This window comes from Trachurus japonicus, chromosome 10 (genome assembly GCF_045865225.1).
Source record: "Trachurus japonicus isolate A0001 chromosome 10, Traja_1.0".
Lineage (NCBI taxonomy): Eukaryota > Metazoa > Chordata > Actinopteri > Carangiformes > Carangidae > Trachurus > Trachurus japonicus.
Genome location: NC_140916.1, coordinates 17020955 through 17093043, shown reverse-complemented (window position 1 = coordinate 17093043; position 72089 = coordinate 17020955). Strand labels below are relative to the sequence as shown.

Below are 72089 nucleotides of genomic sequence, written 5' to 3'. Positions count from 1 at the left end.
ATTAGCTCATTATCTGTATTACCTGTATTGTTACCTGTGTGTTCTTTACTAATTGAAGCCCTATCTAGTGATTAAATAAACACAGCAATCTAGGCAACAGAAGAAACCCAAAAACTCAAATTAAAGCTTAATATTTAAAGATAGGCCTCATTAAAAAGTGTAGGCCTATCTGTAAGCAAAAGATAAACTATGCTTGTAAGAAAAAACTGAAATTGCTCTTAACATGCTTGGTTTATGTTATTATTTATCTTACATCTAAATTTGTTGGAGATACTGGAATTTGATTTTTTGGTTTGTTTTTTGCCAGCACACGTGGGTTTTTGTTTAATCACAAGATGCTGCCTAAATTAGTAAAGCAAACGTAGGTAACAATACAGGTGACACAGATGGTGGCCAGATGGCTAGGGATGAGCAAGTAGCTACACCATTGTCTCTTCAACCATATAAAAATTATCTGTATGCAGCCTATGGAGTGGGTGGGACTTTAACCTGTAATTGTAAGCCTAAAACTGGAAGAAGTTGCTATTATTATTATTATTAGAAAACTATAGTATTTACAGAAAAGCATCAGCACTGAGCTTCAGATTTTTGATCACAAGTAAACAATTTACAGAACAAGTTTCTTAGAAACACAGAACATGGATATTCTTAAGTGCATCTAGGGCTGAACGATTTTGGGAAAAGATCTAATTGCAATTGTTCGGGCAGATATTACAATTCTGATTTGATTCACGATTTTCTTAAAATCAAGCTTCAGTGCAATATTCATTATGTATAGCTAGTAAATGTACAAACATGACAGAAAATTACAGCATGACATTAAAACATTAAATGCCATGCTCTAATGCAAGAATGAAAACTAAAGTTAAGTAGTGGGGGCCAGAGATGTTCACAAGTCTTTTTTTTTTATTTTTTTTTATTTACCAAATCCAAGTCAAGTCTCAATTCTCTAAAAAATAAAAATCTCCTGTCTCCTCTGGTTGTAATGACGCTTCTATCATCTGCTGCTTTCCAGTCTGCTAAGAATAGGTACTGCACAGCTATATAGTCTAGTCCTATTTCACAGCAAACATATTAACAGGAGGACTTAGCCTAGGCTACAGTAGCCTGATGTGTGTCAGTTATGCAGCAGCTCTTCCCCGACCCCGTGACGGAAGGTCTGACCACAAACGGACGTTAACTTGTGCCTCACTGGTGTCGCTGGTTCACAGTCACCTGTCTGTCACTCACCTGCAGCTGACTGCGCAGTCAGAGGATCTGCTGTTCCTCTCTCTTTAGCCTGGTGTTTGACTGCACTCTGTATAAAGTGTGTTAATTTCAACACTGTACAATTAGCGCGATATAGCGCATTTACCGTTTATTAGCGGTCAAGCGCGACCTATGCGCCCGTATGTGTGTGTGTGTGTGTGTGTGTGTGTGTGTGTGTGTGTGTGTGTGTGTGTGACACAGAGGGAGAGAGAGAGAGCGGAGCGAGGCACAGCTACAGTGACTGTGTGTAGAGGAGTGTGTGACAGCGTTCCTCTTGTTTCTTGTGTTGACGAACTTAACCAACAACTACCTATCAAATTTGGGGTGGCCACAGGGGTGGCCAATGAGTTTTCAGGGGTGGCCAGTGCCACCCCAGGCCACCCCCCAGAATCGCCATTGTTGTGCAGGTCACAACTTGTCCACGACAGCGTTTTGGAGTTGTTGGATTGTGTATTTGATGAGTTTGATGAGGAAAACCAAGAAATTCCCTTAGCCTCCATAGCATAGCCCTGAGCAGCCTGCCGCTCCGCTCCTCCGTTCTAAAAATAGCTTACACCGACAATTAAAGGTAACGAACCTACTGCTATGACTATAGGGATTATGGCAATGGGCCAATTTGCCAAAATGTTGAACTATCCCTTTAATTGAATCGCACAGTTATAGATTAGACACTTGTGATGATCTTATTGAATATGAGTCATTTCTGTTGATTAAACTTCCCCAAATTAGAGCATCTTCAGACATCTACAACAGTGAAATGCAATAAAGATATTGTATGTTTAGTAAATTGCAAATTTAATGTATTAATTACATTTCCCTCAAGTAGAGAGAGAAGCTTGTTACTTCCACGCTGCTCTCTCTCCTCTGCTTCTCTCTATAACCTCAGATCTTCTTCGATGAGCCATAGCAGCTCATTGTCTCCCTCTCTCTGGCTGGCTGTCCTCTTCCCTCTCTTGGTCATCCACGAATGCACTTGGCCCTCGTGTGTCCTCGTGGATGGAAGCAATTACGACAGCAGCAGCGGAGGGTGTCTCTGTCCCAACATTTTATCCATGAGGTTTCCCACTCAGGATCCTCCTGACCCTGGACACTTGCAATCCTAAATTCATTATGGCACTCGACAACAACAACAGCAGCAGCAGCAGCAAAAACAAACTTCAGCTGAGGTGTGTTAATTAAATGTGTGATTAAAGCAAGAACACTTTAAATTTAAAGTAACATTTACCTGGAAGTTCTAAGGCTTTTATTTTGTTTTTGGCTTTGTGGTTTTTTGTTGTTGTTGTTGTTGTTTGCCTGTAAGGGAGTTGCCTTCCCCATGAGGCCATTTTCTCCAGAATTGTCCTAATCACTGAGAAAGCAAGGGGGAGGGGAAACACATCCTTGCCAAGTCGGTTGACACAGGGATGCAAATTCAGGAAGGCTAGGAAAAGTGACAGAAAATCCCTTAAAACTCATTTACCTTGATGTCCCATTTTGAGGTGGAAACAAAACAAAAACAGTGGGACAGCACTACATAAAACACAACAAAGGATTATTGATATTGCCACATTTACAGAGCAGTAATTTAGGGAAACATTGAAGAAAATCGAAATTGTCATTTACAAATGGACAGGACTTTTTGGTCCTGGTGAAGCCGTGATTGTCCTCACCACCATTCAATAATCTGAGCAGTGTACCGTCTGGCTCGCTAAGACAAAACCAATTGTTAGAGTACATTTAGCCTACTAACAAAAAGCACCTTAAGTAGCAAATAGTTAAAGAAATAGTTTGCATGCAAAAAAAATCACAACATTTGTACTGGACTTTAAAGTTGATGCTTGACTGTCTGACCAAACAGAGCAAGGTTCACAGCTTGTCTTGTTCGACCATGTCCTTTTATGTACAATATAAAGTATAAATCATCTATAAAATACCATCACAGTTACAGAACAGCTCCAGTCTTGGCACAATACCAACCTTTCTATTGCTTCAGTTGAAAGTGAGAGATTTGTTGTAGTGGTTGTGGTGTTGTAGTGGCACATGGCTGCAGCTGTGTTTTGTGTGTGTCGAGCATGTGCATGTCCTTGAGCGCTGCAGGAGGGCAGCTGTATTTTTAAATTTGGCTTTTTTTTTTCCTTTTCATATATTTCCTTCAACCCCAGCTTTGACTTCAAGAGCTGTATCATAGGCCACACCGGGGCAGAGGGTGCTGTGGATCCAATTAGTGAGCAAGCTCATTAGCTAACGTCACAAAGGTCAAGTTACTTAAAGCATTTTAAAATAAAGATTTTAACTTTTAAAGGGATAGTTCAACATTTTGGGAAATTGGCCCATAGCCATAATCCCTGTAGTCATAGCAGTAGGTTCGTTACCTTTAATTGTCGGTGCAAGCTATTTTTAGAATGGCGTAGCAGAGCCGCGAGCTGCTCAGAGCTACGCTGTTTTCAAGGTTAGCCATTTTATTAGGTTGAAACCCTGTAGGTGTATTTGCATTCACAAGTTTAAAAGTGGTGGATCCACTGGTATTGTCCAGGAAAAAAAGAGGCATTTCTCTGGAGGAGGCCGTAGCAGCCTATTATGATGCATTTGGTGTAAAGATGCAACCTTCGAAGGATGCACCCTTGAATTGAGACACAGCTTCGGTCTGCCAGTGCTGGCAACACTGTGATGAAATGAACGGAGGAATATTGTCATGAGAACATCCTTCTTTTGCACGGTTGCCCTCAGATTTTTTTCCCCTCTCTGTCTATTCCAAGACACGGACAGCAAGATCCCAGAGAGAGAGAGGAGTCGATGATGTTATCCTCAGGCTGCAGCGCCCCACACAGTTTCACATCAATACCTTCTCTCATCTACCTTTGATGTCCCATAAATAGCAAAGCCTCTCATTCTGATCATAATGAACATGGTCTTGAGATTTCTTCCTTCCTGCTGCGTTTCTCACTCTATTGACTCTGACTGAAATAGAACTGAATATAGATTTCTCAGCGGCAGTGTACAGTAGCGTGTGGACAGCTTCTCTCACCTCACCCAACTCCACACAAAAAAAAGCACCGCAATGATGATATAATATCACAGTGTAATGTGCACTAGGCGTGGAGAAAAGGCCATCAGGTCACATATGGTTCAGTTGGCTTTGAACCAGTTCTAAATCTGCTGTCTCTTTTCTCTCCCAAACCAACCCACAGGGTGGAGAACTGGCCTCTTTCGTCAGTGAGCTGACATTTCACCTAAGCCAACATTAAATCTTTGCCATATGAGCCATACTAGTGTGTCATGTATATTATACTGCATGGTGCACGTCGTTATTGTATGCTTTCTGTGAGGGGACTGCAGAGATCAACACTAAATATTGTCTAACATTAAAAAATAACTCTTTTCATTTGTGTAATATTTTGAATATTTGATGTTTTCTTTATCTGCATTTGTCTCTGTAGTAGTCTTGCTCCAGCTGTTTTATTGAGGACGCATAGGGAACTGACTTGTGTGGACTTGTGGTAGTTGGAATTGGAAAGCTGCAGCAATTTCTTCTAATAGTTTTGATCCCTCTTCCTTTCCAAAACAATTTGGCCTGTTGGTTAAATGTGGTAAAACACAAGATGAAGTAGTTTAATCTAAAAATAACAAAAAATAAAAATCGGTGTTTTACCAACAGTTTTTTTCTACATGAAGCAAACAACTTCACTTTGAGACTAGTCCAAAACTGTGAAATAATGTTGTGGCTCTGCTCTGTTCAGGTAATGTTTTCTCTGATTCCCAGTTTTGTGCTTGTCTTGGGAGGCCCAGTGGTTTAGCAGAACATTTGGTTTTGTTCTCTCGACTTTGGACCGTTAATCCCAGCTGCCTCCCATCAGTTTGCTGCACTGTTTGCATGTGTTATCACTTGACTAGACTTTCTCTCCATCCGCTCAGCCCTCTAGAGCTCGTATAGCCTCCTTTTCTCCGACTATAATGCAGATTGTTTATCTGATCGTTCACAGCAGCTGACAGAAGAAGCACCAGACTAAGTACACTTTGAAAAACAAAACAAAACACAGCATACAGTAGTCCAACAGTTAAAGCAAAGAACATGCACATCAAGTATGCATGCTGCATATGTACTATCAAAACAAAAGAACAAATCACAGTTGATCAGATATATCCAAGTGAAAATATGATCAAACATCATGTCAACAGTGTACTGTTCTATACGTACAGTATTTAATCCCTATTTTGTTCTTCTGCTATTATTGAGGCTTTCAAAGTGATGCAGAAAACAAAGAAAGAATAAAACGAGCATTAACCAATCCATGGTCCATAAAACAATGTGGAATCCCATTGATTCCTCTCATCGTAATCATAAGATTAAAAAACACCTTGATTGATTATGTATGCTTTGTTTCAGAGCACCTGCAAGGGGTTGTTTGCCGTTGGGATATTACTTGCGTGAGAAAATGGAATCTATACGACTGCTTTTTCAGATCCTTTTACTTAAACGTGGTACAAATTGACTGTTGGTGAGTGAGTCAGTGGATGATGTGCGAGTGACTAAGCTCGCCGTTATGTCAATCGGTGCTGATGTTCGTGAGGCTCACTCATGTGCACATGAGTGGAACTTTCTGTGCCACTTTCATGTACAGTATGCATTCCTTGAGGGAAAGTGACAGTAATATAAAACAGAGGCCACTGACTTTGTGGCCTTGAAGATCCTGATACACACAATGCATAATGCAAACTGTATATTTTTCCATACAGCTTCCACACTCTTGAGGCAAACACGGCCTCCATGCAGCTTGCAGGATGGCGTGAGCATCAGTCAATTCCCACAGGATGCGAAAGCTATTTTAGGAGAGAGGTCAGGTTAAAGGAGAGTCCCCACGGATAGAAAATCACATGTAGGGATATGTGAGGATCATGCATACATGAAAGCAGCTGAAGAGACTGGAAAATATCTACTGTTGAAAAAGGAAGCTTCCAGTACTCTTGTTGAAGAAAAGGCTTTAAAGAGGAACTATGCAAGATTTTTTAACTCATTCACTGCCGGAGTTTCTTCCCTCAGTGTACAGCCGTGCCAGCACTTTTGAGGACTTAGACTACTTTTCAAACAGCCACAGAATATGTTGTGCTATGATTAAAATTACACAGATCTCAAATGAAAGGGGAGACTCTCTACTTTCACCAGGAAAGAAATTGAGGTGGTAGCATGTTCCACTTTTTAGTTATCCTCATTTGAATACAGCATGTTTTCTCCAAATTCAGCAATCTGGGAGGATAATTCTGAGACAAACAGGTTTAAAGTGAAGAAAAAATTTTAAAGCAGAACTCTCTTTTGAATCTTTAATTTTTTTTTTTCGACAGCATGACCAATGTGTACGATGATTCTCTCCGTCTCTCTCTCAAATGACCTGAATAGGCTAATCTTTTTTTTATTGGTGGGATGGCGGGTCTCTGACGGTTGCAGGGACTGTGAGACTGACCGTCGGTTAGTGCTTTGGCGTGGGGGCGGGGCTCATCGCAGCACCCGCTGCTCGTTGAAGACAGCAGTGATACGTGCTTTCACATCGGAGTCTCCAAACCAGAAACTTTTCTGACAACACCAGAAAAAAGTCACTAGATTTGTCGTTATTCGCTTTTGACAAAAAAAAAGTCGCCAAGTGGGGTTGGAAAGTCGCCAGATTTAGAGAGAAAATCTAGTTTGCAAAACTTTCTCTGGCCATCCGTTCACGGGCCAGTTTGGTCCGTTCATGGCCGGTGGCCGGAGCATAAGCCACGGTTGGGGTAGGAGTCGAGGGACTCGTCGAAACTCGTTTTTGGCACTGAATGAGTTAATAAAACAGCTTTGGAGTAAGTTTGATGGTTAAATGACTTGTCACTGGGAGAATGGAGGCTCTCTGCCTTCCACCTAGCATCTCTTGGCTGAAAACCAACCTTGCAGGAACAGCGCCTCCGACCCCGAGCTCCAGATCTCGTCTCGGCTCACGACCCAAGCACACCCCTTAATCCATAATCTCTTGTTTATGACAGATAAGACTACACAAATATACACATCATAAAATATATAGGATGTATAACGTTATCCACCGCTCCATCGATTGCCTTTTTGCCAGGCTTTGTTGAAAACAAATGCACATGGCCTGGGTGGGTGGGAGTAGGGTTAGCAAAACAGCAACCCGACTTGCATAGTTCCCCTTTAAGTTTCGAGTTTGTTATCCCTTAGAAAAGATCTATGGAAGGAGGTGTGACTTTTTAAACTAAATTTTGGCTTTTTTTGTCCTGTAACTTAATAAACATTACACTCTCATCTGGAAAACTCTTACCAATCCTAACCATTGCCATTATATTGCATTTAAATTACTGAAAAAACAGCAACTCATTACAGAGGGAAAATTAATAATTAGAGTTTTTGATGGCTTAAACAGCAAAATCACTGAAGATAAACTGTTGCAGGAAATAGCCAGAAATGTCAGTGTAAATTAATCCTCTTTGCAGACTATAATTCACATTAATGTAACATAATGTAATTCCTGACCAGTCAAGAGGCATTAGCTCTGTTATCTTATTCATGAGGGCAACATGTGCTGTTAGCACCAAAGAGGAAACTGCTGGAGAGTGAGGTAATTTTTAATGCACAGATTTCCAGTGCGAGATGAGATAGGTCAGATTTGTTTTGCAGCACTGTTGTGTGTAGTCGTACGGTACATTCATGTGTGTTCATGTTCATACCTGTTTATGTAAAAGACCAATAATCTGATAAGATGCTCAGCTCTGTAGTCGCCTGAGGGCCATGCCCTACTTTATGTTACTGTAGGTAAGTATGACACATCTGCCCCAATCCCTCTGCATCACAGTCAGTGTGGACACTTAAGTTTATCAAATGATTCACAAGGTCACAGTACAGTATAGAACTGTGTGTGTGCGTGCATGTGTGTGTGCGCGTGTGTCTCTCTCAGGCCCTGTACTCGGCTGCTTCTTTGGGTTTAGCTCCTTGTTCCCTGTGGCAATTCAATGTTAGGTGAAATTACTTCTACCTTGACAGCTTCCTGTACTGTATTCTGTCCAAATCCAAAAATTCATCTCCTCAAGAAAGGGGAAAAAAAACCTCACACCTCATCTTACTTTCCTCAGTAAACCACATGTGTTTTTCTTATTTCTTTCACAAAGGCTCTAATTTTAAGTGCATATTTCCGGGCGATAAAGGGCCCTTTAAAGATGTTTCTTCCTCTCTGGATATACAGAGTTGAGATCCGAGGTGAGACAGGCAGCACAGATTAAGATGTGATGGCAAAAGCAGGTGAACACATTAAAGTGTAAATAACTCTGCATGCATGCTAGAAGCGCAGCATCTGAACGAACAGTCACCCTGCTACACTCCCACAGTAAATATGCTTGTCTTCTTCTTGGCTATGAATCTAGATGACTACAGTAGCTAAGGGTTAGATCCACAGTATATGTGCAAAACCAAAGGATGAGTCATTACTCTTTGGATAGTGTGGACTTGTAGGTTAAGGATTTAACTAGGCTAAATTATTCAGCCTTTATCATTTGCACAGGCATATTTTCATATTTTGTTCAGCCAATACTCCCACAAAGGTCTGGTCTAATTTATTTCTATTTAATTTACTGTTGTCATGTTTTAAGTAAAAGGGTAAAGGGCAGGGAAAAGAAAGAAAGAAACAACATCTGTTTTAATTTTGGCAGAAAATGTTACAATAGGAGCTTCATGTTGAAGTTGGTAGAAGATAGAATATGAAGTGTATCCTCCCCAGGGAAGTACAGAGTTGAGGGAAGGATGTAAAGGGCAGTATGGAAAATCTATTTACTGTAGATTTACTTTGTCAATACATACGTATGTTTTGCCCACACACCACATAACATGGTCAACATGTACAGCTCCAGCACGTTTTTCTTCGGAGCAGTTTTGACTGATTGTCTTACACATCTCTACTGTACATGTACATGTACGCCACACTTGGACAGTTCACAGTAAACAAACTCTGCAGGAAAAGACTGGAAACAGAAAGAAAAGAGAAACATGAAAGGAAAATGTTTAATTTTTTTTTACCAAAAACCTGAAGTTTGCAAATGCATGTCTTTAATCACTTTAAAGTTTAATCTGTGTTGATACACTGCTTCTGGCAAGTGTGTGTCATCCTTTGCTCCTGTGTTACAGATAGGGAGTAACTTCACCGCACAAAACTTTGTCCTAAAAGTTTGGCTTTGACCCATCTCTAGACGGCGTGAAAAAATGATACGACTGATAAATGAGTCTGGCAAACACAGACTCCACGCAACATTAGCCCAGAGCATTACTGTTTACTTTGCTCCAAAAGCTTCAAATAATGATTTATTGAAATAATCTTTGGACATCTGCAAGCATGACTGAAGATCTGGGATAACATTGGTTCCCTTGTTTGATTCTGAGGAAATTATTTTCTTTCATTTTAATAGGGATTCTTTGTCATGCAGTCAAGTATTTATCATGGCTCGTAATAAGCTTCAGATACTTCACACCGATTCCGAGCATTTACCAGTGTCATTTGTGTAATTTTATGAAATCCTTTCTACAGCTTACCCTTCCACCCTCCATGCAGAACCTTGTGTGTTCATGTGCGTACACTATATGCTGTGTGTGTCCGTGCCTCAGGTCTGTCGTCAGTCCCTCTGACCAGCATGTGCCGACTGGGCAGAGCCTGTTATTAACCACCACCACTGTTGGAGCATGGAATCCGCCACAGGCCAGAGGATGCATGCAGCATCACCAATGAGCTAACACTGATGATTAATGCAGTTCAGGATATGTTATGGCATAATATGGAAAAGTGTGTCACTAAAGGGGGTTACAGTACAGAATCTGGTTAGGTTACAAATGTCGCTGGCAGTCCTGAATGTGTAGGCAGAGAGTGAAGAAATACTGAATGTGAGAGATTAATGAAAAATAATAATCTTTGCGCAAAATGTAAAAGGCAGAAAAACAAGGACCGTTCATGTTTTGAATCTGGCTCTTTCCTGTCATCCCTACCATGTCGGTATTATTATATTGTACTTGATGAAGTAAAGATTGTGAGATTAAAACGTCTGTTTAGTTTTGTTGTAGTAACAGCGGGAGTTGCACCAGTTATATTTCATCTAAGCATATTTAGCAAAATCACAGAGTTAATTATCATAATATTTCTAGTTGACAGATTTAGGGAGGTAGTAAACAAAAAGCACACACAATATTAACCAAATTGTATTCTGGTCAAAAAACAAAGTGGCAATTCGTTAAAAAAAAAAAAAGAAAGAAAGAAAGAATACAAACCTCAGAAGAGTAAACAGTGACAATAAACAGGGTGTTTTCAAAAGAAATAAAGAGTTTTTTGCAGCTCGGATTTTCTTTTCAAATTCATGTGCAATAACAGATTCTCCTCACTGAATCATCCCCCCCATGTGTCTTTCTCTGCAATTCTGTCATTCTCACACTGAAGGTCGTCTGTTGCAAAGAAGAAACTACACTCGCAGCTCAAAGTAATTTTTGAGAAGCGGCACTTACTTTCAATCAATTCATGCATTTAGTTCTCATCATCTCTCGTGTCCACCCCTGTCCATCCTCTTCCAAGCTGAGTTTTACTCTGTGGCATGGGGATGGGGGTTGGAGGGGTGGTGAGGACAAGCTTAAAAGGTCACATAATTTGCTTCACTTTTCTGTCACATAATGTAGCTCCCAGATTGCTCAAATGTCCCCAGTTTGAAGTAGCAGACCGTGTGACTTACCTGGGTCTTTAGGCACAAACCTCTTAACAGGTGCACTGTACAGTGGAGAAGATTGAGGGAGACTAAGAGTTTTGTTCACATTAACTACACTCAGCAACAGGTCTGTAGAATCGTTACTGCAGAGAAAACGGCTTCAGATGCAATTTTGTGTGATGTTTTTGAGTAGTACTTTTTATGGAGCTGGAGGTTTATCTTCAAGCAAATTGATTCGGACAGATCTTGTAGGGATGTTGCTCCAGTATTCAGAGGAACTATGCAAGATTTGCACCTTAATTAAACAGCTTTGGAGTAACTTTGATGGTTTAATGACTTGTTATAGGGAGAATGGAGGCTCTCTGCCTTCCACCTAGCGTCTCTTGGCCAAAAACCAACCTTGCAGGATCAGTGCCTCCGACCCGGTGTCCCAGAGAAACATGGACTCAATACAGCACTACAGTATAATACAAACATGGCCGGTAATCCATAATCTCTAGTTAACGTTACCTACCTCGGTAGGCTGTATAACAGCAACGTAAAATCAGTGCTGTTGTATGGTTTGGAATGTTACAACACATGATATGAAAAACATTGATGCCTTCCATAATGGATGCCTCCGCAAAATCTGCCGCATCTTCTGGCCTGAGAAGATCTCCAACAAAGAGCTGCTCAGAATGACCAAGTACTGCAGTGTTGTGACGGAAATCAAACGCCACCAGTTACGATGGTTGGGTCATGTGCTCAGAATGGACTAGGATCGTATCCCAAAGGTCGTACTCAGATGGACCCCAGCTGGGAAAAGGAGTCAAGGCCGACCCAAAACCACTTGGTGACGAACCATGACAGTCGAACTAAAGTAGATGAACCTTACATGGGGTGAGGCACGGCATGCAGCGCAAGACCGGTCACAATGGAGGCAGATCGTCACAGCCTTATGTCTCACCTGAGACGAAGAGGATTATGTAGTTAGTAAGCACTTTGGTAGACATCGCTATTCGCTCCACAGATTGCCGTCTCTCCAGCTTTGTTGAAAACAAATGCACATGGCCAGAGTGGGGGGTGGAGGGTTATCATTGAGGTTTACCACAGTAAAAATATGCACTTGAATGAAACTGTAGGGGGAGCTCTGTAAGAAAAGAGCAACCTGACTTGCATAGTTCCCTTTTAAATTGAACACACATCTTCTGAGCCAGAAGTGGGTTTATCACCTGGGCAGCAGCCATGACGGCTTGTGAAACAACCTTTATACAGAGTGCTTTGCTATCCATCTTGTTTACTGGAATGCTGTTTTCTTGGAAAGCCGCTGCTCTGACCACATGGGAATATCCCTGACAGACTAAACAGACTTTCTATTGATTTATCTCTTTATCCACATTTCTTTGGGTTTGGTCAGATCCCCCTTTGAAAGGCTTTGTAGGCCGCGCATCGTCAAAAACACAAACACTGTACGGCACATGGTTTAGGAAAGATGAACTCCTCACACGCAGGGACACAATCCCACAAAGACAAACATGGATACTCGTGAAAGCACCCACACACTGTTGGCGCACACAGACACACACAAAGCACCAGGCAGCTGTTCTGCTAAACTTTCTAAGATGCTCTGAGATCACCCAGTCCTCCAGCTCAAATCCTTCTTAAACCTACTTATTGACCGCAGAGCCGACAGGAGTTTGATCCTCATGGAGGATTTTTCCTTGATTTGTTTTGACATGATTTTGTTTTCTCTTTTCTTCATTTACCATCTTTTACTCCTGTACTGCACTCTAAGATTTATTTCCCTCCCTTTTCTCATACAACCCCTTTTTCCAATTTACAAAAAACAGTCATCGAAGGCAACCTTCAGATGCCTCAATGGGATTAGGTGCTTGAGCTGTCAGGGTTGGAGGGATGCCGAATGTTAAGGATGTTGGAGGTGGAGGGCTAGTGGGCAGGAAACCACCTCAAGGGTACTGATCCCTGAGCTGATGGAGAAATGAAAAATAATAATTACCTGGAGGTTCCTGATTTATGCTGTAATTCAGGCCCAGAGCTCTGCCTTTTCTCTGCTTCGCTGTTTGATTCACTGCGCCGTTACCCTAGCCTGAATCTGCAGGTGTCAGTTTCAGCATGAGCAAAAGCTCTGCCGCTCGCTGTTGAGAGAGGCGGAGAGGCAGGACGGGCAGCTGCCTTCCAGGCCCTGGAAATCGGCAGCAGCCTTTAAATGTCAGACCTCCGCGCCCCGGCTCTGCTTTTTAATCCAAAATGAATCATAAAAAGGTTACGTAGAAATATCACGTAGAGTTCAGAACTGCTGAACCACTGTGTTGGCCCAAACAAGATTACTTTGCTTGAGTAGTTTGCAATGGGGCACGTAGATTTTTTTTGTTGTTATGACAGCAGAACTGTAATTCCCCTTTCAGTTTTGTCACAAGATGCATGGAAATTCTGTTTAACCCAAAACTGGCTCTGTAGTCCGAGCCTAATGAGGCATAAGTGGCCATGAAAAGGTCTTTGGTTTGTGATATCTAGATGTTTGCGGTTTCTGTTTTTTTACTCACTGTGCTGAGACAAAGGAGTTCTCCCAGTCCCAAATTTAATTTTGGTCTCCTTTTGCATTTGTGTGTGTGTGTGTGTGTGTGTGTGTGTGTGTGTGTGTGTGTGTGTGTGTGTGTGTGTGTGTGTGTGTGTGTGTGTGTGTGTGTGTGTGTGTGTGTGTGTGTGTGTGCAAATAATAATTTTTCAATCCACTTTTTGCTCTTTGTAATAACCATAAAGTTTGAATGGATGGGAACACTGAGGTCAACAACACTGAGTGAGTCTGCAGCAGCAGCAGTTCACTGGGACATGAGTTCCTCAGCAGCTGTATTTTCACCATAAAACCTCACACTGCATGAGCGTGATGGGAGAAAATGTGATTGAAAAAAACTTGCGTTCTAATAAATCATGAAAGATTTCACATGCATTCACTCTAAAAATCAATTTTCACATAACAGAAGAGATTGCTTGTGGACCACTGCTGGTCCAAAGGTGGGAAATCAATCAAATCCTTCAGCGTTACATTTCTAAGAGCTCCGGCTTTTTGAGCTCTGTAAAATTTATGTCGTGAGTTTACATGAAAAATATTAATTACTTGTTCTATCTGTGGCTCCCTGGCGCACATAGTACTCATTTTTATATAAAATACTTGTGTAACATTCATTGGTCCTGACATGACTGATTCCATATACTTTATACAGCATCAGGTTTATCCCTGAAGAAGCTTAAATGACAGTAACCCTTTTGCGTTATTATAAATGGTGACATGAATGTGCATTTTTATAATTTTTTCGACAGATTCATCTTGTTCTGAGACATTTCCCTGGCAAAAACAGCTCAGATATAATTAGTCCAAAGTTGTGCCAAGGTGTTCTCTCACTCTAACTTTTCTCATATTCTTTGTTTCATAAGAAAAGCTTTAATAAACTCCTATCACTGGAGCTCTCCCCGCCATCATTCTCCGCCATAAAGATTGTTGTTGACTCTGATTGTTTGCAAGGGCATCTGAAATCGATAAGTTAGAGCAGCGTCTCTTATTACTTATTACATTTCCACACCTTGACAGCAGCTCAACCAGACCTGATGAGAAATACACACACACACACACACACAAATAAGCACGTCAAGGTCTCCTTCATGTTTGAGCGACCACAGAAATTATGTGCTGATGACACCTAAACAGATTGTGTAATTACTTTTGCCCTGGTGGCCCTGGCCTGTAACACAGATTTCCAAATCCTAAAGCTGTTTACTATCAATCCAGAATTTGAGTTTGGGGTGCGTTTTCGAGTGTTGTTGAGTTGCTTTTACGATGTGGTGCAGTTTTTAAAAAAAAGAAAAAGATCAAGCAGTACAAAAAATGTCATGGTCAGAGGAGAGAGGGTTAAAGATTGCTGGTAATATTGGATAGGAGATGATAAAAGTCATCCCCCTCTCCCCTCTGGTTTGTCAGTGTGTAGCCTGTGCACACGCTGCGACCCCTTCTGTGCTCAATCTCATATGTTTTATTGAAAGCCGGCAGGCAAAGGTCATCCTTGTTTTCTCTGGGGACTTTAGCTCCCTAAAGCTTAAGAGTTCATGCCAAGCATCCGACCCTGTTAAACAATATAAACTGCAGCGCATTGACAAAGTGGTAAATTCAGCCTATAAATGGACCATCGGTGAGGTGTGGCACACTATGGGGGCTGGTGGTCTAAATTCATCCTGACGTGCTTAAATAACACACTCGTTTCTAATTTGCTGGTTTGATTATTAAATGTCCCTCAGGGCACCTGCTGCCTTCAGGCACCTCGGGACAAAAATACCACATTTTGCTCTCATCTGCTGAAATGAGGAAAAGAGAAAGGGAAGAACTGAAAGACTGATCATGAGACAAAGAGTTTAGGAAAACTTTAAATATTTCATTGTGAAGGATAAGAGGCTTTTTACACAACAAGTCTGACTCTTTTATTGGTGTTCAGCTGTAGTTACAGAGCAGATTAATGGTCACTGACTTTTCTCCGTTACTGCAGCACTATCAGGACTTCACTGTCCTATTAATATGAGTATGCTTCATAATTCCTCTGTCTGTTTTTATTGCAATTGATCACATTTCCAATTTGCACCTGTAATGTGCATCGAGACCTCATGCCAGCCCTCATACTGATGACAATAACTTGCTTGTGCAAAATGAATTTGACTCCTAGTCCATAATCTGAGGGACGTGTTCGACAATAGGAATTTAATATCAGCGTGAAACTCCCTCGTCGAGACAAAGATTAACCTTGTTTCAGAGGAGTAAATAAAAATTAAAAAAATTGCTCCACTGCTCTCTAAAGACTAAAGCAGGTGGTATTGGCAGCAGAGATAGCGCCCGCAGAGAGGGATGAGAAACAGAGAGATCACAGCGTCACACAGGTCGCTGTCAGACAGGCAACGTGGTTGGAAATCCATTTACTGTATGAGAAGCATAACCGGTGCTCTCCAGACAGTCTGTGTTCAGTGGCAGCACCAAGGGCCACACTGCCACCTACTGCAGGGGAACGTGTATGTGCAGGTGGTGTTAAATGCTGCAGAAATATGAAACACCTTCAGTTAAACAATAAATAATATGGCTCGATGTAATATGACAACCCGGTATAAAAGTATTCTATTGATAATACAAATCCAAATTGTTCAGAAGAATATTATAAAACATGATTTAGTAATAGCCTATCAAAAGTGACTTGATAACTTCTAAGTGTCAATAATATTAACCCTCCTGTCGTCCTTCTGGGTCAAATTGGCCCAGTCTGTTCCCTTCCTCCATCCTTCCTTCCTTCTTTCCACAGTCCTTTTTTCCTTCCTTCCTTCCTTCCTTCCTTCCTTCCTTCCTTCCTTCCTTCCTTCCTTCCTTCCTTCCTTCCTTCCTTCCTTCCCTTCGTCCTTACTTCTTCTTCCTTCCTGTTTGATCCAATTGACCTGATCTGTTCTTTCTTCCCTTTTCTCTTCCTTCTTTCCTCATTTCTTTCCCTTGAACAAATCTATTCCCTCCCTCCTCTTTCCTTCCTTTTTCCCTCTCTGCTTCCCTTCATTCCTCCCTTCTTTCCATCCTTCCTTACCTTCCGTCCCTTCGTCGTTCCTTCCTTTTTGACCCGATTGACCCAATCTGTTCCCTCCCTCCTTCTATCTTTCCTTAGTTTTTTCCCTTCCTTCTTTCCTCCCATCTTTCCATTTGTCCTTCCTTCCCTCCTTGACCCAGGAGGACAACAGGAGGGTTAAGTTCAGCTCGTCCCTGAGTTGCTCAAGTCAAACTACATATTCATATGTTTTTGTGTGCCATTTTAATAATAATTAGAATAAAATAAATAAATAAATAAAAGTAACAACAGACATCATGGACAAGAAAAAATGCAAAAACAGCACAAATTATTCAACGTCAACATTGGACTTTCTGTATAATCATTTTCCAGCTGGTTACTGTAAAATAAAACAAAAAAAACTGCTTCTGAAAAGTTTGCAATTTATCTCAGTAAAGTTTTCACAAAACAATCTACACTAATGGACCATGAAATAGTGTTGATATCTGATATGTAGTTGTTCAGTCTCAGTTTCAGTAGTAAAAAGTTTATGGGCCTTTCAGAGCAATAGTGGTATAGCATATTGTCACATTTTATAGTAGATGAAAGAAGGAGGGAGGGAAGAACAAGTTATAGGTTTTTATTAATTATGAAAATCCTATTTTTCTTCTAGGAGCATTAGGAAGTGCTTCTTCGTGCTTCCTCCTTCTTCCTCAGTTACTCCCCGTTGTTTGATGTACCTTCCTTGTCTAGTTTTATTAACCTTTAATTATCATGGAAAGGGTTTTTTTGCTGAGGGGGAATGCTCAGTTGCAGCACATCAATTATTTTCCCTGCTTCACATTCTTGCAGTTTTGACATGTTTATACCTAAAGGTAGCATTTTAATATTCTAATACTCCCCGTGAAACTCAGCCAGAGTATTCTGTGGTAAACTTTGTTTCAAGGAGACTTTGAAAGTCGTTGTCGAGGGATGAATGCGCACTACCCACATTCCTGCTGTTCCCATCCGCAGTTCCTCATCCTGATGTTCCAGTCACGGCAACAGCGCGTCCTTCCCTCGGAGAAGTCAGGTGAGGATTTGCCACAACAGGTAGACTTATCCCACACACCAACTGATGCTCACAAAGCACGTTCATCTCCTGAGGGATGTTTCGACATCCTGCATGTCTGTTCAGCTGAGAAATGCACACCTCCTGTCACTGTAATTCCTTCCAGACGTCACACTCTAGACTTGACTTTTAAGGTGCTCTAACCGCTGTCATATTTCAGATGCTACCTACACACACAAATGGACAGAGGACTTTCCTCTACAGTATATCACATGAATCTAGATATGTGCAATTATGTAAAATAAGATGTCTAAAATGTTAAACTATACGTTTTTAAGTTCAATATGATTTCATCTCCCCTCTGCCTCACAGTGGTTTGGTCCACTGCCTGCTATATGTTGTTCTCACACATCTTTGCAGTCTCTGGTTGTGGCTCAAAGAAAAAAGAAAGCAGACATACAATTATTCCTGAGTGCAGGACAACAGTGATCCTCCAAGAGATATTGAAGACATCTTGTCTGTAACAACATCTATTGCACGTCTGTCCGTCCTGGGTGAGGGATCCCTCCTCTGTTGCTCACCCTGAGGTTTCTCCGATTTTTCCCTGTTAAAAGGGTTTTCCATGGAGTTTTTCCTCAGTCGATGTGAGGGTCTAAGGACAGAGGATGTTGCTACGATGCCATGTAAAACCCTTTGAGACAAACTGTTTGTAAAAACGGGCTATACAAATAAAATTGCCTTGCCTTGCCTTGCCATCTTCATAAGAGAGGAAGAAAGCGCATATACAATACGATATGATAAACTTTATTGTCCCGTTTAGGGAAATTTGTCTTGGACACTGTAGCTGCGCCATAAATGCCTTGATGGCCACAATGACAAAAAAACAATACACCTCAGCCATATCAACCCAGCAAACACAAGACATGACAGCATTGCACATATCCCATAACATAGCATATTGCACATATCCCACAACATACTGTACAGTAGCACATACATACACCTCATAAATTCACCATGGTAAGAGCACTGTAAGAATTATTGCACAAACTCGTTAAAAAATTTGATGGAAGTTGGGATAAAAGAATTCTTAAAACGGTTGAGTTTACAGCGAGGGACTCTGTATCGTCTACCTGAGGGTAGGAGGTCAAACTCCGAGTGAAGGATGTGGGAGGGGTCATTCACTATCCTCTGATATGAACACTGAAAGAGTTAATGGTGTTGGTGAAGTGATCTTTGCATGACTTCACTGCTAAGTGATGATTGGTGGACAAAGTCACACACTACAGGCATGTGTGTGAAATTTAAATGTCAGACCTGGTGTTCTTGTCTTCTCTGAAAATCTGGTTACAGGCTTAAAACACTGTGGCTGAAAAAGTCCATGACTTGATTGGCTAATATCCTGATTAAATTTAGATTTTTTTCTCTGGCACTAACTGATTGCGTAAGGAATCTATATTGAATTGTATTTTTTTATGATGAATGTAAGTAATTATAAAGCAAAAGGTCAAAGCCTCCTCCTCCAGACTGGCTGTGAACAACCGTACAGAGCATCACTCCAGCTGCAGTTCCTGTGACCAACAGCAGCCACATGTAATATAAAAAGCCCTTTATCCTAACATGAAACACATGGCTCAAAAGTCGAGTCCAAAGACACAACTGCACTTCTAATAAGCTTGCCCTGAGCCTGGAGTCTTTGCCATGTTCTGCCTGCTGTTTCCTGGTGTCCATTTCAAAAGAAATCAGCTCCCATGTGGAAGCAGAGATCGAGCCAGTGGCGCTGTCTGCTTTGTGTTGCTGCCTGTGATCTACATAGAGAAGAAAAGGGCCCAGAGTGAGTCTAAAATTAAACAAAAAAATCAGTTCATTCTTTTTCACTTTTCAGACAGGACTTTGTAATGAGCAGTGTGGACTGTCAGGATGTGTTGCTTTCTGCTGAGAGGGCATTCCCCACGAAGCAAAGAAGGTAATTGACAACTTCTACATGTATGTGTCTTTATTTGTCCTCGTCATATGATCAAACACAGGGGGTTTAAAGATGGAGGGATGGTACAGAGCAGTGAAAGTCAGTATAACAGGGTAACAAGCCAGTAGAAAGCAGAGGAGATGACAGATGGGATGATAGATGAAGACAGAGCAGGCCAGCTTGAACACACTAGTGTAAACTGTTATTTTTAAGATCAGTTGTACCCTTGTCATTACATTGACATTAAGTCATTCCGCAGCTGCTTTTATCCAAAGCGACTTACAGTACAACATTAAAGCTTCAGAAACCCAGAGCTGCAACCCCGGTACGATCAATAAATAAATACATTTTACATACAACATGATCACTCTCTCTCTCTGCTGATGTTTTTCTCCATCTTCCACCTTCTCTCAGGGGAATAAGGAAACCTGGAAGAACTAAGATGTGGTTTGAAAAATTTACAATTAATCTTTCATGTGCAGAGGTGGAGGGGGGGGGTTCGCTCCAGTGACAACTCATCTGCACTCTAGCTCAAGTGAAGTGCAATTACTTTATATTTCTCCCAGGGTCCAAACATATCTAATATGTCGTTGTTTATTTCCCATATCATATTGACACCAACACATTTTTTTATATATATCTTTCGCTATTGTATAACATTGGCAACACTTAAGCAGTTAAAGATTCTCCCTGTTTCTTTCTTCTGTTTGGGAGAACCTGTTGGTAAAACAGACAAAGATACACTTGTGTCCCAGGGGAAGTTGCTAATTTTGGAGAGCAGCACACAAAACAAAACAAACCCTCTCCACATGAAAGGCTTCATGAATATTTATAAGCAATGATCACAATGGACTATTATTATCATTACACCTCTCTTCATGCAGGAAATGTACAACCAGCACACAAATGAGGGACGACGTCTTAAATCTCATTCTTGACGTGTACGTTTTTTTGTTTTTTTTGCGTAAAAACCATGAAAATTATTCTTTTCTTACATGATATATAATAAGATTTTAATATGTTGGCTGTTTTGCAGCATATTTCATCACTGCCACGTTTGAAAGAGATTTTTGGGGAAATGCACTGAATACAGAGAGTAATGTGATGCTGGCTAGTACTGTAGCTACAGAACACTATACAGCGCCAGACAGACGCGACAGATCCCCTAGGATTTTCATGCACATCAGTCCCCAAAGCTTTTCCACCAAGGAAAACACACAAAAAAAAAACCATCCAGTTGGCAACAGCACTGCAGAAGGAAACATCTTGCTGATGTGAGAGGTCAGGGGATAATGGCCAGGTTGGTTGGAGCTGACAGAAACTGCTGCAGTAACTCAGGTAACCTCTTTTTACAACTGTGGAGGGAAAAATAACATCTCCAAATGCACAACACATCCACAACCTTTGATGCTGATGAGTTACAACAGGGAAAAAAACACATCCTTGTCAGCCAGGAACAGAAATGTGAGGCTGCAGTGGGCCCAGATTCACCAAAACTGGACATGTGAAGACTGGAAACATACTGTAGCCTGGTCTAATGAGTCTGGGTTTCTGCTGAGGCTCACAGAGTGCAAGGCCATAATAAATCCATGGACCAAAACCTGCTGCCGATGCTGGTGGTGTGTTGGTATCTCTGTACAAGTCCAAAGTGAACACCAGGCTTAGTACAGACTGCTTCTTGTGTTTTTTATCCAAGCTGGGGTGAAAAAAAATATTCTTCTAAACTGAACATTATAATTTAATGAGGCTTCACTGTTGCCAAACTTTAGATGTTCAAACCCTGTCTTGGCTGTCAGTGCTGTCCTCCTCTGTTGTGAGTGTGTGATGTTTTCTAAAAGAAAGCAGAAGTAGATCGCTGTCTGAATTCACTCTTTGTCTTAAAAGCTTTAACAGAATATCAACATCCCAAAGGCATACGTGCTCCTACAACCTCTGCCTCTGTGTTTGCTGTGCTGCTTTAATGCAGTCAGAATTGTTGTGGGTCTTTACTGACATCTAATGGACAAGAGTGAAACACTCCAAACACAATTTGTCGAAATTGAAAAAGACTGGTATAGATTACTCTTGGACATATAGTATCCCACAAAACTTAAAGCAGATATCAGTGGAATGTTTTTGTTAATATAAGTCCTAAATAGTCCTATTTTCCGTCAGCAATCACTTCCGTCACTCTGCTCTGCTGTAACCCGAGGAGAAAATTTTCCTTGTGGGATACAAGTGTTATCCAATGAGGAGAGAGAACGGCATGAAGGGCTGTGTGTGCAGCCAAGGGATGCGCGTGAATGTGGTGACGTAGCACGAGGACCAATTGATGCCTGACAAGGGCGGGGGCTGCTAACTCATGGTGCGTTCAAGGAAACTCGTACTTTGTGTTTTTCCTTCCTGTGAAGTCATACCAGTTCGATCTGGTACGAGTTCACGGGTCGGAAGTTACGAGTGGCCGTTATAGGGAACTTTCACAGACAACAGGACGGTAAAAACACGAGCTACGGGTTACCTGGAACGCTACCAAGTCGTAGTTGTGACTTGAAGCTGTAACTTACGGTTTCAAAAGCCTGCCTTGAACACAGCATTAGCCGAAACGGCCTTGCCACTGATATCTGCTTTAATGTATGTGTAAAACTAGACATAATCATACAATACAATACAGTAAGTTGCATTTTAGAGATGTACCACTGCCTCAGTAGGTTGTATCTTTACTATAACAGCTCAACAAACACAGTTAACGTGAAAGGTTAACGTGATTATTTGCAGCTCCACTTTACTTTTTGGTTAAAGTCCTAAGTCCTTGACATTCAGCAGAAAAAAAGCCAAGCATAACGTGAGTATTATCTGAAATCTCCAAAATCATTTTCTAAATCATCTGTTCATTCACTCCTCATCTGGTTATTTCCTGCATGAAAGGTCTCCAAAATAATCTGTCTACTCTGGGCTATGACTAACAAAAGCATAATTTCACCTGAAGTACCTCATAGTTCTAGATTTTATTGTATATGAAAATGTCTTTCTTTTGTTTCGCCATAATGAGATCATTTTGTCCATTTTACTGTTTGTCTGTTTTTCAGATATTGCTGTGATGGTCTGAGCAAAATTGAGAGATTTCAGAAACCCCCTGCCATCTCATGCGCTCACAGTTCAGTCTGGTTGCGGTGAACTTTGGACGTGGTTACGCTGGAACTGTGCAAAAAGTCAAACACAGGTAATGAATCACACATACGCACAAACTCTGTGTCAACAATGCACAAAATGATGCTCCCCACTCACATATTGGCACTGAAGTTCACTGGTTTAACACCAAAAGCCTTTTATTGCTCACTGTTTAATCCATTGTGAAGTCTATGGTGATGTATGTATGTATCTGCATACAAAGCAACTAGACCACACAGATCCTGTACATCAGCACTTATTCAGAATTTTGAATTACATATAATAATGTTCATATTATTTCTAAATTACGTATCTGACTCTCTAAAGTCTGAATCTGTTCCCAGGAAATTAGATTTCTTTTATTTACTCAATGGTCAGTTTGTAAGCTAATGAAATATCATTACAGTTTATTGTTTTTAATAATAGCTTGACCAAATTCTTGTTTCCTTTTTGAATTAAAGTTGTGGCAAAAATTTCATTTCAACGCTGATGTAATGAGACATCGAAAGACTTTGATGTCAAACATGGTCTTTATTAGACAAACATAACCTGGCTGACTTTATCTGCAGTTTGACTTTGGCATCAATATCAGTCCACTTTGATTTCCTAGTTTAGTACTCTTTTTTCATCACCATTTGTAGAGGAGGAGAGATTTAAAGGACATGTTTGTGATTCCAGGCAGCATTTATACAAAGGTGTGTATCTTTGAGGACTAATAAACATCATACATGATTCTAGGGGGGAAAAATTGAAACTTACACTTTTTACATCCATGTTTACTAGGACTCTACTTCCTACTTTGTTGATATATTGCTACATAAAACTCACCATCATCAAATCAACAAATCAACAGGATTTTACACATGTACTAGGACAGCATCACTGCAGTATTTTGGGTGATTTGGTCTGAAAAGAAGGAAAAAAAAAACTGATAATACGTTCTTGCATCATGTTTACAACAGCATTAAAGTGAACCAGGCCAAAGTTTATTTGGAAGCCGAACAAATCCCTCCTTTTCAGGTCATGTGTATTTTGGTCTTTTTGTGTGTGTTTTCTGAAAAAAAAAAAGTATTGGCAGAAATACCACAATGACAAATCAAAGTCCACAGCCAATGTCAGAACAACCAGAACCAAAGTTGCCGACAGAGGTGAGGATGAAATTAATATGGGTCAGAGGAAAAATACTTAGAGCAAATGACTCGGCTACCATGGAGTCACCAGCTACTGTACCACCACCGTCTAATGTTGTTGCTCACTCGGTGGGAAAAAAAGTAGCCAAGTGTCCATCAATATGTTGTAATGGGTGTGATAACACTTGTTTTTTTGTTCTGAGTGAATGATCCAGTTTAGCTTGGATGCCTTGTAATGCCTCAGACAGAAATTATGTATTGTGCCATATTACCGAAAGAAAGACTGATTTTATTTTTTGATTAGCCTAAATTGCCCTGGTTATTTGGGAATAAACTGCTTCATCCATCACATACGTCTCGGCGGGGATTACAGATTAATAACGTTCAGCTCTCCTTCCGTTCATCTGGTATCACCTTGTGTCTCCGTCTACATCAGCGTGTTCAGGCCTTTAAAATCACAGGACAACCACAGCTGTTGAGTTTCTGCACAGTCTGGTTTGGATCGACCAAAACAAGGGTCAACAAAACACCATGAGGGACAGTTAGTCTGCTGAAAAGATCATCGATGCTGCCCTGCCAACTCCTCAGGAAGTGTACAACTCCAGTCAGTAAACACTCAGTCAGGGAGAAATCGCCACAGACCTGTCTGTCAAGTCCTGAACATGAATTATTTGACGTTCACCCCTCCCTGAAGGAGCAACAAATCACTTAAAGCAGAAGTAAGCGATCCGGTCGTTTTGGCTAACTTCTTGTCAGCCGATGGAGTTAGCAGCCCCCGCCCTCGTCATGGATCTATTGGCCCTCGTCCCTACGTCACCACATTCACGCGCATCCCTTGGCTGCACACACAGCCCTTCATGCCGTTCTCTCTCCTCATTGGATAAAGGTTGTAGGATACAAGGAAGTATACAAGACGTTTTCTCCTCGGCTTACAGCAGAGCAGAGTGACTGACAGACCCGTGTTTCGGACCAAACACTCCATGTAAGTGATTGCCATCGGAAGATATATCTATTTAAGACCATAGACTGTAAAAAGAATGGACGTAGCGTCCGTGACGTCACCCATTGGTTTGGGGGAGTCTGTTTTGTGCCGCTACTACGGGGGTTTGAGCCGCGCCATGTTGGATTCTACTTGCCATATTTGGAGCGGTGCGGCCGTTGGCCGGCCGAGGGCCCGCCCACTGGCCTCGTAGCAGCGGTCTCCGGACCTGTCACTCAACGGTTCCGCGCCCTGATTGGCCAGAACTTTAAACCTAATAATAGTAAAACGGTAGAGTTTAAAAAAAATTCACCCCCCTCAGAGTGTGTGCGGGGGTAGAAACTATCGATTGAGACCAAAAAAATGAAATGTACCAGGCTGTAAATATGTTTTTTTAAGCTGTAAAATCGGCTATTTTAACATGGGGCTCAATTGGAGTTGCTCCGTTCTGGAGCCAGCCCCCAGCGACAGCCGAGGGGATTGCAGCTTTTTGAACGCGGAAGTGAGCTTCACTTCTCAGACCGACAACTGCCCCCTTGTTTAAGACTTATATTAACACAAATATTCCGCTTACTTCTGCTTTAAGCACCAAAACAACCTGACACTATATTCTTCCCACAGGTCAGCACCTCAGGAAACAGTTTCCACATGATGTTTCGGGTTTGTGAGATTGTAGTTCAGCAGCCATAGAACACAATCCTGTTGTCCAGTATTGGACAAAAGCCTGAAGGAAATCATGCAATAGTTGATGTACATCTTATAGGGGAGTGCAGTTATCTGCTGCCTGCACCCACCCAGCAATGCTATGTGGGGTCCATATGGGCCCCACTTGGGCTGCAATTGTAGGCACCATGTGCCCACAATTGCACCCAGGCTTGTGGCTTGCACCCAGGATCCATATGGGGCCCACAATTGCAGCCCAAGTTATGAAGCTGACCAGAAACACTATGTTCGTTGCCTTGTGTGTTGGTAAATACACCTGATTCAGCTTCTTAATATTGTGGATCTGTGACTGTTTCCTATCTGTGTTTCTTCTGTAACATCTACAACACGGAGCGGCAGTGGCTCAGGTGGTAAAGCGGGTCATCCAATGATCAGAGGGTTGGCGGGTCGAATCCGGCTCTGTCCCGGTTGCTGCCGTAGTGTCCTTGGGCAAGACACCTGATGAGTCGTGGTGCATGGCAGCTTCTGCCATCAGTGTGTGAATGTGTGAATGCGACGTATGATGTAAAAGCATCGCAGGTATAAATACAGACCATTTAGCATCTGTGGAACAGTTACCTGCTGTATGCTGAAGAGTCCCCCAGCAACATTTTCCAACATCACAATTTTAATAACACTTTAAGCTTGAATCAGACTCGTACAGATTTGTACGGGAAATTTCATTTTGTGGTCTTTTCTGGTCTTTTTGGGCACATCTTGACCACAATCCATTCTGTCAGATTGTGATACATTATACATAAATGGATAATAAAGATAACAAATGAAAAAACTAGAACTTTTTGATTAATTAATTTAATACTTTTTTAATTGCAAACCCAAGGGACAGTTAAAGCATATAGAAGCTAATATAATATATTTATAGATATTAAGTATTACCAATTAATGAAGCCCTAGCTTCATATTCTTTGTTTCAACACCAATATTTTTGCATTCATAATAATAAATGATTATAATAATAATAATAATAATAATAACCTTACCTTGCTATCACACAGTAGGCTATATTATGTTTCTCCTGCTTTTTTCACCGTGTTCACCGCAGGGGCCACTTCTGCACACAAGTTTCACTCTGTCTCAGTGTTAACAGCTGCAGACAGACACTGTCACTTTCACGTCAAACTGCACCCTCATCTCCTCCTCATCCTCTATCGACTACTGTGTTGGACTGTAGTGAAGGCTTTTTGTTTTTGTTTGTTTTATTTGGATCCCCGTTAGCGGCAGCCTTGCTGCCACTATTTGGGGGCCAACAGTAGCCTACGCAACTACGCATGAAAAAACACAATGGCTACAAAATATAACAACATAATAAAGTAAAAAGAGAGAAATTGAAAGTATATGTATTGTATACACATATACTCATGCAAGTGCAAGACTCATTGTCGGGGTCGTGCCGCTGTACAATCACTGCTCTCCACCTTAACAGCTCCGAGGTTTTCGGCTGCACTATGAGGCGATGATGCAATCGGCGCATGCCACCAACTATTTCCTGCGAGTCAGCACAACCCCGGTGCGATGAGCTGCGATCCGCCGAGGGAGAGCAGGAAACACACCAACACAACCAGCAACACAACCAGCAGCACCACAATTCAACATCAAACCATCGCGAAGAAAGATGTGAGTTCACTTTCTACTGACAAACTTGTCTGTGACTCTGTCGCTCTGGGAGGTTTGTGACTAGCGCACATCGTCAGGGGGGTCCCGACCATAAACTTATCTCTCCTAGTTCACAGACCCTTGCCCCCGTTTGATTATTCATACGCCCACCCTTCCACCCCTATCCTCATACTGGGCGCATCCTAGTGGCTGCTTTCCTATACCTGACTATCGCCTCCTACGCGCCCTCATATTTAAAGAGCACCCACCCAACGTGGTACCTGCATTCCGTCAGACGGGGCGCTCACTGTAATCAACTTGTGATTAACAACAACAACAACAAAAAAACTATCGATAATTGCCTGACTGAATTTTACAATAAGTTCAAATCAACCCAAAAAAAACCGCCATGGAAAAAGGTAATGAGGAGAACAATTTTGGATTCTTGTACTGGTGAGAAAATGTTTGTTTGTGGTTTTAATGAAACGTGGGCTCCAGCCAGATGATGCAACTGACAACAGCAATGTATGAACTTTTTGTTGAAGCTGTGTTTGGTTTGGTTTGGTTTGTGCAGCTGATGGATATGTGCGCTAACCTGAAATGTGGCAGTGGTTTGACTGAAATTGTGGTGTTTTATGTTGACCTGCACTTTTCCTTGTGCTCAGTGTGTGATGGATGGAGACTGTGATGACATTTACTTTACTGATGTCATCATCTCTTTGTAGGCAGATCAGGCTGGTGCCCACTTTTCTGTTCTGTGTTGCTGGCTGCCTGGTGTTTTGGGTGTTGATGGACAAAGTAGCCTCTTTCTTCTTTTTTTAAAAAAATAATCAGGACTACAGCCTATTGCATCTGCTGCCACACTTTTAGATTTTAGTAAAAAATGATGAATGACTTTATAGAAATCAGTATTTGTGATGAATAATTTCAGGTAACACATTTACCAAACTAATAATAATGAAAACCTGTTGAGCCATGGAAGTAGTGGTGCTGCTGCCAAAAGCATGTAAAACATCCTACACTGCTGCAGGGAACAAGTGCAACAGTTTGGCAGATCTTTACAGCTGAAGCAGAAGCCACAGCAGTGTATTGTTTTAAGGTTACTTAATCATGTTTGACTAATGGTTAATCTGTGTGCCAGACATGTGGGTTTTAATTTTGAAGAATTTCAGCTCAGAAGTTATGAATTAACGGAGAGGTGTCTTTTTTTTTTTTAATTTAATGGAAGTTATCACACATGTTCTCTGCATCTTGTTTGGACACAATTTTTTATGTCAGATGTCCATGACCAGGGGTGCCCAAACCTTTGCATGTCACTGTAACTGAACGTATGAGAAGCCCAATGAACACTTGTTTTTCTTTCCTGAACTCTTTCACCGATGATTGACAGGCCGTGGTCCTTGACCTTTGCCACATATTCCCAAGAAAATATGGGTAGAACAACTATTTGTGTGTGTGTGTGTGTGTGTGTGTGTGTGTGTGTGTGTGTGTGTGTGTGTGTGTGTGTGTGCATTTACTGTAAGATAGGAAAAAAATTCATCAGAACTGCATGCATTGGTATTTCAACCGTGTCTGTTATCTTTAACATTTTAACATTATTTATATAGATTATATTTTTTTTATATGTCATTATCTTTGTTACACTGCTTTGTTTTACCAGGCAGCATGAAAGTCCCTCTTATGACATAATGTGTGTGCCCATGTAAATGCTTATGTTGTATAGCACTGGAGAATCACAGAAATAAGCCACATTTAAAACAGTTTGCAGCTGAGAATCCAGACTTTTTTTTCAGCCCAAGCACACACAATTTCCATAAAACCATGTGTAAAAACTTTTGTTACCTGTCCAGCAGAAACAGAGTAAACTCTACATCTGTCTTCATGCTTTTAATAGCAGCAATGGTCTGGTGTACCTTCAAAACATACCTTTAAAATTGTTAACGCTTTTCCCAGCATTCTCTGTTGTTATTTGGGGTGTGGGCCAGTCATGCTGCCACCAATACAAATTTCTTCCACGTACTTACCCTCACTGCTCTGGTCTTCTGTCTGCAGTCATCTAATCAATCCCATTCAAAATGCTACTGAATTTGATTTTTTTTTTTTTAAGTGTATTAGATTGCATTACTCTACTTTTAATTATATTGCTTGTGCTCACACCCATAACTCTTGAGGCCAACCTCACCCTATTACCTCTGTGCCTCACAGTTCGGACCAACATGACAGCGTTTTGGAAGGAGCACTCCCAGGCTGCCACTGTGGAGGAGATGATGCTGGACTCTCGTGCCAGGGAGCTGACTCAGCACGAGCTGCCCGAGATCCTCTCCATGCTGCCCAGCCTGACTGGATACAAAGTGCTGGAGCTGGGAGCTGGCATCGGGTGAGCGCACGGCTTTGCGTTTGTGCATCTGTAGCTAGTGGATACAAATAGATAGAGCCAGGACAGGTAAATGTGGTTCTTTGATCAGGACTGACTGTGATCCTAGTTGAGTCATCTTATTTCCACCATTGGTATTTTGTATTTTGTATTTATTTATTTGCATCATAAAAAACGACAATTACAAAAAAACAGAAATGAAAGAAGAATAGTAAGTGCAGGAGAGGTTAAAAAAAACCTACATGGGCTTATAAGAAGCACCTCCCCAAGAAATATACACATTCAGAGGATAAATCAACAACAACAATAGGAGAAAGCAACAACAAATAACAACAAAAAAGGAAGCAATACAAGTGCCATTTTATAGCACACACTCAAAGAAGTCAGAAATAAAAACATGGGTATGTATAAATATAAAATAATTGTATTTAACTGAGTGTATGAGCATGTAAAGAGATAATGATCCAATAACAAATATACTGGGAAAGAAACTATTAGGAACTTTGATTTAACAGGTAAGCTTTCAGTCTTAACTTAAAAGTATTGAGGGATGAAGATAATTTAACAACATGAAGATGGGAATTCCAAAGTATGGAGCCTCTGTAAGCATGGTTATTGGTAAAATCCCCAAAAAGTTAAAAATAAATAAATGAATAAAAATAAATTCTTCTGCCTGTATTTAACATGGGAGAACATTTTATAAGTGTAGCTGGCACGTGTCTTTGCAGTCGTTACACCAGCCACCTGCTGACCAAGGCTGCCCATGTGACGGCCGTGGACTTCATGGAAAGCTTTGTGGAGAGGAACAGACAGGACAATGGTCACCATAGCAACGCCGCCTTCATCCAAGCTGATGTCACAAAGCTGGATGTCCCCCAAAACAGGTGTGTACTCAGATATCTGGAGTTTACACACTCACAGACTACAGACTTTAATGTCTTGGTGTATGAGTAGTTTGGCCCATCACTTCCTCTTAACCTGAAATGTTATCTCACAAACTATTGGATTGTAGGCTATAGCGGCCGCTAGTGGATGGATACTGAACATAAAAACATTGTGGCCCTTAGTTACTGGTACATTAAATATTCCCAGAATGCATCAAATCACAATGTTGTCTCCATTACAGTAATATAAGTTTAGTTAGTTTAATTATGGTTTATACGTCTCATGTTATTTATAATTACAGTTTAACAAGTTCACTTTTTTCAACCCATTCTTCCCAAAATGTAGGAGGGCACTGCTCCCCTCAGTCACTACATAATAAATCATAATGACTCCATGTTGTGTTGGTAGTTACTGTATGGCCAAGCCTGTGAGGGTGTGCACATGGGCCCAGTGTTTCACAGCTGAAGATGCAATAGCAGAATAATACACTCAAAGCAATACACATAAAAAACATATTAAAATAAGTATGGTTAATGATCATGGTACTGTATGTTCACTATGCTCCTCAGTGTTGACTTCATCTTTTCCAACTGGCTGCTGATGTACCTGAGTGATGAAGAACTGAAGTGCCTAATAGAGAAGATGCTGGGCTGGCTGCGGCCCGGTGGTTTTCTTTTCTTCAGAGAGTCCTGCAACCACAGATCAGGTACTGAGCTAATACACATTTCCTCATCACTCTTACATTGTGTTTAGTATTTACAGTAGCCAAGTCTCACTTGCAATAGTTGATATAACCAAAAGATTTGCATAAGATTCAAAGACAATTCCCTGAGTTTGAGCCTGAACCAGAGCCATGACAAACTTAAATTGTTCAGTCCAGATTCAGTTTGTACATTTTATTCCATCAGATGATTTGCTTTTTTTCTAAGATAATTATAACTTTTTAAACAGTAGCCGATTCATCTTTTTCTCAATAAATACAATGTTTCTTTTTATCCCATGACTTTCTGTCAAGGTGACAGCAAGAGGGACTTCAACCCTACCTGCTACCGCACAGAGGAACAGTACAGCCACATAGTGTCATCAGTACAAATGGAGGGGCCCAAGAGCGGCCAAAAGTTTGGTTTCGACATTGTGTTAAAAAAGAAAGTTCAGACCTACGTTGAGGTAAAGTCCCTTTATTTACTATAGACATAAACTATAACATGGAAGGACGTATTGCAGTTAACCCATCTTGCTGTTCCAGATGAAGAACAATCCCAATCAAATCTGCTGGATGCTGGAGAAGGTCCCCCGCTCCTCAAACACCCAGGATGGTTTCAGCACCTTCCAGCAGTTTCTAGACAACCAGCAGTACACCAACCGCGGTATCCTGCGCTATGAGAAGATGTTCGGGGCTGGTTACGTCAGCACAGGCGGACCCACCACCACCAAGGTAGGAAAGAAGAAGGCTGGACGACCCTTTCAGCTGCAGCTTTACTTTGTGGCTATTGCAACTGTCAGCGTAGCTAACTAAGAAAAGTGAGCATGGTCTAAATTCATTAGTCTGTTGACATAAACATTGAGCTCAAACCACTGCTGTTCCCACGCAGGGAGTAGACAGAGTCATGTTATCAAATAAATGATAGAAATGACCTTCAGCAACATCGGAAACTGGGTTTTATCATAGAAGCTTGTCTTTGAAAGCTCTTTCATGATAGTGAGAACAGCTGCACATTCATTCTGCAGTGCACACAAGGCCACATGAATGAATACTGTACACAGATCAGACCTTGGAGTGTTTTATTCAGTGTTATTTTGATTTTGATTTTTTTTTCAAAATACTGAGAAGGGTGATTTAAATTAACTTTTTTTTTTTTTATTTCTGCATTTTAGAAACTTAAGGTAATGTGGTGTGTTTGTTACCTTAAATTTCTAAAATGCAGAAATTAAAAAAAAAAAAAGTTAATTTAAGGTAAGACTAAACACATGCAGGTTAATTGGCAACTCTAAATTGTCCATAGGTGTGAATGAGAGTGTGAATGGTTGTCTGTCTATATATATATATACTATATGTTAGCCCTGCGATAGACTGGCGACCTGTCCAGGGTGTACCCCGCCTCTCGCCCAAAGTCAGCTGAGATAGGCTCCAGCTCACCCGTGACACTAGTGCAGGATAAGCAGTATAGAAAATGAATGGTGTGTTTGTATCGAGATAGTAAATAAAACAAAAATAATAATAATTAAAGACACAATAAAAATATACAGTACTATAATTTACATCATAGCATTAGATCTGCACTCTTAATCCTAATCCTCATCCTTGGAGATATTTGGTGCTTTTTGTCCTATGTGAGTTCATTTTTGTGGGTAAAATGTTTGTAACTTGCTCCAACAGGAGTTTGTGGACCTGCTGAACCTGAAGCCCGGACAGAAGGTTCTGGATGTTGGCTGTGGTATCGGTGGAGGAGACTTCTACATGGCGAAGGTAAGAAGCAAGGAACCTGGCCTAGTTAGGCTGATGCATATAATGATGATCCAGGCAATGACATGGTTGTGCTGTTTCAGACCTTCAGAGTGGAAGTGCTTGGCCTGGACCTGTCAGACAACATGGTGCAGATCGCCATGGAGAGAGCAATCACAGAGGAGCTGCCATCAGTAAGTCTAAATATTCCCTTATCATATTGGTATAAACACCACAGAAGATAATTAGATGAATGTAATGGTGTGTGCTCTTCATCAGGTCCAGTTTGAGGTGGCTGATGCCACCAAGAGAACGTTTCCAGAAGGTTCCTTCGATGTGATCTACAGCAGAGACACAATCCTACACATTGATGACAAACTGGCGCTCTTCAAACGCTTCCATGTGAGCATTTTATTACATTTTTTAGACACTTGTCTTTTTGTTTCTGTTTATTTTATTAGAAGAAGTAATAAGGCAGATCTTAAAATCTTAAAATCTGAAAGTCCATAATCTTGTTGTGTTGTGATTCCAGCATCCCACAAGTTGAGCTATCATTATGTTGCAATGAAACAAAACTCATTTTCTAATTTTCTGATCATCCCCACTTTCTCCCACCAACCACCCTGATTCAGTTTGACTTACTTATGTATTTATGCACGTGTTTCTTGTGGTTTCAGTCGTGGTTGAAGCCAGGTGGCCAGTTGCTTATCAGTGACTATTGCTGCGGGGAGAAGCCCTGGACACCAGTGTTTGAGGCCTACGTCAAACAGAGAGGCTACGTCCTTTATACGCCCTCACAGTACGGCAAGGTAAACATATACAGTACAGCACAGCCTAATTATGTAAGAGTTTGTTCAAGCCTTTGGTCCCCTCTACAAAATGTGACCAGATGATTGCTTTGAGTCTCAGAGTATGAGACGTTGTTGTGTCTGTTCAATAAATAAAAACATACTGATGGCCAATCAGCAACCATCACCTTTTAAAAAATGTATGTTAAAAATATAATCAACAAAGTGAAAAATGTATCACTTTCACTTTTTTATTCTTACATACATATGTTACCACAGTGTCAGCGAACACACACGCAAGTTGTTCACTTTACCATCACTTTACCATGATGGCCTATTGAATTTTTTTTTTTTTTTTCACAAAATCAAAATCATTGCTACAAATCCACAATTACAAACAAATAGACATAATCAACAGTAAAACCAAACCATAAAGAAGGACAAAAAATAAGAAAAAAAAGCAGTAACATCAACCACAAATACGGTAGCAATAACAACATTAACAGCAAACCACAAAAACAAAAAAAATAGTGATAGAAAAGAAGAATTGAATTGAAAATATTTTGTTTTTAGAGACATTACAAAGCACACTAGACTTATATGCCCCAAAGGTGAAAACAATCAGATAAGCATATTAGGTAACTTTGCAAAAGTCAAAGTCTCCTCCTGTGCAGAAAGTCATTGTGTGTCTGTGCACTGTGTGGACGTGTTGATGATGTGTTACCACCATCCATCAGCTGGTGGTGCTGTTTCCACTCCACTTCACTGTCTCTTCATCCACAGTTCATCGAGGAGGCCGGTTTTTGCAACGTTCGGGCCGATGACCGAACAGCCCAGTTCATCGCTGTAATTAAAACAGAACTGCAGAGAGCAGAGTCCATCAAGGATGAATTCATTGAGGTCAGTTTGAACCGTGCACACACACATACCCGCAGATATCGTGTCAACAACATCTCATCACATCAATACACCAGTAGAAACTAAATTCTGTGGAACCTCGCTGTATCTCTCCTGCAGGAGTTTTCTGAAGAGGACTATCTCGCAATAGTGAATGGATGGAGAGAAAAACTGGAGCGTTCCCACAGTGGAGACCAGCGATGGGGACTCTTCCATGCAAAGAGGAATTGAGTGATTGCGCGAAGAATAGATAAGTTAATAAAAGAGAAAAGGAATGCTTGTTGTGTCCTTATTGCCTATGTTTTTGTCTTTGATGCGTTTGATAAGCTGGGAATTTTTATAACAGCACTTTATTTACAGTGAGATTGTGTGCTGGGTAAGCAATTCAAAAATAGTGTGATTACTGTCACAAATTTTCCATATTACTGACATGTTGTCATTGGAAATTCTGTCATTTTCATATATCCAAAACTACAGTATGTGGAGCAGTATTTACTGTATGGTCTCATTTTGATAACATTTAAATATGAAAATGACAGCATGATGTTTATATGAAGATATTTAAAATAATAAAAATATTTAAATTTTGAGTGAAATAGTATTGTTTTATTGGACAGACCTGCTTTCTGTGACGAATTCCACAATCTATCAGGTTTTATTTCTCCTCCATTTAACCTGAAATACAGCGCAGATTTACACCAAGTTGATCAGTAAAACATATATGGTCTTTTCAGTTTGCAGAAACATTCCTGGAGCATCACGTTGTCTGCAAGCAGAGTTTCCAAACTTGTCAGACTTGTACTTCCAATAAGCACAGTTGCTGCTTGACCCGACTCACCTAACACCTCTAACCCCAGACACACTTCTGCAACATCTGCACGTGTGCATATACCGAATTAAACTACTGTGTAACAAAATCAGCTTTTCTGCTTCTCTGCACACACACTATGAACTCCTTTTGGTAAATCAGTGGTTTTGATGCACTGACAAGACACTATTACTTGCAAATGTAAAGTTGGACTTACATGTAATTATGTGTAGCCTCCTAAATGATAATAAGTCAGTATCTTGACTTACGTAATTACTCATCTACTCATACTACTGTTTACCACTTATGGTCAAAGGAGCTGTTCAGCAATAGATTTGATTGTTGTCAGAACAGACAGGTTTAGTGACATGGCCTTTCGTGATGGTGCTGCTCTCTTGATTGCATATTGTCTGCATACATGCCCTTGTACAGCCCACAATGTGAAATAGAGTCTCATGTTTGTGATGTCTTTGTTCCAATATAGTACACTGACTGTACCAATACACACAGACACATATATATACACAGTACAAGTTATTTGAGATGTAAAGACACACACACATATATATATATATATATATACAGTATATATATATATATATATATATATATATATATATATATATATATATAGTTCTTTCAAAGAACTTAGCATAACTGCAGTTATGGGGACCCACTCTGTTCCTCGATTTATTTTAGAATATGAACCATAATATTTTCAATTACAGAACAATTCACTATCACAAGATACTCATCTCCACCAAAGCTCTGAATTCAGTACATGGATGTGGACCTAACCTGTAATGTCTTGGTGTATGAGTAGTGGTGTATGATCTAACCTGTTTTTGTTTGTTTGTTTTTTTAATCTCACGTCACTATCCTATGTGGAATATTTAGGAGAAACTTATATTATATTATGATGAAAAATATTGTCTAACTAGGCTACCTACATGTATATAAACCTACTATCACAGGGTAGCCTGTGATCATTTGTGAGGAACCAGTATGTTGTAGGCTAGTTATTATCTAATTACAGGGGGATTTTTCAACAGCGTCATGTTAATACTATTGTGTGTTGTTGTGCTGTCTTTAAGCATTGTTGAAATGTAGTTTTTTGTTTGTTTGTTTGCTTGTAACAAACAAAACAACTTTGGTACATTGGTACTATGTCAAGTGTCACGTTTTGCTTCAGTACCCGTCTAAAAAGGAAGGTGCTGGAGGTATATTGGGTATTTCCGTGGTGCACTTGTTGCACTTCCGCATTTGCTTCCGCATCGCGTCTGAGCTTCTCCCGAGATGATACACACTGCTTTCTACACTATTCAAGTTTTTGATTGTAAATAAGTTAAATAATCATAGACACAGTTAGTTTTAGGTCTGTAACATTATATTGTCTTCAAGCATAAATCTAGCTACCAGTACATCTGCACTGAAGGATTTGAAGTAATTATCATAATTATTACCCAGATGCCATAAGGCAGCCTGCTATGTAGCCTACAGTATATAGGAGGAATGACAAAAGTGAACACAAGACCAGACAACTGACAAGTCATAATTATTGAACTCCTGCAGGCAATTTACTTTACTTTATTTGTTCATTTGAATGGGACAGTGCACATTAATGAACATAACATGTAAATGTGCCGGATTATAGCAAGATGCTCATTTCCGTCCGAAGTCCCATAAACTTAAAAACAGTTCAATAACAGTACACATTACACATAATAATGTAGACAACACAAAAAGACAAAAGAATTTAGTTGTGTCCTAATATGTAGCCTACCTAACTGCCCATACCATAATGTTGCACTGTCAAAAGGTGACAACAGGATACAAGGAACACATCTGGAAGTATCCACACTCTGGTTGTAGCACATCTCAGCTGTAAAAAAAAAAAAAAAAAGAAAAGAAAAAAAAAGCAGATATTTTATTTATAAGTAGAAACCCAAATAACACAGTGCTAATGTATGCAAAACTTCAACTAAATGTATAACAACATTTACATAAAAATATACTTCAGGTATCAATAATAAAAGTGACTTGGATATCTCCATTTCAGGATAATATGCATATTAGTGGATTATGATTAGTGAAGTTTTAATGTGTAGGTTTAATGTTGCTATTAATTTTATATGCTGCTGGGATTGTGAAATTCCCCAATAAGAAGTTCAACCTAAAATAATACATCATGTTGTTGGCCTAGCTTGTCTCCAGTGGGAAAAACAGCATCACTGTTGTCAACCATAAACGTATATCTTTCCACAATTTATGGGTTTAGGTGCAACCTTGTTTCTATCTGCACAAGGGGAGCAGTTATAACAAATTTGATGTTTGTTACAATATTGATTCACATCTATGTGTAATTCAAAAAGTAAATTGGAGTTGGGGTGAGTCAAGAAGATCCAAGTCTCCAAACACTCCTCCTCGAGTTCATTTCAACAACAAATCTAGACCAGTAACACACACATTATTACACAGGTGGTGCTCACTCAGTGTTGTGTAGCCATGAGTTCCTGAAAGGACACTCAGTCCACACAGACACTGACAGCACTTCCTCTGACAACGGAGCCAAGATGTCGTTCCGCCCACCACCGCTGTGTCTGTCGCTCTACGTGCCTGCGCGTTGGAAACTGACAACACCACAGGAGGGAGAGGATCAGTCAGTCAGTCAGTCAGTCAGTCAGTCAGTCAGGCGCTGAACATGGCGAGGTTAAGCGAGCACGGGATCCGCTTGAGCTCTGTAAGTATTTCTAACGTGTAATAGGACGTGGCCTTGTCTGTAGTACAAGTAATAGTGCAAAAATAGAGACTGACATTGACAACTGACACAGACTTACTTGATTTATTGATGTATTATTCCCTTTCAAGATGAGTCCTTCCTTCCTGAACAGCAACTCTACAAGTCACACCTGGCCCTTCAGCGCGGTGGCAGAGCTGATAGGTAGGTTACATTACTACATGTGCTGCTGCTGCTGCTGCTGCTGCTGCTCTCTCACTGTGTGTTTATGGAAATGTTCCCGTGCACCTGCAGCCGTTGTGTTCTCTGCTCCGCGCCTATCGCTCTTTTTCTTTTCACTCTCTCTTCCGCTGTAGCACACAAAGTGGACTGTCGCTTCACAGACATTTCGTGTTGATGCTACACTGGACTGTGTGGACTTCCTCTTTCGCAGCCTGGTTTTATAGCTCCCACGCGCCTCACACGACCTATGTAATGTTGACAGAGCATGAAGTTTTGCTTAACAATTACCACGTTAAGTAGGCCTAATGACAACTGATTTTTATTACAATCATTTCTGTGTGAAGATAGGCTACAAATTACTTTAAAAAAACAGGCCAGGTTTCATTTTCATACAGAATAACCTGTCTCTGTTATTATAACACTGGATCAAAGAATCTGGACCAAGTTGTTGATTTCAGTAGCACAAACTATGAGTCACTTCATGATCTGTCCTCGCACGAGATCCAAAACCTCCTCTGCCTCCTATATGTCAACATTGCCATTCTTTCAGTTGGGGCCACATGAGTTCAGACGTGCTGGCTGTCTGTTGGCTGAACAGCAAGGGGAGTGTTTTAACACAGATGCCCTATTTGTATATTACAGAGTGCAGAGCGAGGTGTTTTTACATCTTGAGTTAATTTGCAAGGATTTTAAAACTAATGTGTATGATGATTATGTTTATGCCAGTCATATATGTAGTTTATAATGACTGCGGCAGATAGTATGAGAATAGAATGATTTCATGCAAGGAGAGTAAAAAGGTCACAGCAGCAGTTTATTAACATACACTGGAACAGATTAGAGAAGTAAAGTAAAAACTCTCAGCACAATGTGTTAGCATCTACAGTACAGCACATTTAATATGAAGCCCGATGATAGCAACAGAGTTAATATGTGCATCCTATTCATAACACTGTTGAAATGTTTTTACATAGTTCATACAAAACACTGACCCTGTGCTGTATATTGACAGTACACTACCCCCATAATAGCGTAGGAATGCTAACAGATGTGTCCTTATTTATTTGACACAGCATCTATATATTGTCACATGTGTTACACAACAGAGAAAAGCCTGGGAAATAACTGACTGTTGCCTTAGTTTCTGTTTCATGGCGCTGGTGTTGTTCATGCTGCCTTCGACTCACTGATTTACATCTGCATTTTCACAACTACAACAACCCATAGTGTTGTAGCTTGGTGCACAGAAAGTTCAACACAATTATAGTTTTGCTTTTTTATTATTTTTGTTTTGTTTTATTTTATTTTAATATTCTTTTTTGTTGGTGATAATATCAGTTGCAGCTAAAACAAAGTTGGGATGGCGCGGAAGTGGTCAGACTTGCCCAAATAAAGGCAAAATATTTATCTTACATTTTTTTGCACTTTCAAAACTAAGCCTTGACTAGTTTGAAGTCAAATGTAATTTTTTATGTATTTATTACTTTGGCATGGCTTCAACATGGATCAGTTACTGTACCTTTGCTCTCATTTTGCAAGGAGCTTCGATGCTGAAATTGTTATTTAACAGACACACAGAGTTGTGATTTCACATTCTACCTTCTCTTTGTGTTTGTTTTTGCTCTGCCCTTACACTTGCTTCATGAAATGCACAGAAAACAATTAAAAGTAAAGCTGCTATGATTTGAAACGGCACTGGAAATAGGAAAATAGGCTAACTTTTCATAGGTGGCAAAGAAAAAGTAGCATAAAATGTGACCTAAATAAACAGCCCAACTGTTGCAAACATCCAATGAAAATGTGTTTGTTTTTTTCATGCCATAGACAACGCCTCAGATCCTGGTGTATCTGCTAAACAGATCTGGATTGATGTATGCGAGGAAGCAGATCACCACTGTCTAACGTTCACTGATAATGGCAGCGGGATGACGCCCAATAAACTGCACAAGATGCTCAGGTAAGACACATTCATGCACATCTGCATGGAGTGAACATAAAGAAAACATATTAAAAATGTAATAGCATGTTGCATCAGGGATGTTTTCTTGCACAGAGTCACACACCCTAACACTGCTCCTTTATTTAAACCACAAAGAATGACTCACCAGTATCTCCAAACCACAGTATATTTTAGATGTGTGTCACACACGACACTTCTCCTACACAAGACCTACACATTTCACATAAAAAAGGAAACATGTAGATTAATCAATAACTGATGTAGGTAAATGCTGCATTTCCTACAGTTATAATAATTACATGGGGCGAGGCATGGCTCAGTGGTTGAAGCGGCCGCCCCATGTAGAGGCTGCGGTCCTCGACGCAGGCGCCCCCGGTTTGGATCCCGCGTCGGGCGGACCTTTCCTGCATGTCATTCCCCCTCTCTCTGCCTCCCCCTTTCCTGTCTATCTCACTATATACTATCAAATAAAGGCAAAAAAGACAAAAAAATATATATACTTTAATAATTACAGATTGTGTTTCTGATATACACACACTGTACACACAAATACGCATCCTCATTTCCTCACTCTCCCTTTCATGTTCAGTTTTGGTTTTACAGAAAAAGGGTCCGGCAGGGCCAGTCTGCAGGCCATCGGCGTGTACGGGAACGGTTTCAAGTCGGGCTCCATGCGTCTGGGCCGCGATGCGCTCATTTTCACCAAGAACGGTGGCTGCCAGACTGTAGGAATGCTGTCTCAGACCTACCTGGAAAACATCAAGGCCCAGGCCGTCATCGTCCCCATCGTCCCCTTCAACCAACAAACTAATATCCTTTGCACATGCATGGGAGAGGCTGATATAAGAAGGAGAAAAGAATATATTGTGTGTCCATGTGTGCTTCTTTGTGATAGTGAATAATTGTGTTAAAAATGGTTCTCAAAGAGATAAAGCAGTTTCTACATGCATCTTTGCATCCTGACCTTAACTCGGTGTTACAGTCGCTGGTGGTGACCGAGGACTCCGAGGCGAGTCTGGCAGCCATCCTGCAGCACTCCATCATCAGCTCCCAGGAGCAGATCCATACACACTTTGACTCCATTCACTCCAAAAAAGGCACCAAGATATTAATCTGGAACATCCGCAGGTCAGAATCACACATTCACTCATGTTAAATCGAGGTTGAAGCTTTTTTCACCTGCATGTTCGAATCTTGGTTAAAAAAGTATTTTTTACATTTTGTGAAAAATCATTTCTTGCAGGTTAACCTTCATGACTGTTTGTTTGGTAAATAAAAAGCTATAGCCAGGAGGAGACAGATAGCTTAGCTTAAAGACTGAAAGCACAGTGAAATGCTTCAGAAGCTCTGGAAAAATCTCAAGATAAATACACGTAGCGGCTGTAAAGCTCATCATTTTTACACCTTTTCCTTTGTAGAGTAAACAACCATGATATACAATTTTAAAATATCCCAAATTCATATCATGGATTCTCTTTCAATGCATGTGAAACCTTCTATTAAATTAATGAAACCTTGCAAAATTCTATTAATACTTAAGATATCAATTAAGTTTGGCCCACAGAGCTAAATTTCATAACTTTTTGCCATACTTACGTTTATTTCACGCCTCACAGTGGTTTTCAGTTTTTATGAATCTTTCAAGAAAATCAATGGCATGAACTGAGAGGTCCAAGGTGACGTTATGAACCCATTAGTGAGCTTCAGTGCTGGGAGGCAGACTTTCTGTCACCCCTGCACAGCTCCAGCGTAGCTGCCTTCAGTCTTTATCAAGCTGTCTCCTCAGTGTGGCTTATTGGCACAAGAGCAGCAGTCTTCTTCTCATGCTAACAATTTTTGTGTGAATTTTTGGTTTGAGTTTTTGAATAGGTAGCATAGTTATTGAACGTCGGTATGCAAAGTCAGAGACATGCAAATAGACATCAACAAACACATATGATTTTTTTGTTTAAGCATGTCTCCAGACAAATCCATGCAAAACAGCACACATTCAAATACAAATGAAGAGCAAAGAATATCATGAAGATCAAGTAAAAAATAAATTTTCCCTATGCAATCTGAAAGAAATTTTTCTCAAATGAACTTGCTGCCAGTTTAGTCAGATTCACCTCTGCGTTACTTCCTGTTCTCACAGCAGTCCCCACATTGATCATAATCACCTAATTCTGTGCTGCTCTTATCGAAGGTTAACGTCTCTGGCTATATTCAAATCATGCAGCCAAAATCCTGTGCTGTTTGTGTAGCTGTAAAGAGGACGTTAAGCCACTGCTACACAGACAACATTAGCATTAAAAGCTGTTGATGTACCATCTTACTAATGGCTTCAGGCATTGTTGCACTAACAGGACGATACAATACTCCTTCTGTGTCCGCTTTGTGTCTTCAGGGCAGACTGGACACTACTGTGTGACTCAGTCCCAGAAAGTGACAGGAGCTAATAAGCTAAGCAGCATGCTAACTTCAGAGGAACAGAAAAAGAGAAGCAAAGTGTGAACACTGGTGTTCCTTTTCACAGCTGTCAAAAAACTTAAATTACACATGCAGAGCGTTTCTTCTGGACTAGCAAGTAAACAGCCTGTTGTTAACGTTGACTAAATTTAAAAAAACAGCTCTTTTAAAACAGGAAAATATTCTGCAATTCTGTTGCAACTTGAAGACAGCCTGAGAGTTGGACCACTGCTCCGTTTGATTGATGTGTGCTCTTATCTTGAAGGGCCAAAGATGGCAAGCCGGAGATTGACTTTGGGAGCGACATAACTGACTTCCGTTTGCCAGAGATAGAGATCGAGGAGCTGAAGAAGGGACTGAAATGCAGTGGATACCTGAGAGCTGACCAGAACATCCCCGACATGCACTACAGTCTCAGGGTAAGTCCCTCCCCAGCAAACAGGAGCACTGAATTGGGCTACTGTTAGCGACAGAGAGAAGGTGTTACTGTTTCTCCATTTATTTTACCAACCAATTAAGGCGTCATTTGTTGCTAGAAATGACCCTAAAGGTGCATAAACAGTCTCAGGTTTCACTCATATTACTGGGTCTTCCTCAGCAGATGGAATATGTTGCTTGTGGAGGAATTAAAGATGGTCATATTTTACGTATTTCTTAGCACCTTTCAACAACTTAAAAGTTAGGATAGAAGTTTTGTTCATGACCTTGGAAACAAACAACCACAAGGTCAATTTAGTAACTGTCCTGGAGCTTTCAGTTGCATCACACCATCTTCGTCAGCAAATAAAGATGCGTACATCGTTCAAAATGAGATTGTCTCTCACCCCTGCACGGCACCCACGCTGTAAGCTGGTAAACAGTGAAAACATTAAGTAGCTGCCCTGTGAATCTCAAACTTTTCCAGAGCTAAGAAAATTACTTTGGCAGAATATTGTTTGGGTTTAATAGTTGTTGTAGTTTAAGAAATGAGAGATTTCTTCTCATTTGACAAGCAGATAAAAAGGTTTTCATCACACAAAACTGAAATTCCGGCTAAAGGGTTAAGGGGCAGTGGTTAAGATCAGGTTGAGATCAGAAGTCAGGCCAAGAGACGCAGTGGTTGCGGTCACAGTTTGGGTAGGCCCCTACATAGCAATGATAGCGTCTCAACAGCCGTGTGGGTGTGTGGGCGGCTGGCTGACTGGGAGTCAATGTGTGTGTGTGCCAGTTTCAAGCTCAAACACAAACCGGAACATCTCGCCACTAACGGAGACATACCTGTGGTTTTATAGTAACACTGCCTCACTTCCATACAGTATTAAAGCCGTGATCATAATGTCATAATAAAATGTGCTAGTGTCAGTGTACTGTACATGTGTCATGGGACACAGGTGGGTCAAGTAAGCATTATGATTACATTTTGCGTTTTAAAATTTGTGTATTTACTGCATACAATATGTACTGATGTGATGTGTGTTGTGCATATTAGTGCATTTAAATCAGGATGCTTGTAGTCGTAAAACCAGAGCTGGACCAATCCATCACGAGCCGAGACAAAATGCCCCCAGAACAAGTTTTTTTAACCAAATTGAACCATACAAAACAAAGCAAATAAAAGAAATCACAGAACACTTCAACTCAAATATAAATGTAGTGACTAGTTTCTGCCATTACTGTGAAACTGTAGAGAGTTGAGGCTTTAACTGAGAGCATAGTTTGTGCAAAAGACGTGAACAGTTTTCTTTTGATGTAATGAAACCAGTGTGTGACCTGAAAGATATACTGAGCCAATGTGTCATATGCTGAAATAAATGAAGTTAATTTAGTGTTTGACTTTTATCCTTTTTTATTTGTCTCTCTGTTCGTCTCAGGCCTACCTTAGCATTTTGTATCTGAAGCCCAGGACACAGATCATACTGAGGGGAAAGAAGATTCTTGCCAGGCTGGTGTCGAAGAGACTGACGCACATCGAGCATGACGTGTACAAACCCCACTTCAGTGTATCCTTTCACCATCCGTGTGTGTGTGTGTGTGTGTGTGTGACAGAAGTGGAAAATGAAAACAAGCGTTACAGCTCGAAACAATATGGGTCTTGTAAATGTCTAGATTGCTGTTTCACTTTCATATTCATGGTTTGTTTACATCCTCTCAATAACTGTTCAGCGTTTGGAGCACTGTGGAACTCAGGTTTAGTTTCTGCTTATTTTTTATTTATTCACCGCTGATATCTTTAAATGGCTAATTATTGACATGAGCTGGCGTGCCATAACCTTGACTGATCTGTCAGAAAGAGAAGGTGAAAGTGACCTTTGGCCTAAATCCGAAAAACAAAGATCACTACGGCATCATGATGTACCACAAGAACCGACTCATTAAAGCTTACGAGAAAGTGGGCTGCCAATTAAAGGTGAAGCAAAAGAAACAATGAGTTTTCATGTTTGTATTAAGAATATGTGGCATGCAGAGTGCTTTCCATCATATTTAATAATGACGAATGCTTGCTTCTTAATAAATCTCACCCTTCACTCTCTACAGGCTTCAGGTCAAAGAGGAGGAGTCGGGGTCATCGGTATCATTGAGTGTAACTTTCTCAAACCTGCTCACAACAAGCAGGATTTTGAGTACACCAAAGAATACAGGTACATCTTAGTATTTGCAAATGGTCTCTTGTACAGAGATGAATGGTCCCCACTCTCTACGGCAAACAAAAGTATGTAGATGGAGTGCATGTCCTTAGCTGACAGCAGATGATTTAAGGCTGCACAGGCAAGTTGCTGTAATTTCTCAGGAGATAGGTTTTACAAAACGTGGGAGAAATGCAGATAAAGAAAATACTCCTTTACCGCAGTCAAGGGCACGGCTCTAACCAGAGCAGCTTATCAACCACTGAGAGGTTAAAATTAGTGCGCATGGACTAGATTCATTTTTTTCAGTTAAAACAGAAGAAGTACAATACATTACAAATAGAATCACACGAAAACTTCCCGCTGCACTTAGCTTGCAGCTAATAACAACATACTGTATTTAAAGCTCATGAGTAAATAGCACCAATGACTCATGCAGCTCTTCCAGGAAGTGAACGCTTCTGTATCGGAGAAGCTGAAATCTTGATCGTGGTCACACTATCTTAAGAGTTTTTTCAGCCGTGCAGTCATGTTTTCTTCAGAAAGATAAAGCTTCAGATAGAAACATTTGCTTATAAACTGTTATTAATCCAGTTGTGTGTGTTGTCTGTTTTTTTTCCCTTTGCTTTCCTGTCAAGACTCACACTCGGTGCTTTGGGCATTAAACTCAATGACTACTGGAGGGAGGTGACGGAGAAGAAGGCCAGAGAGCGCGAGTTTCAGGCTCTAGACAGAGATGAGAATGAAGATAAGAATGATGAGTTAGTGTCAACAAAATTGTGTTCTGTCTTTAAATCTTGATTTCTTCTTCCTCCTTCTCTGGTCCTTCTGGCTCTTTCTGTACCTGAACATGTAAACACCACTGAAAACCGTGACTGAAAACACCAGTTCATGTTATGGATCATTACAGTACCAGATGGAGATCAGCTGATAATTTGCATCTGTCATGTTACAACTTGATCGAACCAAAAGTGAAATTAGAGAGTTGGTTTTTTTTGGCTCTGCCCCAAAGCTTGATACCAGAGAGTGGAGACGCTGCTTCATAAGCTGCTCCTAACAAGAGTAAACGCGCTGGGGACGGGAACCTTTAAAATCAAATTAACTTAATTTATATGGTGTACTGAACTAACTTGTGTACTTATCTTGCATATGAGTGTAAAACAAACACATTTATGAGATAATTTGAGAATTCTTTAAGGGTTATCCTTAATTATCATCAATGATTATTATTATTATTATTTTTATTATTCTGAACAGACTTCCCCTTTAATCTCGACTTCTGCTTAACTGACAGTTTTCTCACGTGTGTATCTGTGTTTGCAGGGGGCCGGTGTGGCTGCAGTGTGAAGAGTGTCTGAAGTGGCGAAGCGTACCTGCAAACCACTACAGTGTAGTTCCTGAAAGCTGGGACTGCAGCCAGCACCCCAATGCACGTTACAGGTGTGATTTTCTAATTATCTATTTCCTGCTTTATCCTCTAGAATAACAGGAACAGTATAACAGCAATACTGGCTCCACCCTCAAATACTGATAAGACATTAACCTAACCCTAATTCTAAAAAACTACAACCAATGCTTCAGAGAATGTAAAGAGGAAGCGTAATGTTGCTATGAACTCAGATGTGCTGTGAGCTAAACATGACCTAAAACCTTTATTAATCTGTATTTATGTACAAATGGTTGATTTTACAGTATTGTCATTGCATCATCAGTTCCTGTTTGTAATGTATTAATGGGAAGAAGGTACATCTTTAAGTGTTAGAAAGCTGGTTGTGTGAAGTGCATGTACTGTATGGAGTGGCTAGAGTGTTTACAGGACAGGAAGTGTCCATAGAAAGAGTTCGCCTCAGTGGACACATATCAGGGCACATACATGTTAGGGTTATATGTTTAAGGACAGATAATTCAGTGTGAATCAAAATAAACAAGCAGGCACAAGACTCAAAATATCTGCATGTGTGTGTGTGTGTGTGTGTGAACAGAGAGTGTGAGGGGCCAGTGTGGGTGAGAGTGTGTTGGCTGCAACAGGAAGGCCCCGAGCTCAACTTAAGCTGTAGGCGAGTTGCTATGCCAAGTCTCTTTGTCTTGCAGAAGCTGCTCTGCACCAGAGGAAGCAGAAGAGGCTGAAGAGTTGCGAACACCAAGTTACCAGAAAAACCACAAGAAACAGTAAATTCCTGACCTTGTCCAACGTCAAGCGTCTGTGTGTGTGTGTGTGTGTGTGTGTGTGTGTGTGTGTGTGTGTGTGTGTGTGTGTGTGTGAGAAAATCTGCATGGACAAACGTTTCGCACTGCTATTCTCTCTGCATGGCTGTGTGTGTGTTGGGGGGGGGGCTCCACGTGTCATTTTGTGGTTTCCATCTGTCAGTTTCATACTCTTATTTCCGGAGGTTCTCTATTCGTCTGTGACTCACTATTAGAAAAAAAACGTTTAGTTTTTTGTTGTGCCTGAGATGAGTCAGTTTTTCAAAACGTGAGGACATGTTAGATTTTATACCAAACACTTGTTTTTTATGTTATTTAAGTTAATGACTTACTGGCAGCTGCAATCATCAAATGTTAGATTAGGTCTGTTAACAGAACTGTATTAATAACGTGTGCATATGTGTGACTGTGGTTGGCCTACTTAACAAAATGTGAGCACTTGTTAGCTACAGTGTTAAGAGCAAAGATACAAACACAGCACATTATTTTCTCATATTTAACATGCTTCCATGTTAAATTTCCATATAAAACACAATTTATATGTTTGCAGAAAATGAAAGAATATCTAACCAATGACATGTGCCAGCATGTTGAAACCTGAATTTTATTTAAATTCTTGAAATGAAACCTCTAAAAGTGATTATCTGCCAATCAAATCTTGAATCTGTTTGGATTTTCCTACAGTGATCTTCACAAAAGCAGAAAACGAGAGAAGGAGGTATGTGAAAAGTTTCTCACACTGAAACTTCGAGCAAACTTTCTCAAATGTACAGTTTTATTATTTACCATTTCTGGACATTTATTTCAAATGTGTTGTGTGTGTGTGTGTGTGTCCCAGGACCAAGGGGCGAAACACCAAATCCTCTCCCGCAGTTCATCAGAGCCGAGCCAGCCCACCTGCCAGCCCACACGCACACGTAATCGATGGCACACAGAGGGAAATACACCTGAACAGGATGATGAGACAGATACAGATCTGTGTGAAGACGATCACGCAGACACGCACTCGAACGACGACGAAAAGACGGAAGATGCGCAATGCACGCCAGAGAAACTACCAGGAAGAGACACGGTCATTAAAGACAATTCGGGAACCACACAGAGACAGGAGCAAGTGGAAAATGAGACCAATTCTCAAACCCTCAACACGGACGCTGAGGCGCCAGAGAGAGAAGAAGAAGAGGCGAGCACAGACGTAATAAGGTGGGTACAGTACTGTATGTCTCTGAGTTCAGACTTGTGAGTAATAATTACAGTGAATCCTTTTAATTCTAAATTTAGATTTCTTTCTAAACTCCCACAAGACACTCCTTGATGAAGCTGTATAGTCATTGAGTGGGGATGCAGATGCTGACAGTTCATTGATATGACTTTCTACATTTCTTTTTTAATACATGAAGGTTCGGTCAGACAGTACTGTTGAAATACTTTAGCTTTGCATGGTATTTGTTCCACAACTGGACTGGTCTGCTTCGGACACTTTGTTATTTGAACTATTGCATGTTTTAATACCCAAACACTGTCATATTTTTCAATGACACAGTTACAGTAAGAATCTATTCCCAGTAACTTTTGAGAAGTCATAATCTTATTTTAAAGAAATGAATTTACAGGGTCCATAAGTGATAATAGAGGTTCCAACTTTGTATAATCACACAGTAACACAAAAAGCACATGAAATGCCTCTTGTGGATTATCAGTGTCAAGGATGTTGGGACAACAAAGATGTTTATTTGAGAATTGCAAGTTCATTTTCACACAGTTGTTGAGCTGGCCTCCCTCTTTGTGCTGAAGGAGTTATCCAGCTAGCCCAAACAATCGAAAAGCCCCAGAAAAGACTTAAGTATGTCTCGACTGTGAAGCTGTAATACAAAATATCCACAAATACAAGTTTTTTAAAGAGACCCCGAGGAGTTTGCGTTTGGTTATGAAAGAGTCTCATATTAATGTGGATGAAACTACATTACCCACACTTGTTAATGGGTCCATTTTCAATAAATATATCGTTTTGTCTTTATAGTTATTTTGATATTATTATTTAGTGGTCGACTCGCCCAGCATTTCCTCCAGCTGGTCATGGGAATAATAATTTTCAATGAGGGCAACACGACACTCCACAATTTGGTGGGTTATAGTGTGGCTGCACCTTAAAACTTAAAGCAGAAGTAAGTGGTCCGGTCGTTTTCGCTAATGCTGCGTTCCAGGCAGGCTTTTGAAATCGTAAATTACAGCTTCAAGTCACAACTTATGACTTTGTAGCGTTTCAGGCAACCCACTCGTGTTTTTCTGACCTGTTTTACCGTTGAAAGTCACTATAACGGCCACTCGTAACTTCCGACCGGTGAACTCGTACCAGATCGAACTGGTACCACTTCACGGTCAGAAAAATACGAGTTTCCTTGAACGCACCATAACAGTCCTCGTCGCTACGTCACCACATTCACGGCGTTCCTTGGCTGCACACACAGCCCTGCATGCCGTTCTCTCTCCTCATTGGATAAAAACTGTAGGATACGATAAATGTTTTCTCTTCGGCTCAGAGCAGAGCAGAGTGACTGACAGACCCGTGTTTCAGTCCAAACACTCTATAAAAGTGATTGCTGTCGGAAGATATAACTATTTAAGACTTATATTAACACAAATATATCACTTACTTCTGCTTTAACTATGACGGTATCTGATCGTATTTGAACCTCCAACTTTCATTCTTGGTGAATAAAAACATTCTTGTCAATCTTGCGCCAGCCCAAGAATTTCACTGTGCACGCGGAGGCTCATGGGAAATGTAGTGTGAAAACACTTTGCTTTCCGAAACTCCTCATAGTCCCTTTAAATGAAGATACACAGAATAATCATGACATGATCACAATGAGTGAGGTAAGTACAGACAACATTGATATGCACAAAAAGAGAAAAAGTGTAGTAGAACACCTCAAATGAATGCACACAACCTTCACTTACAAACTTATAAAACAATTCAATGCCAAAATGAAATCTTCCTACAGCACAAAGAACGGTGTAAATGGTCTGCAGCACCAGCCATGTGCTCTCCTTCTATCAAAACGGAAAGTGAAACTTAAGTAAATGGGAGCTGAGACTGCATTTACCCTGGCTTCCACAGGGGGCAGTATAGCATCAGACAGCTTGGCATTCAGAGGTCATGACAGTTGTGATCTTCAGCAAACTGATAACTTGCATTTGTTCTTTGTAGATTCAAAAGGCGATCCAAACTGATCATTTGCTATGGGAAAAAGAGGCAGTGTGTTCGGGAGGAGCGGCAGCCTGATCCAGACGGTCCTGAGAAACAAACCCACGTGGAGAAGACCAAACAGCCAGACAGCAGCAGCCGAGCAGAGAAACCAGGTGAACCAGTGCAGCCGGCAGCGACAGGCCTCACCTGGTCCCACTCGCTCCCCTCCACCCAGACTGTGATGGTCTCACCGCTGAGCCGAAGCGAGGGGCCGTGGAGCCGAGAGCTGCCCCTCAAGGGGGGTGAGCGGGAGGCCAAAGTGCAGAAGTTGGCTGCGTTGGAGAAAGAGGTTCAGGGGCTACGGAGGTTTCTAGATCTGGAGGTCACGAAGATGTCTCAAGGCACGATGACCGCTGCTGACAGTGGCACAGACGACCCAAAAGATCCAGCAGTATCCACAGCAAGCAGAGAGATTGGCTGCCAGACGGACGTGGCTGAGGTAAACAGAGTTTACACTGTGGAATCATTATTATGGTGACAAAATGAATGAATATTGTAAACTTTTTGCATCTCATATTGTTTGGTGGTTGTGGTTTTTAGTTGATGCTTTTTAATGTTGACAGGGGCATGACTTTGTTTCAATGTCATATTTCGGAAATACGGACATAAATAACTGAAATGACAAAACTGTTGCCGCTTTTACAACAATAGCATCCAAGCAAAATGAAACACATCCAATTCATAATTTACCAGCATTTATTTACTTAAGTTACTATTATTTCTGTTTTATTATTTTTACTGGTTATTTATTCATTTGCCTGATATTATTTTTGGTTAAATTGAAAGCAAAATGCAGCGCCACTGTTTGGCCAATCATCCTGAATTTAGCTTTGGAAACAATTAATAAGATTTGACTGCCAGTAAAAAGTGAGGCAGCTGTATTGGGAAATAATTAGAAAAGATGAAAAAGACCAGAGCTCTCTTAATTACATTATATAATGCATATTAAGTTGTTTGACCGAAACAATCAAACAGGAGTGCAGTGCAATAAGGCTTCATTCTGATTCATCTTAATCTGCTCAGACCATTAAACAAAGATGCATGAACATATAACAGCAAACTCTTAATTAATCTCCCTTCATCTGTGCTTCATCTGCCTTAGAGCTCTGCTTCATCCAGCAGCCCGGCCCTGTCTGGGCTGGTCCAGGTTCAGAGGGCTGTATCTGGACCGAAGGAGCAGCCTGAGCTCAACAGACCGTGGAAGGAGAAAAGTGAAAGTCAGAGCAGGAGCAGAGTCTGTGACAGTGAGGCCTGTGATGACGGCAGGTGCGTACAGTATATTCTGGATAGACATGCACATGTAGTTGCATACTACACAGGCTCAACTAGCTGCTTTGTCTAATTGTACTTGTGCATAATGTTTATTGCTGGGAGAGACTTTGGTTTGTTTACTTGCTGTGAATCAGGTCCTCAAATAAAAGATATGGGCAGAGAGTGGATGCCAGTTTTACACATAATAGTCCACATGAACAAGCAGCTAAAAATGTGAAAAGTTAGATTCACCAAACATGATGAACCAGTACCTCTCAGATATAATCATCTATACGTGCAGTGTCCAGTAGTCTTGGAGAGATTTCCTGTAGTTGGCAGGATGACTTTTATGTGCAAGGTTTGTTTTCACCAGACAGGCCCAAAGTTAAAACCCAAGTTCTGCTATTTTTAGAGATAAAACTAAACGACTCTAGACAGCTTCTGTCTTTATCACCTGATATTTTTACTACTTTCACTTCTCCATGGACACGGAAATCATGTCATTTTAAACTCATTTAGGCTCCTAGCCTTCTCACCTGAGCAACTGACATGTGAAATGTGAAGCTTAATGAAAACAAAACTGTTCTCCAAACAGATCTGTGCAGGAAAATCTGCGAGATATCCGCAACAACGTGGTGGTGCTTCTCACAGCTCTCCTGCCCCAACTGGATCTGGCTGGCATCAGTCTGGAGACCACAGACGTAGACAGCATCCTGCAGCAGATCATAGAGGTCAACTCGCTGAAACTATGATCAGTATTGTTATTGGATCAAGCAGATATCAGTTGGCAAAATCTATATATTTTTAAACTAACCCAAATATAGATTTATAGATGGTAATAATGATCTTTTTATGATCACTTTGTCATTCTCACATTATTGCTCTGGTGCTTGTGCATGAACAAAGTGCAGCAGTGGGACTCATGTTTTACAGGAGGCCTAGGAAGGAAACAGCATCAGTAATGAAAGCTGTTTCCAGTGTTGAGAGGAAGAATTATTCTGTTCAGCTTCCAGAAGAGCCACAAATAATGAGAGGTGTTGTTTTGCATAAGAAGATGTGCTGGAATAGGCCTTATGCAGAGCTCCACTACTTCCTAAACTTAAACAAGCTCCTTTACTTCCTGTCTTACATTATTGGACAAACTGATTAATCCAGGTGTGTCTGACCATTGCTGTGACTACTGAGGTCAGAGTCAGACACACCTGGATTTATCAGTCTGTCCAATAATGTAAGACAGGAAATAAAGGAGCTGGCTAAAGTTCAGGAAGTAGTGGAGCTCTGCATAAGGCCTATTAACTAATTGGAGCCAACTTTGACATCTCAACTTGTAAAAACTGTTTATCTACCGTATATTTAGTTTAACATTTTAGAAGTGTTTCTTATAATAATACATCATGATGCACGCACACACACACACAGACACACACATACTTCGTTGTAGTTCTTTCTATTTCCAGAAAGTTTGCTGTGAGCTTCCCAGTCCCAAATACTGTAGAAATATGAGCCCTTTATTAGTATTAAGTCAAATTTCAATTTATTTTTTATTTTTTATACTTAAAAAATGTGTGATTTGTATGTTCAGCCTCTGTTCTTTGTTTGTTTGTTTGTTTTTACTATTTAAATTACTTTTATACACATGTACTGTACACAATATATTCTGCCGGAGCTCTGGAGGATGTATGTTCCTAGAGTTGTTTGTATTGCATTTTGTAAACGAGACTTTTAACATTTGCATTAAAATACCAAAACCATATATTGTACCTTGCCTCTGAGATGTTATTTTGCCAAAGTCCTGCAGTACCATTCATTTACCACAGGGTGTCAGTGGAACCCAGTAATAATAACATGCCTCTGTCACATTTCTATTTTTTGAAGAGTGCATGGTGAAAAGATTTCAGTTCTAACAGGTGTCAGTTACCTGTAGCTACCGTTAATCAGGTAGCTAATGGATACTGGATCTACTGGGTTTATCCTTCTTGTTCTATGTGATATGCAGGTTATTATGTAATGTACTATATACTTGTCCATTAGCACTCTACCAATCAACCAAAACCTTCTGGAAATGAATTAAACATATGTTAAAAATACACCAAATTGCATGCGTTGGTGTATTTTGAACCTACGTTTGCTGTGACATTGTGACATAATCTATACTAATCTATGTGACAGAGCAAATTATTATATACTGTAATCCCAAATATGCTCCATCGTCAACCCAACTCACATGGGGTTAATACCCGAAAGGATGCCACTTTGTAGTCAGACATAATAAAAAAGATTATAAATTGCTACAACTTGCTTTATTAATCATTCATTTGGATACTTAATTGTGGATCAGCTATAACCAATAGCAGTAGTTTTCAATACTGGCAAATCATGAAATCAAGTATGTAGTGAGTGTAAATATAATCAAGTTGCTAATTGGTGGATTTTTTCACAATCTGGCAACCCAGTATATGTTTTTATTAATAGCTGTACAGTATATAATAGTTTATTTAATAAATGGTTGAGTACCATTTATGAAGGCATGAGTCCTTACAATGGGTGGCATAAGTAACAGTGGTAACCAGCACTGTTGGTATAGTTTATATTACCGGTATTTGGCAAGATTTTATGATGCTTGGTTAATGTGACTATTAACACCTCAGTGAGTCCAATACAAATGTCCTATAATTAAGACTCATCTGGTCTTATCATAGCAGGGCTCGTGCAGTCTCTCACACACATAGGCTACACACAGTTCCCCAACTACCACACGCCCCCGCACGCATACAACAACTTCAGTTTCCCTGTTACTCGTCCTCCCCCTCCTCTCTCCTCTCCTCTCCTCTCCTCCCCACCCCACTCCCCGTCCCTTTAAATGTTCCAGCCCGCAGGAGGAGTGTCAGAGTCGGGGCAGTCTTTGACCGAGGTCACGTTGAACCTCACAGGTGCCCACGCTGCGATGAGACCGACACTTCTGCTGCTGCTGCTGCTCTGCTGCTCCGCCGGGGCAGCAGAGCCGTCTGCCCCCGCTGTTAGAAATTATTATATAGCAGCTGTAGAGATCGGCTGGGACTACATCTACGACGATGCTGACTCCGACCAATGGTGATTCATTATTTGTTTATTTTACTAACTCATTCTTAGAAGTGTCTGCCTTTATAATTCCTGTAAAAAAATAAAAAAAAAAGTAAGTGTTAAACGTTTTCAAAGCTGCTACTGTTAAGGGAATTAAAACAGTGGGTTTGCTTCTAAGAGGTATAGGCCTAAACTTGGCTATTTTAAGGGGTGACACTTATTAAGTGTGTCTTGGTTGTTTTCTTCTAATTTGATTCGGTATAGTTTCACTAACATCTTGTTTTTTTGTTTTGTTTTTCAGGAGGAGTTCCAAAGATATTCCTCAAAAATACATCAAGGCAGTTTACAGGGAGTACACAAATTCCACATTTACTGTCCCCAAACCGAGACCAGCATGGACAGGTAGATCTCCTCCAGTGATGTTTGATGTTTGTTATGACAGGCCTTTTTTTTCCCAAAGCAACCAGTCTTTCTAAATACACAAAACCACATCTTTTAATTCCCACCCATCTATAATCAGAGTAACTCTTAAACCACTTTTATATCCTCTAAAACACATTTCCTTGTCTTAGCCCTTGGGCATATCGGATTTGTGTTTTATTGTATTGTTTAATCCCAAATGTTTCTGCATGTTCTACTGATTTGCAATGTAATATCTGACACTTTCATGATGCTCACTTGAATTCCTCTGTTGTCTTACCTATAGTTTCATTTTTCTTGCACAGTACATTGAAAAGTGCTGCAAAAATTGAGTTAAGCATTATTTTATTTCATGGAAATTGAGTTTTCAGCTCTTTTAAATTCCCAAGTGGTTTTGGAGAGTGGTTGTGTAGACACATCATCTGTTTTCAAACCCAAATAACACAACTTATGAGTTATTAGTACAGTTTCAGAGCACATATCTTTTTCTATTAAAGAAATCTCTGTCCATTGGTTGCAGGTATTCAAGGCCCGGTGATCGTCGCCCAGGCTGGAGACAGGGTGGTGGTCCACTTCAAAAACCTGGCCTCTCAGCCCTTCAGTATCAGTCCTGTGGGGATCACCTACTGGAAACAGTCTGAAGGTAGTGTAAAGTGATTCACAGGGACTGCTGCTGTTCTTTGAACATGATATTTTTAACTTGACGCACTACATCACAAACTGTATGTTAGTCAGCAGCATTCTGTTCTCTGTGGTCAAGCAGTGAGCAAGACCTTGACTCAGCTTTTTGACTCACACTCACTTTTTATGTGAAATCCCTTTTTCATCCTGGATGAGAAAATGGAAAAAAAAAAAAAAACACCAGAATGAATTAAGAGAATTAATGTTTCGCTGTGAATTGGATTCAGGCAACACCTTCAGATATACAGTACACACTCATGTTTTTTGTTTCTAGGCCAAAAGTGAGCACAGAATCAGTTCACTGATAAAGACATGAATGTAGCTCAACATTATGAATGTTTTGATAAAGATACTCAAAGTTAAGTGTAAATGGTGAAGGAATCATCAAGAAAAAAAGGGGGTTACTTGTCAAAAAAGTTCCCTCCTCATTCTTTAGAAATTGCAACAGGCAACGGTTATCATTATCTTGTGTGTGCAGATTCTGTACAGCGTTGTTAGAGCCAAACAGTCGGTCTGCACGGCTCAGGTTTTCTGCATAAAACACATAACAGAAATCTAGTATGGTTAAAATATCTAAATAAAATTAAAACCCCTGATCTGAGTAGCTTTCGAGGATAAATCCCCTCCATGGCAGCCCCTGTATGTCCTAATGCTGCCTTCAGTTCCCATAAACAGCTCACATCTTCCCGTCAGAGGCTTGAGTTTTATGATAATCTCATCATCAAAAGCTGCTTCTGCCATGTCCAGGAATGAGGCTTCACAAAGCAGACTTAATCACATAAACATGAAGCCTAATATTGAGGATGTGTGTGTGTGTGTGTGTGTGTGTGTGTGTGTGTGTGTGTGTGTGTGTGTGTGTGTGTGTGTGTGTGTGTGTGGGCACGTGTCTGATTGAAGTCAGGGTTACACATTAGTAAGATGAGTCAGAGCTTCCTCCTGGATGTGGTTTTCACTTCAGCACAGACTTTTTACTTTACTCCTGAATACAACTTTCTGAAGTAAAACTGCAACTTTAGACATTCCCATATGAAAAACACACCTTTCTTCCATTGTGATGTCATTGATTTGCTGTATTTCTTCTTAAAGATGACCAAATTACATCACTGCGGTGATATTAGTTTTCCTGCCTTCGCCCACCTTTACTGCCGAATAACTCTGGGGAGTCATGCTGTGTCTTTACTTTGCAGGGGCCGGGTATGATGACTCCACGGCCGGTCAGGAGAAGGAGGATGACGCCGTCTATCCGGGTGGATACTATGAGTATGTGTGGGACATCAACCCCAAGGATGGTCCCACGTCCAGTGACCCAGACTGCCTCACCTACTCCTACTCATCCCAGGTGGACACAGTCCGTGATGTCAACTCAGGACTCATCGGCGCCTTGCTCATCTGCAAACCAAGTCAGTATTTAGACGGGATCTGTAGTGGTCTTCTGAGTTAATTTTACTCTTCAACAGCCAGTCCTGTCCAGCCTGTGAAAACTTCCTGGTAGTTCTGGAAAGAGCATGCCAAACTCCTTAAGCATAATGACTTCAGCTTGTACTTCAGCGATAAAAACTTTATTAGAATTCCTGTGGCACAAGATGTGGTTGTAAAATTAAAAAAACTAAACACTGACATTGATTCACCATGGATTGTCAGATGCCTACTGACTGAAGATGAAACTGAGCTTTTGGAAATGTAAGATCCTAAACTAAACTCTGCTGCATTGAATCTGAATCTAAAGCTCTCACCTTTTTATGCCCATTTGTCTCATTTCATCTGTTTGATTCAGAGTTATACAAACATTTTGAACTAGAAAGAAGCTGATAAAAGTGTATCACTTTGCTTGGACCTTGTATAATGTTTCCAGCTGCTGTCAGATCTACATCCATATCACTACGCTCAGACCTTTTCTGAAAAGTGCCATTTAGCTTGATAAGCTTAGCTGTTCTTTCAATCTCAAAATAGCCATATTAGCTTATTGAATAATCTTTGGCTGCACAATGGCATTGCAGTCATGCTCTCACATATTGTTGTTTACACAAAAGATTATTTCTAATACTTGCATTAAATGCATGTTTTCACAGGTGCCTTCACAGATGACAACCTGAGGAAAAATCCAGCGTTTGTGCTGCTGTTTGCTGTGTTTGACGAGACCAAGAGCTGGTTCGGAGAGGTAGGAGAGAGGATGAGCAGAGAGAAGTTCAAGAGGAGCCGAGGCAGGAAGGAATACCACACCATCAATGGATATGTCAACTCCACGTTACCCGGTAATGAACCAGACCGACTGCAGACTGAGAGTCTGTTCCATGAAGTCGTGTTGTAATGTTAAGTGTTGCCCACACCGTGCTCAGTGTATCAGCGGCTAAGTTGTATTTGGTCTGCACAGGAATTTGGCCTCATTTCCGTGTGCGCTCTCTCTCTCTGTTTGTGTGTGTGTGTGTGTGTGTAGGCTTGACAATGTGTCAAGGCCGAAATCATGTGTTTTGGCATATGGTTGGGATGGGAACCGCTCCAGAAATCCACTCCATTCAGTTTCAGGATCACACACTGCAGGTAATTCAGGTTGCCACATACAGTAAACACCAAACCTTAAAATCCAACTTATGGACTAAATCTTAAATACGAAGATTATATATAAAAAAAAAAAAGATTCAGTTAAACAAAATAAAAAATAAATAACCAATGCAATTTGTGTATTATTTTTTATTGGTGCTGTTAATACTTGACAATCAGTGCCTCTTTTTCAAGTTTTGCAGGATTTGTCTTAAACATACTGCATGATATTGTATAAATTACTTGTTTCTGTTAATTTAATTTGCATTTCACAATTAGCAGGTCAGACGATTACAGTACAAAGCAATTTCTGTTTTCTAGTTTTCATTCTTATTATCATGTCCTTTCTCAAGCTGCCTTGACTGAAATTGAATACATTGGCTTTGTTTTTTCAGGTGCTGAACCATCGTAAAGTCACCATGGAGGTGACCCCTATGACCTTCATCACTGCGGAAATGAAACCGTCTACTGTAGGCCGCTTCCTTATCAGTTGTCAGATAAACGCTCACCGCCACGGTAAAGGACAAACATCTGTTGCCATGATAGAAATCATTTTATCATTTTCATCTCTTCAATCTGCATCTTACCTCTGATTCTTGTGCTGTGCTACTGCTGCTCTAACTAGATGGCATGAACGCCATGTTCACGGTGGAGAAGTGCCCCGAACCTGCGCCGGGACCTGACCTGCGCAATGTCAAACACAACACTTACGAGGACTACGACGATGTTAAGAGTTTATTCAATACCATAAGTTTTACGGATTGGAAGCCACAACTTCAAGCGAGATCCAGCAGTGGACAGCGAACCTGGCAGCACTTTATCGCAGCTGAAGAGGTCACCTGGGACTACGCCCCTCATCTCGAACCCACAGCCAGGTAGGAAAGATGGAGGAGGGGAAGGAAGAAGTGGATCGCTTGTTGTTTGATTTAGATTCAAGTAACAGTCTCTTTTTTCTCTCTCGGTTACTTCAGTGTGTTTCGGTCGACGTATTTACCCCCACCCCCTCATCACCTGGACTACAAGTATAAAAAGGTGGTGTATGTAGAATACACCGATGAAACTTTCACAAAGAGGAAAAACCCTGTCAACGATTTGATGGGACCACTTCTGAAAGGAAAAGTCAATGATCAGTTCCATGTGAGTGAGTCATTTATAAAGACAGGATCTGGGAATCTGATTGTTTTGCATGAGAAATACACACACACTTTGTTTGCCTTTCTGTTGATCTTCTATTGATTCGAACTGTGTCTTCAGATCACTTTCAAAAACCTGGCCAGTCATCCTTTCAATATCTACCCCACTGGCCTAACCAAGATCGCTGCACTGCAGGCAACCACGAATGGTAAACTTAAACACAGACCTAACACACCAACCTAAATCAACGCACAAAACTAATGTACTCAGAATTCAAATCAAAAAGATATTTCAACCATCTTAGGTCACTTGTGACATGAAAGAGCAGCATTGTAGCATATAGAATTGCTTGCTATCAAATGAATAGACAATTTTAAGAATTAAAATGAACAAGTTTGTATACATTATCTTTGTGTCCGTTTGTTTTTCACTGCAACACCTCCATCATCAGAACCTGTTCTTCTCTCATCTTGTTGAACAGATGCAGAGAAAGACTTACGCTCCATGGCTGTTCCTCCCAGTGGGACGTTTCGCTATGTTTGGAGATTAACACCAGATGACGGGCCCTTGGAAGGAGACCCCCAGTGTCTGAGCCAGCTGTACCAGAGCACCATCTCACCAGAGAAGGACTTGGCGTCAGGGCTGGTGGGCACCCTGCTCATCTGCAAGTACGAGGCCCTCGACACCAGAGGACGCCTGGTGAGGAACATTTGAATTCAACATAACAAGTTGTATTGTATTGTATTGTATTGTATTGTATTGTATTTTATTTTATTAGCACATGAACGATATACAAAATAGCATATTAAAAAGTGGAACAACAACAAAAAAAAAAACATACAAAGTATACAGTAGATAAAGCAAATGTGCAGGAGAAACCAAAAAAAACCCCTAAGGGCTTGTCAAGTGGTCCATTGTGTGGTGATGTAAAGAAAATATGTGGATTATGCATTGCTCAACTGGGCCAATAGAAAGTGAATTATTTTTTTCTAAAATGAATTTATGCTTGTGCAGTTTTTAAGGTGAATTGGTAAAGTGCGGACCTCTAAATCTAATTGAGAACTGAGAGAAAGTAGACTTGAAAAAAGTGGGATGAAGAGTATTTTTGCTGACCTAGTAACTTAAATGTTGTCTCCACTAATGTAATTTTATATCTTTCTATATCTTTAACTGAATCTCTTGTTCTGTGTAGGTGGGACCAGATAAAGAGTGGAAGTTAATATTTGCTGTATTTGATGAGAACAAAAGTTGGTACTTCAATGAAAACATGCAGAAGTCCACAAAAAAAACCGACACCACCACAGACCCTGAATTCTACAACTCCAATGTCATCTACAGTGAGTTCACCTTGGACTTTAATATGTTTATTAATTATTTACTTCTTCGTAACATTGTCAGTGGAACAATGATCACTTCTAAACACAGTCACATGCAGCGTCTTCCTCTTTCGATAGATAGATACGTTTATTGTCATAGTCATTTCCACAACAACGAAATTAAAAGTGCATCTCCTTTCAGGTGTGAATGGCATCATGTTCAGCGGGCGTCGGTTTGTAATGTGTCAGACCGATGTCACTTTCTGGCACGTGGCCAGTGTGGGAACGCAGAGCGACTTTCTCTCGGTTTACTTCACGGGAAACCTGTTCCAGTATGAAGGCCTCTACAAATCAGTCCTCACCCTCTTCCCAATGACTGGCATGACCATTCCCATGGAGGCTGAGCTGGCAGGTGAGGTCACTAATTCAAGTTTGGGCCATGGAAACCTGTGGCGTTATTGTGTTGTATATACCCAAAGTCCACATTTGTCTTAAGAAAAGCAAATCTCCCTGCACAGCCACAGTTCCTCAGGTGCAGGTGGGTAGCAGGAGTGCGTAAAATCAATAGAAAAAGACGACCACCGCACACTGATAAGACTCTGCTGATATACTTTTCGTCGTCTTTTTCTATTTTCCACATTTGTCTTATTCTATTAACTACAAAAAGCATTATCAGAATGGTTAATCATAAAATGTTCTGGAATAAGATACAACTTTTAGTGGCCTTACATGACAATATACTGTTGATAATTATTTTTTTTGCCTTAAAGGGATAGTTCAACATTTTGGCAAATTGGCCCATTGCCATAATCCCTATAGTCATAGCAGTAGGTTCGTTACCTTTAATTGTCGATGCAAGCTATTTTTAGAACAGCCGAGCCGAGCCGCTGGCTGCTCAGAGCTACGCTACGGAGGCTAATGGGATTTCTTGGTTTCCCTCATCAAACTCATCAAATACACAATTCAACAACTCCAAAACGCTCTGGTGGACAAGTTGTGACCTGCACATTCACCACGCTATGAGATAATAACGGAACGTTACGAGAGTTTTGAGGTAAATGCAGAGACTGCTTGCCGAAAAACTGCCCCCGACGGGAACGCACATCAGCGGTTTTGCATGTATTTACCTCGAAAACAATTCCGTCTCGTAACGTTCCTTTATTATCTCATACAGTAGCGTGGTGAATGTGCAGGTCACAACTTGAACACGAGAGCGTTTTGGAGTTGTTGGATTGTGTATTTGATAAGTTTGGGAGACCAAGAAATCCCATTAGCCTCCGTAGCGTAGGCCACTATGTTCTGATGTCCTATTTCCCAGCAGTGATACACATTAAGGTATTTGGGTATACTACTGGTCGTTCTCCCAGGACCTTGCTGGTGGTTGGGCTTGTGTGAAAAACAATAGCTACGTCATGCTAACTTTGATCCTTTCTCCAAGGTGAGTGGGAGATCAGTGCCTTCGATGGCAGCCTCAAGAGTCGGGGGATGAGCATCCGTTACACTGTTCGTCCTTGCGACAACGGTGACCTGGTTGATCGAGATGGAGTCGAAGACGACATCTCTGACTATATCGATCAGATAGATCTGTCACCGAGGGGCAGAAGACACACAGTCCTGGTTAAGGAGTGCAAGAATGTTACAAATAATAATACTGAAGGGACTGGGGAGGCTGAAGTACAGTCAGTGTGTCAGCTGAAGAGAGTTGCAGTAACATCACTCGGAGGAGAAATCCCACAGGATATACTGGAGGGCATAGAGAGAGAGGAGGAGTTGGCTGCTTCTCAGAGTACAACTGAACCCATAGAAATCCAAGGTGGCAGACAGAAGAGACAGGCGGAGGGAAACTGGACAGATGGACAAATTAGCTCTGGGACAGACATTGGCGGAGAGCCCTTAGAAAACAAGACTGACATCGGCGCAGAGGTGAAGTCTGAGGAGAGGAGTGAAACGAATGGGACCAAAGAGGACATTGAAAAGAGCAACGAGATCTTAGTGGACACTGATCCACTGCTGAAAAAGACGGTGTCAACTGTGGAACCGAGCAATACAGAAAAAATGGATGACAACTTTGTAACACTTGACTACATTCAGTCTGAACCTGATCGACATACAGTGGATATGGACTTGGAGTACAACTACAGTGCTGATGGCAACAATGACACACAGATCGACCTGTCCTTAGAGTATGATGACTACAGTAATCAGGTAATATTTTCCCTGTGTGTCTTATTAATATTATTGTGTACCAGATTGCTGCAACAAACCAAAACTCCTACTCCTCACCTTTAACAATAATCTTTACAGATGAGTGGCACGTCAAATACGTCGGGCTCAGTTTTCGTGGACCCACGCTCTCTGGGCAGGGTCAACCACCACACTTACTACATTGCTGCGGAGGAGATCACCTGGGACTACGGCATCAGAAAACCACATCAGTTCATCAAACCCAAGTATGAATAGTATTCTTTTTTTTCAGCTGTATGCACAGGCCTTTCATATTGTTTGTTAGATAGCTGACACATTGAGAGGTTGAGTTACTTACTAAAGGTAGTGCCAGGAGATGGTTGGATGGTTAGTTTAGCATTAAGACTGCAAGCAGGAGGAAACTGCACTGTTCACTGTTTAAAAAAAAATTATTCATAAATTAAGGCTTTTAAATGTACTGAACTGCAAAGAAGCTATAAGTATGTGTTGCTATGGCTACATCAGAAATGTTAGCATTTCCATTTGCTAATTTACCAGTCTTTAAGAAATGGGAGTACTGTACATCTCACTTCACTCCTTTATTATTGTCCGAGACCTGAAAGCTTGTTGTTTCTATTTCTATCACTTCTATTGTGTTGGGATATACTTTTTTTTTACTTTCTCTATCTCATTTAAAAAGAGAACTAAACCCAAAAACCTGTGCCAATGTTAGCAGGTAGAAGTGGTTACATACTAATGTTAATAAATAAGTAGACTATGGATAATTAAGTGCTACATAGATTGATGAAACGTGGGTCAAGTCTGACAATGCAGAGCTAAGCTTAACAACATGAGACTGAGATATCCTGAAATAATCCCTATCAGATCAGCAGTGTTGACTGAACTCTTCCCTTTAGAGAGGTTCGCCGCGGGATGAGGAAGTTCCTGCCAGAGTATAAGAAGGTGGTGTTCAGAGCCTACACAGGTGAAAACTTCTTAAAGCCTTTGAACAGAGGAGAGCGTGAAGAGCACCTGGGGCTCATGGGACCTTTCATCAGAGCTGAGGTCAACGATCTTGTCACTGTGAGTCATACAGTACTGTATATAACAACTTCTGCTCTCTGCTCAAGATTTTGTTAAAAAAAATCCTACTTTTGAGTGGTGTTTTGATTGGTATCTCTTGGTATCTCCCTGTCTTATTCAAGGTGGTCTTTAAAAACAAGGCCTCCAGGCCTTACTCCTTTCACCTTCATGGAGTCTATGACCGCAGCCAGGGTGCCGGCATGGCCCAAACCCACGCTACCTCTGCTCCACCCGGGGTCCCAGGAGAGCCTGTCGCTCCCAACGAGGCCCGAACCTACAACTGGAGAATAACCAGGAAACAAGGACCAACTGACTCTGAATTCGACTGCAAGACTGGGGCGTATTACTCCACTGTGGACAAGGTCTGTATGGGCCATTGCTATTTCTTTTTAAACATTTACAATTATAAGTGAGACACTAATCACTGCAGCTTTGTTTTTCATTTTAAGAGTGGTTATTATTTAAGTCTGTTTGTAGTTGAGGTCTGTCCCATATTGATTCACAAGCTTCTTTTCAATTATTGAAAAAAAAAAACAACTACTGGCTGTATTTAAATGAAAATGAGAGATCTCATATTTCCTTCTATATTCAGGAGAAGGACCTAAACTCAGGTCTGATCGGTCCTCTGGTCATCTGTAAGCCTGACATCCTCAGGTCTGCACAGAACACACAGCCAGACGTCCAGGAGTTTTCTCTGCTCTTTCACACCTTTGATGAAAATAAAAGCTGGTACATGGAGGAGAATCTGCAACGGCACTGCGCCCCACCATGTCAGGCCAACACCGAAGACCCCTGGTACCACATCAGCAATAAGTTTTCAGGTAGGAGATTGGGTTCATACTAAGTGTCATGTTTTAATTAGCTACTATTTAACTACTCCAGATTTGTTGCATGACACACTTTTTCTATATATCTTCAATAAACACTTGTGGTTTTTCCTTTTTAGCAATTAATGGTTATGTGGCGGAGACACTTCCTGGTCTGTTGGTTGCCCAGCACCAGCGAGTGAGGTGGCACCTGCTGAATGCAGGAAGCGATGGGGAGTACCACGCTGTGCACTTCCACGGTTTGCCCTTCACCATTCATACTGAACAGGAGCACCGTATGGGGGTGTACAATCTCTTCCCTGGTAAATATTATATATATGTTTGAAAACGATTTGTTGCCTCTTCCTGGTTAAGATCTTCCTAAAATTACTCACAGTTTTGTGTATTTTGCTGCTCCCTGTCAACCATTACTTCCTCTGCCCCATCCAGGAGTGTTTGGTACAGTGGAGATGAGACCCCCCACAGTCGGCACATGGCTGGTGGAGTGCACCATAGGAGACTACCAGCTGGCTGGCATGAGAGCTAAACTGCTGGTGTATAATCCACGTAGGTACACAAACATGTCACATATGGGTAGAACATGTTGTTTGTAAGGCAAATAGATTTCTTTTTAGTCATACAAGAGGCTCCGGGAATTAATGTGTCAGTCTGTTCTGCCTGTGAGCAGAGTAAAAGAATCTCACAATGAAGGAATTAAAATAACTCAGTATAGATTTCATTCTCCAGAAGATAAATCCTAATGAAAAAGTGACCCACTGACTATACACTGTAACTTCAAAATTCAATTCAATTCCATCAGCCTCAACTGAACTGAGAATCTGAGGAGCAAACTAACATGTGCTAGTAAGCACACTTTGCAGTATGAGTACTGTAATTTGGTGAGCTACTATGCAAGTGTTTCCATTAGTAATAACTACTTTCTTCTTCAGAATAAGTATTCCTGACATTTCTGACTTGAATGAGAAAGAAACAAAATATTTCAACACTGAGATCTGTATTACATCACAACATATGAAATCTATCAATGGCATTTCCCACACAATGTTTAACTTTCTATTGTAATGAGAAATTCACACATTGCACATGCCATTTCCAGAAATTCGTCATTCTCTACTGTTCAAATGTAGTAAGTCCACAGGAATGGAGATGGGTTTTTTTTTTTTTTTATGATAATTGTGTATACTTGGAAATAAGCTTGGGGTTTTTTTTTCACTGTGACGCAGGGTGTATCTTGCCTCTGGGGATGAAATCGGGAAGGATTGAGGATTCCCAGATCACGGCATCAGATCACATAGGTAACACACTGTTTTTGTAACTTTTTGTAAAGAGTAAACACAACACGAAGACTCTCATTGATGATTATATTTGTGTATCCAGACAACTGGGAGCCCAGGCTGGCAAGGCTGGACCAGTCGGGTTACATCAATGCCTGGATGGGCAGAAACAAGATGTCATGGATTCAGGTTAGACAAGTATTTACACTGCGTTTACTTCAATATGTGGCACTGAATTTAATATATTTTGGCTATATTCTCTTTGAAACATACATGTTTACAACAAAAATATATTAAATGTAAATGTAATGTGTGTTGTGTTAGGTTGACCTCCAGAAGCCCACTCTGCTACATGGTATTCAGACACAGGGAGTGAGATCAAAGCTGAGGGACCACTACATCACGTTCTTCACCGTCTCCTACAGTCTGGACCAGGAAACTTGGACCACTTACAGAGGAAACATCACCAACCCGAACCCTGTATGTATCTCTATGTGATACTGTACCTCAGTGGGATTACGGTTTAATATTTGTCAGTAATAAAATGTTGATTCTTCAGGAAATGAGTTCCTCAGCATTGCAGAGACTGAGCATTGAATACAAATAGTGCAGGGACATACAGTCCCCAGATTACCAGATGAACGGACCATGTGACCACTTATACACACACACATTATATCTCTTATATCTTGAAACGGCTCCAACAATGTGTTTCCTGTGTCAGGAAGATGCAGGCTGCATTCTGTGGAACTCAAAATTCTTAGAAATTCATTCATTCATTCATTCATTCATTCATTCATTCATTCATTCATTCATTCATTCATTCATTATCTACTAGAGCTGATGACTCCATCATTAAAATTCAGTATCCCACACAAATAAGCTTATGATAACCTCACACATAGTTTTGAATTGTTCATTACAAATTCAGTAAACTGTGCATCTTTTGCAGATGCAGCTGTTTGTGACCATGGGATCGTTGGGCAGAGTTCATCATGTTGTTTACTCTTCCTTGTCTCTGGTTTAGGTATTTCGTGGCAACATGGGCAGCTCCAGGGTGAAAACCAACCGCTTTTCTCCCCCATTTGTGGCCCACTACGTCAGGATTCACCCGTTTAACTATGTGCAAAAACCTGCTCTCCGCCTGGAGCTGCTGGGCTGTGACATCAACAGTGAGTTGGACTGTACCAAACAGTGACAGGATTTATGTTAGTTTTCATTTTACATTTTTGGAGAGTGCCGAAAATGACTTTGTGTGTTGTTTGTGTGACCAGGCTGTTCACTCCCTCTCGGGCTTGAGAGGCGTCGAATTAATGACAACAGCCTCAGCGCCTCCTCGTATTATTCAAGTCTGCTGAACAGCTGGGAGCCCAAACTTGCCCGGCTCAATCAGAAAGGGAGAGCCAACGCATGGAGGCCAAAGGTGAGCATAAATACATGAATATATGTAAACCATACATGGACATCCAACTGCTTCACAGGTCGAAGTATCAAAAACAGGTGCTCAGTGGATACGAGGGCACTTGTATTCAGTTTTGTGTTCTCTAAGTCATAACCAAGAAAATCCCAAGGCATTAAAAAGCCTTTAATAAACTGAATGCCTACGCGTTTCATCCTGACACATCAGGATCCAATTGACTTGGATGCTGTTTTTACTGTACAGGATTGTCCGTCGCAAAGGTGACTGACTTTTTTCATTTTTGTGAAAAAGCATTTAATTAATTGGTTGCAATCGGAGTGAGAAGAGGATTTCAAACAATTTTGTAAAAAAAAAAAAAAAAAAATGCTCCAGAATAGCATCCCCAACCTTACCTTTAAAGACTTAAAGACCTTGGGTTTTCTTAGTTGTGATTTAGAGGGCACAAAGTTGAATACAAGTCTCACCATTTTCTTGATTTCAATATAGGGAGAAACTGAACAGTTCCCATGTAGTGAAAAAATGCTTTATACCAGGAAGAAACCTCAAAAGGACCATAAATGGTTTTGTAGCCGGGGAGGTTTTAAATTCTTCATAGTTCCCGTCTGTACCCACACTGCCGCATTTGAAAGTAGCTTCAGGCTTTTCACTGACTTATTGGAACAGCCTGAAAATAAAGAATTTCAGCAGTCAGCCAGTCTAGAGTGACACATGCATGGAGCAAGCTTTTTGAGATGGGATGTTTTGGTTTATTTCTGTCCTAGAGACATTTTTGACACATCTGTCAGAACTTGCCACTTTCTGAAGCACTGGAGGCCAAGGAAATGCCATCTAGAGTAACTATATTAACAAATAATGTATTTCTGAATTATTTAGGAGCGTGTGTGAATTTGATTTAAAAAAAAAAAAAAAAAAGTTGGTCATCCAAGTCTGACGTTTGACTGTAATTGGAAACAGAAAACCTAAGATACCTAAAATGCCTGCATGACAGACAAGAGAAAACAGTTTCAGCTGGTTGTTGATGCTGAGATTTGCAGACACAGAATTTAGATTGTGGTATTTCAGGTCTTAAGGAGAATTTAAGTGAAGCAATTCACTGTTAAAAATAGCCACACTTATTGTTCCCCCTTGTGCATCTCTACATGAGAAACGCAGAGATAGCTCTGCTCTTTGTTTCCTGTGTCACATTGTGTCAAGGACCAACATCATGGATTAGTCGGACTTGTCCCCTCCCTCTAATTCCCCTCTGTCTGTCCTTACATTATTGGGCCTTTCTCTATTTCCTCCTCCTCTCTCGTCTCTAGCTCTGCTTATCGCTTTCACACTTTGCAGCACTGAACTCTAGAGGTGTGATTTGTCCTTCAGTCAAACTGTTGAGCTGTTATTAAAAGTCACACGCCACACAGTATGTAGCACTTATGATTCGTGGACAGGGGTCATACACTTTTGGTCAGCTTTTATCAACATTAGTATAAACAGGAACAAAGCCCTTCTTGTAAATGTGTTCCAGGATACAGATCATAATGGGACCATCTTGATTTACTTTCCCTTGTTTATATTCATGTGAGCGGTTTGACGTTTAAATTTTAAAGTAGAAAAATAAGATGCTTGACTCTCCTCACACTTGGTTTCAGCCCTGACTAATTTTTAATTGTTGGGACGTTTCCTGTAGCCAAGCCACCCCCTCCTTATCTTCCTCAAAATAGAGTGTTTTTGTCGGAAATGATGGATAAAACAATTGGCGTAGAAAAAAAGAGTCTCCACACTACCAGTATGTCTGAGTTTGCCAGATTACATAATAGTAAAACAATGCGCGGCCCAGAAAAACCTAGTTAACAAGTTTCCTAGTCTTCTCAGAGTGATATGGGAGGGGAAGTGATGTGGCGTTCCCTTGCGCCATCTCTGCATCTGTTTCTTTTTCTCCTTTGCTCTGTCTAGTTCGTGCAACAGCTGGCATTAATTTTTCAGTTTCATAAGGTTTTCTCTGTATTTAATAATGCATTACATTTGACTTTTGTTTTTCCTGTCATACTATAATGCACATATGATCATACAGGAGTTTTTTCAGTGACACGAGTCACTGGATTGAAAAAAAATAATGCAGGCTATATACACCTTTCATTTTTACCTTTTGCAATTTAGGTTTTGCAAAATGTGCAAAACAATGTATTCCAACTCCATGGCCTTTGTCATCTTGCGGCTGGAGTGAATCAGTGTTCCTGTTTTGTGACACATTTTGTAACTTGTGTGTTTCATTCTTGTTCATTAACATTTTGCTTTCTAGGGTCTAAAAAACATTTCCTCTGTCCCCACCAGAACAACAACCCCCACGAGTGGCTGCAGGTTGACTTGGGGAATATCAAACGTATCACAGGCGTCATAACCCAAGGAGCAAAATCACTGTTTACCCCAATGATGGTGACAGAGTTCTCCGTCACCGTCAGTCACGATGGACGCTCCTGGAGCAGCGTGTTGGAGGACGACTCCCAGAGGGAACAGGTCGGCCACATGAACATTTGAGCATTTCATCGCTGATATGATCCAGGCTGCTTGAGTAAAAGCTAAATAACTATAGAAGGTCTATAGAAAGACTATGAGAATTGCATTAAGCCTATTTGTTTTTATAGCAATAAATGCTGGTACAATGAATGAAACTAATACAATTTCTAGGTTAAATGTGTAGCATGATGGCTTTGAAAATCCACTTCTGTGGAACTATAATACACAGACCTGCATAAAATATGTATTTTCTATATCTTATCTGCAACCAGTGCCCTTCAGTGTTAATATATTATTCTTCTCTGACTTAACTCCCTTCTTTTCTCTCCATTTTTGTTTATTTCATCCTCAGATCTTCACAGGAAACAACGATCAGGACGAGGAAGCTGTGACAATTTTTGATCCCCCTCTGTTTGGCCGCTACATTCGCATCCACCCGCGCGGCTGGATCAACGACATCGCCCTGCGTCTGGAGGTGCTGGGCTGTGAGACGCAGCAGGTGCTGTGACACCATCATGCAAACTCGGCAAACGGCATTTAGCAGCATTTTCGTAGCAGTGTGTATGTGTATGTGTGAAGTGTCTTAGTTTTATTTTGGAAGTTAACAAGAGATGAGGAATGTTCAATTGTTATGCTGAGCACTTATTAAGTTATATACGTAATAATTATATATTAAGTGTTTGAATTTATATGAGAAAAGCTATTTCTTCTGTTGCCACAACTTTGTTTACATTGTCACCTTCATGCTGGTGTGGTGATTGATTGTTTTACTACTGTTCAGAAGAAAATAAGAATGTTTAAGGTCATGTTAAAATGGATATAATATGTGACTATTTTAAGATATAAATTTTTAAGATAAACAGCTGAGCTACGCAGGATATGCTTTGTGCTAACTGTGCTAACTACGGAGCGAACCTTTTGAATGTAAGCTTGTGTAAATATTTCAGATTCAGAAGAATGTATACAATTTGACTGGTTGTTCTATATCATTTCAGAAAGATTGTATTATTTTTGTGTTGGCTTTATTAGAATTTATATAAACAACAGATTTTAAATTGATTCAGTGGCATTTATTTCTCACTCATGAAGTCTTGCACACAAAAAACAAAAAAAATGTGGATACAATATACAGTATATACAGTTATGTTCATAATAATAGCAGTGTGTTTAAAAAGGTGAGTAAACCTCAAAATTCTTCAAATAAATTGTATTTTAAGGAACACAACTGCATTGGGGACACTGCACATTCTATTTCAAACCAAGAAAATTGGAAAAAGTCATTTAATTTGATAATATTGTACAGAAAGTCAAGAAATATAATGTTCAAAAAAATAGCAGTGTTGACATCTTTTTTTACACGCTTGCTGGTGTGTTTGGGGTCATTGTTTTGTTTGGGGTCATTTCCTCTTCAGTACACGGCAACATGACTACTTCCAGTACTCTGGTGTACTCAGACTGATCCATGATCCCTGGTATGCGATAAATAGGACCAACACCATAGTACGAGAAACATCCCCATATCATGATGCTTGCACCACCATGCTTCACCGTCTTCACTGTGTACTGTGGCTCGAATTCAGTGTTTGCAGGACGTCTGACAAACTGTCTGTGGCCCTTAGACCCAAAAGGAACAATCTTACTCTCATCAGTCCACAAAATATTACGCCATTTCTTTTTAGGCCAGTCAATGTGTTATTTGGCAAATTGTA

The 72089-nt window shown here is 40.6% G+C and overlaps 3 protein-coding genes across 4 annotated transcripts; all 3 read left to right on the top strand.

Moving 5' to 3' along the window:
• Window positions 1–26850: 26850 nt before the first annotated feature.
• pmt (phosphoethanolamine methyltransferase) lies at window positions 26851–35053 on the top strand. Of its 2 annotated transcripts, none has more exons than XM_085789684.1 (12): window positions 26851–27097; window positions 29282–29453; window positions 30179–30334; window positions 30905–31041; window positions 31351–31502; window positions 31582–31770; window positions 32713–32802; window positions 32883–32972; window positions 33058–33180; window positions 33456–33587; window positions 34350–34466; window positions 34584–35053. In XM_085789684.1, exons 1-12 carry the CDS (start codon window positions 26953–26955, stop codon window positions 34692–34694), a joined length of 1614 nt encoding a protein of 537 aa, XP_085645810.1. In that variant the 5' UTR covers window positions 26851–26952; the 3' UTR covers window positions 34695–35053. The 2 variants fall into 2 exon arrangements, with proteins under 2 accessions (XP_085645810.1, XP_085645811.1); XM_085789685.1 differs by lacking the exon at window positions 26851–27097 and adding an exon at window positions 27360–27495.
• A 2802-nt stretch (window positions 35054–37855) lies between these two features.
• Window positions 37856–52981, top strand: LOC146979695 (MORC family CW-type zinc finger protein 3). The gene is made up of 17 exons (XM_085789683.1): window positions 37856–38011; window positions 38140–38212; window positions 40055–40187; window positions 40780–41001; window positions 41172–41318; window positions 42904–43057; window positions 44489–44617; window positions 44905–45024; window positions 45153–45256; window positions 45880–46002; window positions 46565–46681; window positions 47333–47410; window positions 48131–48164; window positions 48285–48649; window positions 50658–51135; window positions 51799–51962; window positions 52543–52981. The coding sequence occupies exons 1-17, from the start codon at window positions 37973–37975 to the stop codon at window positions 52697–52699; spliced, it is 2637 nt and encodes an 878-aa protein (XP_085645809.1). The 5' UTR covers window positions 37856–37972; the 3' UTR covers window positions 52700–52981.
• Window positions 52982–54700: 1719 nt separating this feature from the next.
• Window positions 54701–71435, top strand: f8 (coagulation factor VIII, procoagulant component). The gene is made up of 27 exons (XM_085789681.1): window positions 54701–55037; window positions 55309–55409; window positions 55948–56070; window positions 57296–57508; window positions 58178–58360; window positions 58543–58646; window positions 59042–59162; window positions 59272–59521; window positions 59618–59783; window positions 59901–59988; window positions 60262–60479; window positions 60973–61117; window positions 61299–61513; window positions 62540–63301; window positions 63401–63546; window positions 64198–64363; window positions 64486–64725; window positions 64956–65184; window positions 65310–65492; window positions 65620–65736; window positions 66414–66485; window positions 66568–66653; window positions 66789–66944; window positions 67492–67636; window positions 67739–67887; window positions 70198–70380; window positions 70733–71435. Exons 1-27 carry the CDS (start codon window positions 54808–54810, stop codon window positions 70886–70888), a joined length of 4947 nt encoding a protein of 1648 aa, XP_085645807.1. The 5' UTR covers window positions 54701–54807; the 3' UTR covers window positions 70889–71435.
• The last annotated feature ends 654 nt before the right edge of the window (window positions 71436–72089 follow it).

Coding starts and splice junctions, on each gene's coding strand:
- pmt (XM_085789684.1), top strand. CDS start 26,953: ATGCCACCAACTATTTCCTGCGAGTCAGCACAACCCCGGTGCGATGAG. Junction 27,098..29,281: donor AAACCATCGCGAAGAAAGAT/GTGAGTTCACTT, acceptor TGTGCCTCACAG/TTCGGACCAACATGACAGCG. Junction 29,454..30,178: donor GAGCTGGGAGCTGGCATCGG/GTGAGCGCACGG, acceptor GTGTCTTTGCAG/TCGTTACACCAGCCACCTGC.
- LOC146979695 (XM_085789683.1), top strand. CDS start 37,973: ATGGCGAGGTTAAGCGAGCACGGGATCCGCTTGAGCTCT. Junction 47,411..48,130: donor CAGAAAAACCACAAGAAACA/GTAAATTCCTGA, acceptor ATTTTCCTACAG/TGATCTTCACAAAAGCAGAA. Junction 51,136..51,798: donor GCCAGACGGACGTGGCTGAG/GTAAACAGAGTT, acceptor CATCTGCCTTAG/AGCTCTGCTTCATCCAGCAG.
- f8 (XM_085789681.1), top strand. CDS start 54,808: ATGTTCCAGCCCGCAGGAGGAGTGTCAGAGTCGGGGCAGTCTTTGACC. Junction 61,514..62,539: donor AGGCTGAGCTGGCAGGTGAG/GTCACTAATTCA, acceptor CTCCAAGGTGAG/TGGGAGATCAGTGCCTTCGA. Junction 64,364..64,485: donor AGGTCAACGATCTTGTCACT/GTGAGTCATACA, acceptor GTCTTATTCAAG/GTGGTCTTTAAAAACAAGGC.